Source organism: Adiantum capillus-veneris, chromosome 30 (genome assembly GCF_014529385.1).
Source record: "Adiantum capillus-veneris isolate H3 chromosome 30, ASM1452938v2, whole genome shotgun sequence".
Taxonomy (NCBI): domain Eukaryota; kingdom Viridiplantae; phylum Streptophyta; class Polypodiopsida; order Polypodiales; family Pteridaceae; genus Adiantum; species Adiantum capillus-veneris.
Window position 1 is genome coordinate 97,496,284 of NC_140960.1, and position 69,186 is coordinate 97,565,469.

Consider the following 69,186-nt stretch of genomic DNA (forward strand, 5'->3'; position numbering starts at 1 on the left):
ACATGGGGGGTAAAGTGCTTGAGTCAAAAAGAGACCCTAAAAACTTAATGAGGAAGGTGCTTGAAAAGCTTCCCATACACATGGGGGGTAAGCTGCTTGAATCAAAAAGAGACCCTACAAACTTAATGAAGAAGGTGCTTGAGAAGGCTCCTATGCATGAAAGTCCCAAAGTTAGGGGAACCTTTGACTTAACTTTCCACTCACCCAAAGGGCATCCCATTTTCAAAGGGCACATGGGACACATGTCAGACTCTCCCTATGCTTAACCACATGGTGTGCTTGAATATATTGGTTGGGCTAAAGAGGGGTCCAATGAGCTTCTAGCTCCATCCAGCAAGTATCTAGATATTTTCAAGCTCTCTCGCTCTAAGGGGTAAGGAGGACACTTGTCCAAACACTACCCATGTACTTGAATGCATGCTGCATGTGATTGGCTAGGGGGGAGAGGGGTCCAATGAGCTTGAAACATGTGTAAAAGCTACAACTCACCCCAAGCAAGCAAGGGGGGTGCTAGGGGGTAATACACCACACACACGCTCATTTTGTGGATTCATTCTCACTTGGTGAAAGTTGAGGAACTTCACCTCCTTCTCCAAGCTTGTGAGAAGTGAGAGCCTACACCACTCTTGGCTATGGAATGCAAATCCAACCAAGAGCCATGCTTCAATGCTTAAGCTTGCCATCTTCTCCATCTTCATTACTATGCTATTATGTATGCTAGCAAGAAGAGTGATGATAAGTGAGGAACTATTTCTTTCTCCTATGGAATGTTTCTTCTTCCTCTTCCCTACCCTCATTCCCCGCTAGCTCTCTCCACCTTCGAAGGTGTTTGAGGCCTTGGGATTGAGGCTTGGGATAGTTAATGCTTTCTACAAAGTTTATGTTATGCTTGTGATGCATGAAGTTTTTCATCTTCATTGCATCACCTAGGTCACAAGGAACACAAATCTTGTATTGTACCAAGTCTCTCTTGATGGGAGAAACTATAATACAAATGCCTATTGGAGGGCGGACCGGCTCCGTAAAAATCCGGTCCTCAACTATTGTCATGTTCTCTAAACTCTCACTCTCTCTCTCTCGCAAAAGTATTGTTCATGCCAAGTTAACTAAGTACCATGTTTATGTTGCTACCATCAATTTAGTTCACCCGCTATGCTCACAAAGTAATCTCACAAAAGTGCTTCATCTAATTTCCTAATTCCTCTACTCTCAAAGTTCATATGCCATTTCCATTACATTGGTATCAGAGCATTTGGTTTCTCTTTTCTTGCTTAAGAAGAGAGGTCCTTAAGTAGCCTATTAATGGTTGATTTTATTAATTATATTAGGGTAAGCGGGATTGGGATCTATTATCGGTTTTGTTGAGCCCACTATGTGGGATATGGTGCACACCTCAAGAGCTTTGGTATTAATAATTGAGTCTTTTTAGACTTGCCTACGGCTTTACCATTATTGAGGCATAAGAAATCCAAAAGGAGCTATCCCTCGGCAACTTCGTTATGTTAGACTCACTCCACTACTCTCTATAATTGTGGGATATGGTGCACACCTCAGGAGCTTTGGTATTAGTAATGGAGTCTTTTTAGACTGGCCTACGACTTTACCATTATTGAGCCATAAGAAGTCCAAAAGAAGCTATCCCTTGGCAACTTCATTATTTTAGACTCACTCCACTACTCTCTATAATTAACCAATTCAAACCGTGGGTGTAGATACTTAAGTGCCTATTTTCAAAGGCTAAGAGGAGTAGCAACTAAGGTTTTGAATTGCCAAAGCATACACTAAGTAAACACGTTAGTTTATTTAACATGGATCACACCAATAACCAAGAGAGTAGAATGAACATTGATAACTTTGATTTTGCCATGAAGCTGTTAATGATGATGCCCCCATGTTTGTTAATTATCTTGTCACTAGGTTGCAACAAGCTATGGGCAACCCCGCTTTGCAAGCCTCAGTTACTCAACAACTTCGTGCTTATGGGATTTCCTTTCCCCTCCAAGAGGAGAGGGATCTTAGGAGGCCTCTTGATGAGATCCCAAAAGAAGACTCTCTCCCATACGAGAGGAGGAATCCAAAGATCAAGAAAGTAATGAATCCCTAAATTCCTCCAAAGACGCGGCTCCACTAAGAAGGCGGACTAAACGATTGCCAACTCCTCCCAAGAGGAAACGGTTAACCCATAGTCCTTCTCCTCATCACTCCAAAAGGGAAGAGAGGAAACCAAGGAAGAAAAGGAGAAGAAAGAGGTCACCCTCTTCTCCTTCTTCTTCACCTTCCTCCTCTAATGATGAAAGCTATGGCTATTCTCCTAGAGAATACAAGAGGGGAGGACATCGCAAATCTTACCCTGCATGGTGAAGGTCACAAAAGCTAAAGAAGTTCAAACAGGGAGGAAAGAGTATCTCTTTTCTCACCTATGATGGCACCTTTGGTGCTACCGACAAAGTATTGGCCTTCATCCAACAATTTGATGAGGCCTTTGGAGACAAGGGCTTCAAGGAGTCCTCCAAGCTACACCATATAGCTATGCACTTCCAAAAAAGCATCTTATCAATGGTGGGCTAGCCGTCGTGGCAACGGTGAAGCCCCAAAGACATGGAAATCTCTACGAGTTTCCATCATGAAGCAATTCCGTACAAGTGATGCAAAGGACAAAGTGCTTACCAAATGGTGAAGTTTAAAGCTTTTCTCACATGAGTCTATCCACAAATATGTGGATAAGTTTTGGGATTTATATCTCAAGGCTATTTTCTTTCAAAAGATAGACTTTGCCAAGGAATAGCAACAATTCTGTGCGTGATTACCCAAAGAGATGGCCGAGTATGTCAACTCTCAACGGCTTGGTTCTATCATTGAAGTAATCCACACCATGGTTGCTTCACGCATCAAATTCCAACAAGGGGCTAGACGGAATGTCAAGGCCATGGAAAATAAAAACAAAAGTGATGCCAAGAGAAAAACCAATGCCAAAATTCTTTCCAAGGCTATTCCAACAACAACAACAATCGATCCAAGGAGAAGGGAGTTTACAAAGGTAAATATAAAATCTCTCCTAAAGAGCTAGAAGCTTTTAGTAAAGACCACAAATGTTTTAAGTGTGGGGAGCAAGGCCATTAGTCAATCCCCACTTGCCACCCCACACTCACACATGATTTTTTTGTTTCCTAATTACTACTACAACTTTCAACATCTAAAATAGTGGTTTCCTTTTTAGAGGTGTCTTGAGAAAAGTTTTATTTAAGGATGACCAATCAGTTCTTTCCTAGATCAACCAGCGTTAATCCAAAAAATTCTTTCCTAATTTGCAAACAAGTGTATGCTGGTTTTTTGGAAGATACTTTTTTGGTTTTTGGTCAATTTTATCTTTCCTAATCCTTACCCACTCCTTAACGTATGCAATGTTATTATTGTGACTTTTTAAAAGGAACTTGAATTTCTTAAAACTTAGATTATAATGAAGACCCACCTAGGACTGATCGGGTATCTGTAGGATTTCTGGGTCTCAGAGATCCTTGTTTGTAGGCCTATTGTTGGGTCCTGCCTCATGGTCGTAAGAGATCCTGGTTCTCTTTGGAACACTATCTTCTTCATCAGTTTGCTAGTTTGCTCGTGTCCTTTTGGGAGCCATACTTCTTATCCTTGAAAAGGGATGCTTAACAATTAGATAAGATATGAAATCTTATAGAAATTTTTTAGTGTAATCCTAGAGTGTATCCTAGCTCTTACAATTATTCCATAATTATCTAAATCGTTTTTTTTATTTTTCTACTTTAATTTTATATTCAAAATTAAACTATCTTTTTAAATTTTCTCCCATTGAGGAATCCAATGGTTTCAACTCCATCAAGAGTCTCCACACGAATGGTTCCTTGTGGGGTGATCTCACATACTCTATATGGTCCTTTTCCCGCATATTTCAACTTTTTCTTTTCGTTACGCACTCCATACATAAGGACTTTATCACCAACATTGATATCTTTGTTCTTTAGATGACGGTCAAACCATTTCTTCCTCCTTACTTTCTCCACAAGTGCATTTTGCACAGCTAATTGCCCCTCTTCATCTAGCCTTTCAAGGATATATAATCGCTCAACTAAGGGGTTACCATCCCAACCTTCTTGAGAAGCTACTCGAATACTAGGAACAACAAACTCCCATGGCATAACCGCTTCTTGGCCATACACCGTCTTAAATGGTGTGCAGTTAATGGTAACTTTGTACGCAGTACGATAATCCCATAGAGCTTATGTAAGCTTTAAATCCCAATCTGTGCAATGAGCTTCCACTGTTTTGGTAAAGATAGAGATTAAGGTCTTCTTGGTGCTCTCAACTTGGCCATTTGCTTGTGGATAATAAGGTGTGGACTTATGGTGAGCTATCATAAAGTTGGTAGTGAGTTCTTTTATTACTCCATTTATAAAATGAGTACCATTGTCACTCACAACTTCAAAGGGACAACCAAATATTGTAATAATGTTCTTAAAGAGAAACTTGGCAGTTGACCTCGCATCGGCTTTATGCGTCGCCCTGGCTTCCGCCCACTTTGTCACATAGTCAGTGGCAACGATAATATATCGAGATTGAGTGCTACGAGCTGTCGAACTAATTGGGCCTACAAAGTCCAAACCCCATTTTTCAAATGGTTGAGTCACTTTAGCAAGATGTAAGGGCATCCTATCCTTTCGTTGTGTGATCTTGTAACGTTGGCATTTATCACATCCTTTTGAAAAAAGTGATGCATCCTTGAATAAGGTAGGCCACCAATAGCCTGATTGCAGCAACACCTTTCTAGCTGTTAGTTCCCCTGAGAAATGTCCTCCGGCTATACCCATGTGGGCTTCTTGCAGTATGTATAAATACTCATCCTCACGGGCACAACGTCTAAGAATATCATCCTTCCCTAGCCTGTAGAGAGTTCCTGCAATGAGAGTGTAAGGTTTACATTCTTGTCATAGAACACATACTTGTCCCAGAAGGTAGTAGCCAAATTTATTCACTGCATAAATCATACCTAAACCTTCTCGCTCTGTAGTGGTGTAGTTTCTCTCGGCATCATTCAATTGACGACTTGCAAAGCTAATGGGGTAGTCCAGTTTATGTTCTCGTGGTTGAGCTAGAACACACCCAATAGCAAAGTTCAATGCATCAATATGCACATGGAAAATTACATTCCAATCGGGCACTCGTAGAATAGGAGCGCTAGTCAAGGTCTTTTTTAATGACTCATAAGCATGGTCACACTCCGCAGTCCATTGGAACTCAATAAGAAGCTTGTACAAAGGATGAGCTATCTCAGCAAAGTTTAAAATAAACCGTCGGTAATAACCAACATGGCCCATGAACCTTTGAACTCCTTTATAGTTTGTAGGTGGTGGCAATTCAGAAATGGCTTTAATTTTGCTCTCATCTGTGGAAATCCCATTTTGGACACTATATGCCCTAAAATGACTCCATGTTTAACCCAAAATTGGCATTTGAAAGGGTTTAAGGTGATGCGATACAATCTACACTTCTCAAACACTTTTCGTAAGCATGATAGATTTTCTTTCCAAGAGGAATAAACACAAAGGTCATCTAAGAAAGCTTCACAAAACTCCCTCAAATATTCTCTAAAAGTAGTGTTTATTAATATTTGAAAGGTAGCAGGGGCATTGGTTAAGCCAAAAGCCATAACACGAAATGTGAACACTCCAAATTCGGTTATAAAGGATGTTTTAGCTTGGTCCTCCAGTGCAATTGTGATTTGATTGTAGCCAGAGTACCCATCTAAAAAGCTATAAGCTTCCTTCCCTGCAACTCTTTCAAGCACATGTTCTGAATATGGCAAGGGGTAATGGTCCCTCCTAGTGGCGGCATTGACCTTCTTGAGGTCCACGCACATTTTGAGTTTCCCATTCTGTTTTGGCACAATCACGATTGGAGACACCCATTCTGAGTGCTCAATATGGTATATGAATTCGCATTCCACAAGCTTTTCAATCTCTTCTTGAACGATTTTTGCATATTTAGGATTCATTGGGTAGGGTCGTTGCTGAACTAGTTTAGCCATGCTATTCATGGGGATTGTATGTTGCACCACGGAAGGTGGAACACCTTTCATATCATGATATGTCCAGGCAAATATATCCCTGAATTCCTTGAGAAGTTCTTTAAGTACACACTCCTCAGTCTCTGTCAGATCTTGGGCAATGAAAATAGGTTTAGACTCTTCTCCTGGGTCTGCTAACTCTATTTCCTTAACTATCATTGGACCGTCATAGACTCCATTGCTCCCACCGATAGGTTTCTTTGAGCCTTTGTATACACAACCTTACGTTCCTCTATGGTATAGGATTCGAAATGTTCAGGTGCACGGTGTAAGTTTGTGGGGTCCTGTTGTTCTGTGGACTGTGATTTCCCTTCCGATTCCTTTTGTTATTGAGCTAACTCTCGATTTTGTTGTCTCCTTACGGTACGGCCCAACTTTGGCTTCTCTGTAGCCTCTAGTTGTGTGATGTCGATGGGTTGTGGGCTACACCACATAATGCTTTGAAGGTATTCACCCCAGTTATCTACCAACTTTCGATGAGCATCACATGCCCCTATATAATTAATCCATTCTGCGGTAGATTTCTTTTCATTTATTCTAGCACACACATTTGCTCGATATCGTTGCCTCTTATATCTCTTACTCTTCTTGTCTAATTTTCAATTACAACAGATCTCCAGTGAAGAGTCACTAGATTAATCGCTTCATGTGTCTTCTGCTCCCTTTGATAGATTGTCATCTAGGGTACTACTATGCCCTGAATGGTTTTCCCCCACATTTGTACTAAGATTTAACTTAGATTCTTTGTCCTCAGAGTCAATTTCAATTGATGATTTTGATCCCAAATCGTGTGGGCTATAGTCTTGTGAGGTGCTACTGGTTCCAATGCCAGTCAAACTTTCATCTTGTAGGTCATCAGAAGCTATATGCATTGCTTCTAGCATATTTAAGGGTACGAGTGGTGGCATTTCATCCCCATCAGGTGTTACCCAGGTCGTCCCCTTATTTTCCCAAGTGTCTATGTGTTGCTGCTAGGTGGACCCAATCCACATTGTCTGACTCAGTCATCCCAGGTAGTACATCCATATAAGAAGAATTTTCCCCAACATCAGTGTCCGCTTTACACATGTAACGATACTGCAATGGGGCCGAGTGAACTGTGGTGTCAGATCTATGATCAATTATAAACTTGTTTCCTAGAGGATGTGCTCGACCATTCACAAGATCCACTCGAATGACAGAATCTTGGAACTGCAAGTAGACATGGTTTTTAGACCAGTCATGCACCATTTTTGCTTCCCTCATGAAAGGACGTCCTAAGATCATCTCTGATGCCATAGTGTGTTTGGAGAAATCCATAACAATGAAGGTAATCCTTATTTTATGTCCAAAGACCTTGATCTTGAGATCTTCTAGCATCCCAATAGGTTTTACGATAGACCCATGGGCCATCTTCACTACAATGGTTGTGGTCGCAAGGTGAGGTCTTCCCATAGTTTCCCATCAATTTTTAGTCACAATGCTAACCCCAGCGCCACCATCAAGGATTCCCTTCACAGTTAATCCCTTAGTAGTGATTGGTATGGTCGCATTGGATTCATCACCCTCAAAGTATTGTCCCAACTTGTTAACAGGTATTTCTATAACAAGGTTCTCATCTAGGTTGGGTTGTGGATCTAAGTGTTCCTCCTCTATTGGCATCCCCCCAGCTCCATCCATCTGTGCAAATTGTGGTAGCCCAAACTTTAGTTCTCCATTGACGAAGGCTCGAAGAGCTGAGACTAGCTCAGGGTCTTTATATAGTTTGGACATGATGGTGGTTCTAACTTCTGAAGACATGAAATCCATCAATTTGGCAATGTTTAATGGCACCTTTTGGCCTTCAGTCCCTTGACGTGGGGAAGATGGGATCTCCATTTCTTTGATAGGATCAGGTAGCCCCTCTGTAAACATTCTTTCCATCAAGAAGTAAGTATGCCCACTTTCCCATGACTTAAAGTCACTTTCTTCTTGGATGACACTAGGTATGGCTAAGGGTCTATGGACTTAGTGAGGTTGTTGTTGCGTAGGTAACACGGTGTCTGTAATCTGGATCTGCCTAGGTGTTGGTTTTAGATCCCTTTGGGTATCTTCTACCAAACTCCTTAATTGCTTGACTCGCTCAATCTCCTCTGTAGGGTTTGGATAAGTTCTTATCTTCTTCTTGGATCCTGGCCATTGTGGCTCATGAAGATCTTCCTTGTTGGTTTCTATCTTAGTGGTCGTTTTGGTCTCCATGGTTTCTCCTGAATCAGAATCCTCTTCAGCGTCGTTCATATATACGGGGTCGTCACCAGTCCCTATGTTGGTCCTTGAAGTGGGGTCTGACTTCGCTGCTTTTTGCGATCTCTTCCTTCGTGTTTTCTTCTTTTTTTGAGATTGGGCAATTGATGCCGTGTCTCTTTCCTCAAGAATATTTTTTTTTTTTTGGAGCATTGATCATGTGAGTATGTTTACTGGTACCACATGTGTACTTTGTGATGGCTCCTCGGTAACCTCAATCAAGTTTAATGGCGTGATCTTCGGTGCATTTGGATTGTTTGGACATTGGGCAATCAAATGATCTATGCCACATGGATTACACATAAGTATCGGCATTGTAGACATGCTCGCTTGATTGGTTTGTATTAGTGTGGTGTTCTTTTGTAGCCTAATAGGACACTCGACCATACGATGTGGACCCCCACACTCATAGCATTGAAGAGGTGGTCTCTTAGCAGTGTAATTGATATTTTGGCCTCTTGCCACAAGAGCGGCTACTTTGATATACAGGTTTGACTTGTCCCCAATAGTCCTCCATGTAGTATTGTGGACTTTCTTCAAGCACATCCATCCCATAGGCAATATTAGGATCTATATCTTCCTCACAGCCTTCCAAACAAGCAATAAATGACTCACAACCCACTTGATTCACAGAAGTGATTTTCGGATGTGGTGGTTGCGGTCCTAGCACTGGAGGTGGTAAGGGTGTTGCCTGAACAACATTTTGGGCGCTAGGGACCATGTGTTGTGATGTTTTTTCAAGAGGTGGAGCCGGCATCAATGCAGGCACTCGAGGTGTGTTTGTCCATGCTAAGGTTGGTCTATTGGCCATCGCGCGCTTAAATAGTATGCAATCCTTAGATTGATGACCATACCTTGCACAGGCATTGCAGTTCCCATTGAATTTTACTCTAAAAGTAGGGCATTCATTGGTACTATGCGGTCCATAGCATATTGAGCACCATTGTTGCTCCCTTCTTGGATACATATGATTGTTTTGCGGAGCATGATTGTCTCTAAGACTCTCTTGAATAGCCTTGATGAGATCTGCTAAAGTCATCTAAGATATCTTTGGCTCCTTAGCAATAGGCTTTAGGGTCATTGGCTAATGTCATGATGCTTGCGAGCTAATAGATTTAGGCTCAATAGATACTCTTTCTCCTTGAATCATTAAATTATCCTCCAATTGGATCGCATTGGTGGTAATTGCTTCCCAAGTGGTGATACCTCTAATGACTAGGCCATTGTAGATATCCTCATGTCGTAACCCCCTAATGAATGTATCAAGCAATTGGTTATTGTTGAAGCGTTCATTTGGATTACAACGAGAATTCAAATGCTTCAAGCGACTAATAAAGTCTCTCACCGACTCTCCTTCGTCTCGTTGGGCTTTTTGGAGCTGAGAGGCTACACCCAAAAGTACTCCCTCTCGTATGTATTCTTTCAAGAACAGTCTCCTAAGAGTAGGGTAAATCATTTTTTCTTCCACCCTTAGGGTTCTATACCAATCCCCTGCCTTCCCACTTAAGGTTAGGCTTAAAGCATTACTCATATGCAAGTCATTGTGTTCTCCTAGAGAATCGCATATTTGTTCAAACACTTCGATATGCTTTCTCACATCTCCGTCTCCACCAAATTTTTGTGTGAGCTTGGCTATTTGTACTGCCTTACTTCTAGGCTCTCTATCAGGCGTGTTACGTATATTCTCAGCAATAGATCGACCGATAGCTTGAGCAAACGTTGCCAAGTCACCTAAGTGAGCAGGAACCGTGGGTGGAGGTGCTCCACATACCACATGTGGAGTAGGTATTGGCATTGGGCTTGGTGCATAGGAAGCCCTTGGGTTCCACGTTTGGTACGGTGTTGTGCCATGTGGCAGCCCAAAGTTCATATGTGTGGCCCTAGGCATAGCAGACGTCGGATGTGACATGCTAATGCTAGCCAGTATAGTCCCATGGAAATAAGAACTTGGGTGTTGTGGTTGTGGAGCATAGGTTGTTGAAACAATGGGAGGAGTAGGGACTACATGAGTGCGATGACCCATAGGTGCATATGATTGGTACACACTTGTAGGTACTATTGCAGGCATTGAGCTACCGGGTAGTGGTGCTTTACTAACAAATGAGGTCCATGGCGTGTTTCTTGGCATGCCCATCATTGGGGTAGGCATGGTAGCCGTGGTGTCATCAAGGGAAAGATGAGCTAGACTTGGAAAGGTAACGCTATCACTTGTTGGCTCAGATTGCACTGAGACCCCTGGGGAAACAACATATGGAGGATCCATCCGACTTACCGAGGGAGTCTCCATTTGCGATAAGGTCGGTTGTTTAGCCTTTCCTGTATCCAAGAATCTCATGAGACCCTTTGAAGGCATGTTGATCCCCTTGTTCTGTCTCTCTAACTCAATGACCCTATGGATGACCTCACAAACTCTTTGTTGTTGATTCTCCACACTAGTAGCACCCATTGTGGATTGTAGGACATCTAACCAACCCACGTGATAGGTGTGACCTGTGTATAGGTTGGTTAGAGTTTTCGTTTGTAGTTCGTACTTCCAGTTCTCATTTAAGAACGCTCCATCTAGGATTGAGGTGCTAGGGGTGTCCTTTGAGTTAGATGCAATGTTGCTCTCTATGGGTTGACCCTTAGTGGTTGCTAATTCAAGAGCACTCGATTGCTCTCCTAACAAGGATATTGACATAGGGGCTTTCACTTTTAACTCTCTTCGTTGCTCCGCCTTGCGTAAGCTCTCGACTTCCTTTTCCCTAGCCGCAATGATATATCACTCAACCTCTTGCACTTCGGCAAGGCTTCTACCATCAGGTAATATGACCTCGGAGGGGAATAGCTCTAAAGAGTCAGGAGGTGCAGTGAATGAAGTATTCACGTGCACATTCTCTAAGAGCATAGGGTCTACGTTGGTCATGAATGGAGAATTTACTTCCCCACCCCCCTCATTTATATCATTAGCTCCATATTTAGAGCAAGTCGCTCTACTAAAGGTTTCCTTTAAGCGGCTAAGCATGCTCGGCCCGGACCACGGGCCCATGGCATGCATTTCTTGGCTTGAGCTATCGGGATTAGGCATTGGGAAACCCTCCATGATGTCGTAGTCAGAGGAAGAGTCACTAGCCGCTATGTTCGGGTCTTGGTTTGTACTACATTGGGTCCCCGCCGACGGCTCGGAACCTAAGGTAGGTGGATATTGAGAACTCGCATAAGTCAAAATTCTCTCTAGTTGCTCCGTCTCTAGCACACGACCAGAGTGCAGATGCATGTGCCTTTGGCACCCTACAAGCATCGGCAAATAACCTCGAAGGTTAACCGCTTACTTTTTTAGGCGTCCGTTTTCACTCGTTTTTTTTTAAAATGTTTTTTAATGATCGGTTTTTTGATAAAGTGTGTAATAGCTCAAAACCAGCGTATCACTCAGAGGGTTGCAGTGTGCTTTACAGCACAGCGTTCGGTCATCAGAAGCTCCGTTGGTCCTTTTAAAAAAACGATTTTTAGCTACGTGTGAAGCTAAAATACGTAATTTTAAAGGGCAACTGAGGCCTGAGCCTGAGTGTGAGCTTGGGATTGGGTCTGGAAGATATTCCCGATCCCGGTCTTACCTTTAATTTTTTTTATTTTTTTTTTTTATTTTTTTTTTGGATAAGGTCGCCGCAGCCTGCGTGCGAGCACACACACACTCTACCTACCTACGTACAACTAATACACCTACTGTTACACACTAACCACTTCATTAGCTCTAACAGATCTACTTCCTACTTACTGTACTTTGTATTACACATAACTAACAACCTTAATACTAAGACCTTATCACAGAGAAAACACAGTAACCTTTCAAAACTTCATTAGCAAAGAAATACATAGTAGCAAAAACAAAATCCTTCTTCTCAGCACACACACCTTCCTTCCCTTCCTTTCCTACAATTGAAATTGCACCACAAAAGAAGCACAGAGTGCCATTCAAGCTTAGTGTAAGGCATTCCCCGATAATGGCACCAAAAATGTGTGCGTATGTCTCACGTGTCAATGCAAGGAGCTTGCCGATACACTGTGTGCGAGCCACAAATGGCTCCAAGCATGCAACTAGCTTAAACTAGTAAGCTCAAAGATGGCGATGGTGTGTCACTCACCGATCTACGCTTACTGTTGTGGAGGATCCTTCGCCGCGAAGAAGAAGGAGCCGTCGTTGCGTCGCACTCAACCGCTTCGCCGTCGTCGTGCCGTCGTCGCAATGATCTCTCTCTCTCTCTCTCTCTCTCTCTCTCTCTCTCTCTCTCTCTCTCTCTCTCTCTCTCTCTCTTGCATACACACACACACAAGGAGATGAAGAAGAAGAAGATGGAGATGGAGCAAGAGCACTCTTCAATTGCACAAATGAGAGAATAAGTAAATTTTAGGTTTAGTTGACTTTTATATGAGCTCGCCCCATTCACACTTGGGCGCCCATACTTAGCCAACTAATCCCTTGAATGTTCCAGTTAGAGTGCGCCTCTCATCGGCGATCACTCTTACCCTTTTCCTATTGGACCGACATCTATATCTTTGATAATTATCCTGTAATTATCTAAGCTAATAAACTAATTTCTCTCTTTTATTTATAGCTAAAATAAATTAATTTTACTATCATTAATTATGTAAACTACTTTTTTGATTATGAGATAATTATTCCATGTTTTTAAAAAAAATTTATATCTCTGATTAGATAATTACTATGGAGTTATCTAATCTATTTAAATAATTTCCCTCTTTAAGTTACAGCTAAAATTAGACTATTTTGCTTAATTAATTATCAAAACTATTTTTTTTATCATGAGATAATTATCTCATGTTTTTGACAATATTTTATATCTTTGATGATTACCATGTAATTATTTAAGCTAACTAACTAGTTTTCCCATTAAATTTATGGCTAAAATCAAAGAATTTCAGCTCTAATAACTAGCAAAATCATTTAATTTAAATTCCAAAGAATTATCACAGCTTAAAAGAAATATAGAGAAGCTTTGAAAATTACCCTATGATTAATGAGTGTATTTTTAGTGATTTATTCCTAATTTAGGTAGTAAATCAACTAAATTTAACTCTAATAATGATTAACTTACACTAATATTTGTTTTAAATCAGAGAATTAATATTTATAGAGAGAAAAAATTAAACCAAATTTACTTGCTAATCTCGAGGATTAGTCTTAATTACCTGGATTAATCCACTTAATGGTTTTTGCTCTCTTAGTAGTATGTGGAGCTTCTCTCTAAGCTAGAGAGGAATTTCCCCCAAGTGTGTAAATTATGAGGCTGCCCTTTTTATAGTTTTTTGGCAAGCAGAGGTTGAGTGTGACCCCCCAGCTCCAATTCAGCCCCTTTCCTTGAGGAGGCGCCCCTTAGCTACTAAAGGAGTCCTAGACTTGGTCTGGGTCATCATGAGTCCACTTGCCCAACTTGAGGACCAATCCTGTCATTTTAAGTGTATATTCTTCTTTTTTTGGTAATTATCTAGTGATTATTTTCTAGGCCATGTGACTTATTATCCTCTAGGCCATGTGAATTAATATCTTTTAAAGTGTCCAAATTTTTATTACTTTAATCTGATCGCGTGAAATTTTTGGAAGGGGATAGCAATGTCAAATCTTATCTGAATTCAGTTCTAAAAGTTCCTGTGTATAGTTTTGTTGTGCTTAAGGTTCCTGTAAAAGCTCTATCCAGCGCAAATAAAGTAGTCTTTGAGTCTAAGAACCCTCTCTCTCTCTCTCTCTCTCTCTCTCTCTCTCTCTCTCTCTCTCTCACACACACACACACACACACACACACACACATTATCTCACTATCCATTCATAGAGCACTACATGATGGTGCAGGACAAGGGAGCTCTTGACACGTGGTTGGTGTAAGGTGTGAGTTTTGTCCTAGTGTCCTAGAGAATGAGTCAAGGAGAGAAAAGTAGAATTATCCCACATGCAGTGGTGAAAGGTTGTAGAGCTACTTAAAGCTTCTTCCATGAATGAATAAACATAAGTCTATCTTGCATTACATCTCCCTTGTCTATGGTGAGCTTGTGATGGCTTAGCAAGTACTCAAGATCGTGTTTATGAGTCCAAGTTAATTGACCTTGGAACCTAATTCGCTTGAATGATAATCTAGCCAACACACATTCACTTGTGTGCACGATGTTTTTCTTTCAATCACCCAAGCTAGCACGCTCACATTCCCATCAAGTGGTATCAGAGCGTTGTTTTTTGCTCCTAGATTGGAGTGCGGCTCCTAGATTGGAGTGTTATGTTGATTGTCTTCTTGATTGGGGATATATGGTTTTTGAGCTCCTGGATTATAGTGTTGTCTTTCTTCATCGAGTTGTAGCCCAAATTTCAAGGGGGGGATTTCTCTTTTATTGACATCCTTAGTAAATACCATGTGTCATCCTTAGTGGATAAAGAACCTTCATTGTATTATCCCTAGTCCAAAGCTCAAGGGGAGGATTGTAAGGTGTGAGTTTTGTCCTAGTGTCCTATAGAATGAGTCAAGGAGAGAAAAAAAGGAAATATCCCACATGCAGTGGTGAAAGGCTTAATGCTACTTAAAGCTCCTTTCAGGAATGAATAAACATATTTCTATTTTGCATTACATCTCCCTTGTCTATGGTGAGCTTGTGATGGCTTTAGCAAATACTCAAGGTCGTGTTTATGAGTCCAAGTTAATTGATTTGGAACCTAATTTGCTTGAGTGATAATCTAGTTAACACACACTCACTTGTGTGCATGATGTTTCTCTTTCATCCACCCTAGCTAGCACGATCACATTCCCATCAGTTGGTTGGGTGTTGAATTCCCTTCCCCCTTTATTATATATAGTATAGATAGTATAGTATAGTATAGTATAGAAAAGAGAGAGTGAGAGACCCTGTCGTGTGCAAGTGAGAAAACTCTAGAGGAGCTCTGTGTGTGTGTGTGTGTGTGTGTGTGTATATGTGTGTGCGCGCGCGAGCTAAAGACACAAACCCTCATAGTAAAGGTGTGTGAATGTAGATAATAACACAGCCTCCGAGTCTAAGAACTCTCTCTCTCTCTCTCTCTCTCTCTCTCTCTCTCTCTCTCTCTCTCTCTCTCTCTCTCTCTCTCTCTCTCTCTTCACTTAAAGAGCACAGCCTGAAGGCGCTGAACAAAGGAGATGTTGACACGTGGTGGAGGACCGAATCTCTTTCCCCTTTATATATAGTATATATTATTATCTAGGAGTGTTTTGGTGAATATGAAAATGAGAGGTCACACAAAGCTTTTTTAATCACACGGGGCTTTCTCACGAGCGTGAGCAAGCCTTGATAGAGGCCCACATTATGAACCTAGCATTTTCATCATCCTTAGATGCCAAGAGAATACCTCATGCAAGGGGCGTCATTGACCATGGTAAGAATCTTATTGCTGCTTTTTGACATTAATAATAGAAGCGTGAGGTTTTAAGAGCAGCACTATCGGACCTACCTTTGCTAGCCTCTCCCATTCACCTTTGCGTGTTGCAAGCTGTTGATTCCCATCCTCCTCTAAGGACTACATCCTCACCTACTACATTACATGACTCATTTTGCATTAACCTTCCATGATTATCTCTACGGCTACATCGATTGATCATGTGCTGCTCTTGTTAGCTTCACAACAAAACCCAAAAACAGCCAATTGTTGACTTATCATACTTGTGTGTCATTACCAAGCAGATTGAGGATATATTTTCAGCACTCCATTGAGTTGGCAATCAATATTGGCTCCACAATGGTGGTCTTCTACTCCACGTTGGCTAAAGTAGTTCGTGCAAGACTCTCAAGACCCAAAAGGCTGCATTGTCGCACGTTTGCTTTCATTCTTAGTAAAGGTGTGTGAGTGTGGATCATAAAGCAGCCTCCGAGTTTGAGATCCCTCTGTGTGTGTTTGTGTTTGTGTGTGTGTGTGTGTGTGTGTGTGTGTGTGTGTGTGTGTGTGTGTGTGTGTGTGTGTTTTTAAGAATGATTATCTAACAATAGTTTGATTTCACAAACTATTGAACCATACAATGGGACTAGAGACCAATCAACTTGTAAATAACCAAATCTTATGTATACATTAGATAACAAGTAGATAAAGTTAAGACTGCAATTGACATTTAGACTTAACACTTGTAAATAACCAAACCTTATGTATACATTAGATAACAAGTAGATAAAGTTAAGACTGCAATTGACATTTAGATTTAACACTGACATATAGTGTATTACATGTTATTATCAAAAAATCGTGTACAAGGGTTATCTATCACTTAATAAAAACAACCAAACGGTGGATGATCCTTTGTTATTGCTGCAGTTGCCGTTGTGATCCCAAGGAAAGAATCTTTTACTTGTCACCATCCAAGAAACACAAGCCTGTCAGAACTAGCACTACTTGGGAAGACAGGGAGTCGAGAATGAGCCATTTTTCTACGATAATGTTACATCGTTTAATTCCAAAAAAAAATCGAACAGCGTCCCCTTTGTAAATTGGATCAATTCTCAAAATTCCAATCTAATGCCATCTCATCCGAGACCTCCACTTGAGGATTAAGGCTCTTTTAACAATCATTGGATAATTTCAAAGTAAATTACAAACATTCGTTTCAAAAATTATGCATTTATCCACCAAGAAAGGATAGCATCAAAAAAAACTTTACAATTGTGAATTCACCATTATATACTTACCTTCATCAAAAGTGAGTTCCTACATATAACGATAGAAGAATAGTTTAAGAGAGTTTTTTTTTACTAGTATCGGCAGTCAGTCGTATTGTATCCTTCTTCTACTATGTTACGGCTATGCATACGGTCTTGATAGCTTTGAACACAAGATAAATTAGTGCCAAGCTAATAAAGTTGGGAATGGTAGCCCTGAAACGAAGCTACAATATGCTCAAGTCAAGCATAATGGGCACGGTTTCCCTGAATACAAGATACCAGCTTTCATCTATTTATGAGATGGTTAACAGCCATATATATATTAGTTTATATATGAAATTCAATGTATAGAAATTTTGGTAGCCATTCCTTGGTATCTGCTCATTATGATTAAAAAACAGTCACTGCCATCACCCCTGAGACTCTCACATGAGGTTGTGTGCAACCCAGGTAGTGACCATCATTTCCACATACAAAGTTAATTTTTATGTGCAGTATATCCATCTTCAAACCATTAAGAGATATGAATTGGATTGGAATATCAACTTATCCCTATGTAATTGATGCCAATTTTTTGATATATAGCTACGCCAAAAAATGTCAATGTGAAAAAATTTCAACAGTATTTCGTTTGTATCTGGTCAAAATGCTGGAACAATTTTAAGCAGCAATCTGTTTGTTTTCTGATAGTTACATAAAATCCATACGTTGTCATCTCTTGTGAGACCCTCACAGGAGGTTGCGGGCATCAAAACACGAGTAAAATCCAACACGAAGACATGGCCAAATCATCAATCTGTATTATTAAATTAAGCATGCAAATATTTAAGAAATCCAAGCCAAGTAGTAGCTATCCTTCTCACAAGCGTTCATTCACCAAAGTATTATCACAATTCGTAGCATAGGTAATTATCAGTGCTAAAGGATCCCACTTATGGTCTACCAAAGCGATGTTGCTAGGCAGATGTTTTTACTGGTCCTTAATGTCTATAATGTATATACTTTCATATATGCTATAGACTCAGCTTTGTTTTTTGTTATAGATCCAACATATCATGTACATAAAATGCATTAAAATTTTAAAAAACTCAAATACACTGAGTAGGTGTAGATGCACCTACCTGTATGTCATTTTTTATTTCCGACGGTATCTTTCATGTGTAGGTGATAGAAGCTGGATGTAGATCTTCACAGTAGTAGATGTGCATTTTGTTGTTCTTCTATATGTGTGTGTGTGTGTGTGTGTGGCGAAGGAGGAGAGAGTGGAGAAGGGATCTATCAAATGGCGAGGATTTGATCTTCAGCTCTTTGGTGGTTAACAAAAGAGCAAAGCTTCCATACATTGAATCATGTGCTTGTGTGTGTGTGTGTGTGTGTGTGTGTGTGTGTGTGTGGTTGTGTGTGTGTGTGTGTGTGTGTGTGTGATATACCTTGCATGAGCAATCAAGTAAGCATGATAATTATGTTTAACAGACAAAGAAAGTTAGCAGCATGAAGTATCACTCTAGTTTCTTTAGAGATGGATTTTTCACCTTTATCACAATTTGAGATAGCTAGAAATGCTATGGCTTCTCTTTCTTCAGGGTCAAGGAGATCAAGATCGATTAATGGGTTACCCACTTTCTCGCTATATTTGATTTCCAGGGGAGCTGCCAGGAGATTGTTGATGAGGTATAGTTTATTAACAATAGTGGGGAGAGAATTAAAGTAGAAATCCAAGTCTATGAGATCTTGGAAATCAAATTAAGCATAGAGAAAGAAGAAAATTATCTAGAGAGGAAAGAAGATTAGGAAGCTCTTTTCTTGCTACTGCTAGAAGGGAATCCAATCATTGACTGAGGCTATACTAAGAGCAGATAGGGAGTGATTGGAAATCGCCTCTTTCTCAAAATCCAGAAGCTTCTTATAAAAAGTTGGGCCTTTAAATCATGATAGTATGCAGCACTGAGTCCCCAACGGTGGAATTGGAAGGCCTTTAATCTCGACGTAGCCGAGTTTCCTCAGGGATGAAATACATTCAACCTGATATAATGAACATCAAGATAAGTATATGCTATTAGTATGGTGCAATTCACTATATAGTGACAGTCCGCGACCAAAGACTGCTTGGAATATATTGTGTGTGTTTACTTTTATTTTTCCAACTATACAGAACTATATAGTGAATTGCACCATTGAACATAAACAATAGACTTCAAAGCATGACACAATCATACTTATACAATAAGAGAACATGATCATAAATTACTGAATTAATTTATCAAGTATGAATTACAATTGGCCACTCAGGAGGAGTAGGTACGTCCCCTGGTAGGTGAAGGAGAGATTAGTACTACCACCATCCAAACATCAACGCTTATTAGAATAGGCTACAATGAATGGGTAGACAGGTACCAAGTGACCTGTGCCACTTGTTATTGATGTCACACCCCTAGAACAACCCCCTACTACTATCCTGAATTATGATTTTTTACAATGGTAGGTTCAAAAACCGCTTTTGCTTTCCTAGGCAAGAATTCCCTGGTCCTATAGGGTTCTATTATAGGTGATTTAAGCTCCAATCTAACCATTTGTATCTTATTATTAATTGCCTTCATGTTCTCTGGGTTATTATTCACCCTAATTCGTGTAGTCAGCCTTACTTTGCTTGGTTCCTGTGCTAGACAAGCATTCATTTCATGAGCATTGGCAATCATTGTACTAAAAATTTGAAAATTTTTGATAGAGTTTTGTTTGTTTTTTCAAGCAAGTTTCAAAAAAAACCATAACTGTACCAAGGTTCCAACTATTCCAATTACCTTCCCGAATATGTTTTTCCTGTACTTAATAATATGTGATTCAAAACTGCTCAAAAAAACCAGTCATTATACTATTCTTTCTTGACAAGAAACCAGCTGTCTTCCAAAACTTTAACATTCATATCTTTCCAGAACTACCTTATCAAGACCTGCATATGATTGGTTAAGCATAACCCAATTTTATCAACAAAAAGAATTTATTAATGAGATTATGTCTTCAAGACTGCAACCACCAAGTTCTTCCTACAACTAAGTGATATTTGAGCAAGCATGTGTTTTCAACCATCCTGGTCCCAAAACCCATTTTAATTATAGGATTTGTATTGTTTTTTTGGACCAGCTAAGCCAGCCCTACTGTATGTCTCTTTTCCCAACTCTTTTCCTATGATATACTTTCGGATCAAAGATTAGATTGTGAAAGGATCCCCTAAGTTCTACATAATATGCGATTCAAAACTCCTCAAAAAAGCCAGTCATTATACTATTCCTTCTTGACAAGCAACCAGCTATCTTCCAAAAACTTTGATATTCATATCTTTCCAGAACTATTTTATCCAGATCTGCGTATGATCGGGTACACATAACCCAGTTTTATCAACAAAAAGATTTTATTTATATCCTCATGCACTTGTGTGCTTAGGTAGGTAATGCAAATCTAAAAAGCGGCCAATCATCCTAAGTACCAATACATTTAATTATGGCAATTGATCAAGCATGTGTAATCCCATCAATAATCCTACTGAAGGTTCTCGAAATTCCCCCTTTTTTTTTATTTTATGTTGTTCTTTTGGACATTTCATCTTATTTGATTATACCCAATAAGCAAGTACTCTAGCTAATCTTATCTGATTATGCCCATTAAGCAAGCCTTATTGCAAAAAATACTCAGAGTTCTTTTGTTATTTTTAATCAAATGCGCAAGTAAAAACCAGTACGGTTTATGCAAGTAAATACCACTACGCTTTTTTTCTTACATATTTTGAAAACAGTTTCATGCCTTCTTCATGCTATGCACATAAGTAAATTGTTAAGTATGGAGCCTGATTTACCCTTGTAATTTTTTGTGTTAAAAAACGCACATTTGTAAGGCCCCCATTATGAGGAGAAGCCATCGTCCGTGAAGAAAATAACTCGCCGAAAAATAAAATCACTCGCCGAAAAATCAAATTTTTCACAGCCACAGTCTCAGAGCCCAAGCTCGAGACTGGCTTCGTTGGAATATCCCTTTTTGCCGGAATATCATGGCCGAACGACGGACGAAAAGTGGTCGAAAAACGACCGGTCGGTTGGCCGGTTGGCTGTAGTCAATGGCTGGTGGCCGGTGGCCGGTGGCCGGTGGCCGGTAGTCGGAAGTCAATGGCCGATGGCCGGTGGCTGAATTCAAAAGCCGACTTGTCTTCTCAAGGGCGGCCACACATAGGCGGATTGGAGGGATTGATTTGGACTTATCTATACGAGGGCAGCTACACGTGGCTGCCTCTCATGAGAGAGGGCAACCCTTTTGGCCTATAAAAGGAGGCCATTTCTACACACATATATAGTGTGAGGTTGATGCAACAAGGTGGGTGTGAGGTGGTGAGAGTGGAGTCTTACCATACACCGAGCGAAATTTACCGAGAAAATAGAAAAACCGAGCGAAACTTTGTGTGTGTGTGTGTGTGTGTGTGTGTGTGTGTGTGTGTGTGTGTGTGTGTGTGTGTGTGTGTGTGTGTGTGTGTGTGTGTGTGTTTGCTGCAACGTGTTAACAGAGAAATCTCTGACACCTTTGTAGCATCAATTTTTGTTAGTGGTGTACGTTTCTTTGATGACTGCTTGCCAAGCCATAGTTCTACGATTCCCCTCCCAAATGAACATCTTTTGAGAAAGGAACTCCAACTAAGGGTGTGCAACAAGCTCTTCTTGATACTCATGGTAAATCCCACTCCTCCATAATGGCATTTTAATATAAAAAAAGAAATAATCTACTATTGTATTGAGCAAAGAGAGCAGTGATATCAAAAGACTATTTAGGGTACCTGTCATTTGTGCTTTCTCCTTTGACATGTGTTCAAAGAAACAATGAATGCTCCCTACCCTTTGATATATCCTTCACTAGAAAATGTAGACTTTAAAGCACTGACTACATCATATCTCAAGCCCCAAACTCTCGCATGTGGAATGAGCCTTCTTAGTGGCACATGATGATACTCGAGGCAACTAAAAACTCTAGTTTTGGACAATATATCCTCCCCTTTCTCCATATGTAATGCGCTATCATCCCCATCAACAACACTTGGTCACATTTCTAGTCTTGTTTCAAAGGGATCTATCTGAAATGAGGCTTTAATTGGTGTTTCCTCCTATTTTAACTCATATAGAGACCCTAAACCTATATCTTGACTATCATTTCCATCTTGAATCTCTATCTCTACGACCAAACTAACCCGTTGTGTGATCAAACTAACATGCTCACTCCACATAGGCAAAGAATTTGATGCATTCTCACCACATCTTCTTGAATAACCTTTAGATAAATAAAGCTTGGTACGTAAAATGTAATATATAATTAAGTCGTGCAATTATTTTGCATGAGATAAACACACGTCAATGTTATCAAATGAGTGATTGTAATGATGCAATTACAAAAAGACAATTAAATATGATCTCTAGATGCTATCTTGTTTTATGCTTGAAACACACTGCATAAGCACACACCGTGTTTACGCGGTATGCATAATAGCGTACGGGATGAGAGCGCAAAGGATTCCTAATGAGGATCAAGATAGGAGGAGCATCCCCCTCATCCCCCATTTGGTGCCCAAAACCTTACTACACCAATGTGACATGCTTTCGAACATTGTATGAGCAAAGAACACATGATGAGAGGAGGTGTGGAATGAAGCCCTCTTGTTTGGCGCTCGATTTACCGTATCCCACCAATGCGGGATGCATAAAGGCACTTTGGTTGACACAATCAGATACTGAAAGCTAGCACCATAGCAAATTTTCATGCTTAATGACGTTGGTGCTTGAAACCTTATCGCACCAGTGCGACAAGCATAACGGCACATTGGTTTGCACAATCAAATATTGATGTAGCTGCCATTATTGGGTTTCTCGTCGCACTTAGGGCTGGCCAGTAGCGAGATTTTGCATTGAGCTACACACATGTTGACTAGCAAGGTGGAGAAGACAAGTGCCGTTATCATCATCACAAATTATGCAAGTGCCATTGCAACAAATTATGTAAATTTCGGCCCTCGGTGGGTCTCTTGGGATTGATCCCACGACGTTAAAAAACCTCCTCCCTCTCTCTCTCTCTCTCTCTCTCTCTCTCTCTCTCTCTCTCTCTCTCTCTCTCTCTCTCTCTCTCTCTCTCTCTCTCTCTCTCTCTCTCTCTCTCTCAAATAGAGACACACGATGACACGCACGCACATATGAGAGCTTTATTTACGCGGACAATATGGGGATCGATTCGAGGCATAATCAAAATTATGCAAAGCACCCTGGTGAACAGAGGATCACGAGGCATCGAGGTTGCTCAGAGGCTGAGCTTTCTACAGCTCCTCGCTATAGTTTCTCCCATTTGCTCTGAGAGTAAGTCTCTAGGCCTCCTTCCGAGCGTTCGAAAACTACAGACGAACCAGGAAACGAGAAGAGAAGAGTAGCGAAAGAGGTATAACAGTTTTTGAAGCCCCTCCGCTCGCTCGCTCGCTCTCTAGGCCTGGTATTTGTCGACCATTCAAGGGCTAAGGCAAAGCGAGAAACTTGCAGGGGCCAAAATTAGAGAGTATGAGTGTTATAGTCGAGGGAGGAGCCATCACCAATACTGGTACACAAGAAGTTTTGGAAAAATTCTCACAATAATTCCCACATTGTGACTTACTTGAACATCATGTGCTTTTGTAAGGGAGGCACTGCATACCTAGCTAGGTACAATTGGGGGCAGGGGACCAGCGGCCCGGTTGGGGGGACCGGGTTCCCTTGCCCCCAATCGTACCTAGCTAGGTATGCGGTGCCTCTCGAGCAGAAGCTCATGATGTTATGCATTGTATGAAAAACACTGGAAAAGACTTCGTTTTCCAACATGAGTAATTTCTAAATCTTCTTGTGAGCTACTGGGTGCACTTTCAAAAACCCCATTAATTAAGCATGGAGATTCTCTTGCCAATTCAAAGGAAAAAGGGAAACCGCCCCCTCTGTTGTCACCTTTGTCATGTCGGTCATCGTGCTTGTCCCCTCTGTCAGTGCCTCCTCAGCTTGTCCATCATGTCGCTCTCCCAGCTCATCGTCATGTGCCTCCCCTTCTTGACCATAGTCTGCGCAGAAAGTCGGGCAGTACCTCCTCGTCATGAGAGAGAGAGAGAGAGACAGAGAGAGACCATCGTTGGGATGGTATCTCCCCCCATCAGAGCTGCCCTCCTCTAAATGCAGACGATCGCTCCCTCGCCAAGGCTGGCTGAGTGCAATATTGGCCACTTCTTCTTGCATGGTCCTGCCTACGGGGTAGCCCCAAATGCAAGAGAGCTCGACTGCCAGCTACGTTCGACTGCGTCCATACTCCAAAAAGCGGATTAATTTTCTCTCAAGATTGTTTGCGAATCATCCAATTTGAAGGAGAAGACCATCTCTATGCCCCCGCCTACCATCACTGAGTCTGCATCCCCGTCCGTTGCCCTACAGTGCACCCTCACCATCACGAAAGCACCCGCACCCCCGCAGCTGCCTCCTGGCTTGTTAAGGAGAAGAAGTCACTGAATGCCGGCGCCGAGCTGAGATGAAGTCTCTCTCTCTCTCTCTCTCTCTCTCTCTCTCTCTCTCTCTCTCTCTCTCTCTCTCTCTCTCTCTCTCTCTCTCTCTCTCTCTCTCTCTCTCTCTCTCTCTCTCTCTCTCTCTCTCTCTCTCTCTCTCTCTCTCTCTCTCACTCAAAGTCTCAAAAAGAGCGCGCGCCGGCGCGCGCTCCTTCAGAGAGGTTATTTTTGGAGACTCCCTCCCCCCCTCTGCCTCTCTCTCTACCGACATGGCAAGGACTTGATATACACTAAAACAAAAAGGGTACCCATACACATTTACTGTTCTACTTGTTTTAAGCCAAGTACGCTACGTCAGCTTATTTTGTGCATGACTTATGTGACTTGCGTGGTACATTTTTGCATCCATCGACGCGTCTCGAATAGATGATCGGCCCCGTTGGTTCTATCGGCTTCGTCAAGCGCCCAATTACTCCAATAATCACTATAATGTTTCACACCGGGTCCCCGTCCATGCACGCCCACACCAAAGATAAATACCACTTGCCTCTTTTCATATGTAGTGGGGGACGTTTCTTCTTGCCTCAATACTCCTCTAAAAATAACCTCTGAAGGAGTACGTCGGCGCGCACTTTTTCAGAGACTTTGAGAGAGAGAGAGAGAGAGAGAGAGAGAGAGAGAGAGAGAGAGAGAGAGAGAGAGAGAGAGAGAGAGAGAGAGAGAGAGAGAGCTAGAGCTTTGAGGGCTATGAAAACTCAAAATCAAATTGAGGACTTAAAATTCTCTGAAAGAGGCCTTGAGAGAGAGAGAGAGAGAGAGAGAGAGAGAGAGAGAGAGAGAGAGAGAGAGAGAGCGCTCATGACAGACAATGCCAGGCCAAGAGAGATAATAGAGAGACTACATTGACGAAGAGGCATTGTCAGGCGTTTTTTGGAAAGTTTTTTCCGTGATTTTCTTTCATGATTAGATGTCGACAATCAGGTGTATCACTGCTCGATGGCTTCTCATTTTAACTTGGAGTAGATGATGTTAGGGAATTGCTTTCGTTGTCAAGTATTGATGGGTTTTTGATAGCATGCATTCATTGGTGTGTGTGATACTAATGCCATATGCCCTGTCATACCTTTGTGGGTACATTAGCGGTTGGCTAATGCCTATAAGCTCAAAAATTATTAAAACTTCAGCTTTGACAAACAAAAGAGGATGGAAGGCAGTAGTAACGGTGGCTTGATAGGACGTTTTTGACAAGTCAGGTGGTGGCAAGTAGAGAGGAAGCAAACAGCTTTGGGGCAAGTGGGCGAGCAGACTGAAGGGGGATAGTTTTGTGAGCTGAGGGGCCGTGGTAAGGCTCGTTAAAGAGGGCTCATGACTCTAGTCAGTGAGAACGTCAGAGATGATGGCGACCCCTGGGTGCGGGACAACGCCCATGTTGAAGGGCTCTGATCACAGAGGAGATCCCAAGCCCAATTTTGGAGGATGCTGATCTTAAGCGGTTGAAAGAGCAGCATCTCAATGCATGCTGACAGCTGAGTTACATGTGAGAAGCTTTGCAAATGTGATTTAGCAGGACAAGGTAAGATCAAAGAGGAAGGATCTTAGTATGCACTTGGTTTGTTTTCCTCTCAACCTGGTTGGCGATTGTTGTAGTTTCATGCTGTGAGATTGTTTTTTTTCCCCTAGTTGGTGTGTGCTTGTAAGCCCCCATGGCCAAGAGCTTGAGCCGACAATTTTGAGGCGGTCTTACAAGTTGAGATTGCAAGTGTTTTGTTTGCATCTATTGAAAGTTCAAACTGGTAGAGAGGCCTAGCTATAGAGGTGCCCCGTCTCGGCTTTGTTCTGTCATGTTTTTGGTGCCTTCCCACTGAGGACATTGGACTCAAGTACCTTTAGTTTTGGTAAGTCAGATAGCGAAGTGCAAACATGGTTAAGCTCAGTGATGCTTTGTTTTGGATGAATGATGCCATGCAGGGGTTGCAGTTAAATTGCCTATCAGAGTTGGACATGCATTGCATGAGTTTTTGTGCTCTCAAGTGGCAACTTGAGCTTCTTGAGGATGTGGTTTTAGATGCAAAGCAAGATAGATTCTTATTCATTGGCGCTCTTCCAGGACTCTTGGGCATTGAGGTTGCTTGCACGGATTTATTGGGTGTGAAGAGCATTGTTGACTTCTTGAAGCAAAACAAATGCTTTAAGCACGTAGATCAGTCTTGTGCTTCTTTGTGGGCTACACATGAGAGCTCTTCTGTTCCTTATGATGATTTTAGTAGTGCTGATGAGGTTGAGTCAGATGCATCTACTGAGTTTTTGTCTCTTGATGATTTTGAGCTTCATGCGGAGTCATCTGCAAGCATTAGCATGAAAGAGGAAAGCCTTGCGTGCATGTATGGCAATGATGTGGTTAGTTTGGATCCATGTTTGGATGATTGTAAAGATGAGGGCTTGTCAAGCTCTTTGTACTGGAGTTATTTACCTTTGGATGATTTTGGTTGTACTGTCGATGACATGCATGTTGACATTCTGGATGATGTCTTCTTTCCTCCATCTGATGCGTTGTCTTGGTATCCAGATGACTTGTGGGTATGTGGGCCCATTTGGGATGCTGATTTAGGTAGTGATTATGTTTGTGGCAGTAAGTTGCCTATAGGTGATTCTCTTGATTGTGATCAAAGGGTAGCATGCAGCCAAAGAGATGATTATGGGACTTGTGTAGCTGATGATGATGATCTGAATGACTGGGGATTTGATGAGCCAGATGTTTTCATGGATGAATCACTCCTTGTTAATGTGGAGAAAGCTCAAAAGAGGATTTCCGTTATGCGGGAATGTCGGTCTCTCTTTAATGAGAATGCTAATATGGAGAAGCATGTCGATGCCATGCATGGTAGTTGGACAGCTTCAGTTACTTTCGATGTATTTGATGGAAGTTTGAATGATGTTGTCCCTCTACTTGGTTTTGATGTAAAGTGTTCAGTCTATATAATGGGAAATTGTGTCTTGCTGATCTGTAAGTTTTGTTACACTGTGTGGGATCCTGGTGGCAATCTGCATTTGTTTCGAGAGGCTTTGAGCTTCCCTTTTGATCCAGGAGGTCCATGATACTGAATAATTTGTTTGTACAGTGTACAAAGTTTGTATTGAGGTGTTTGAGTTGAGTTTTTTCATTGACCAGTGATTGCCTCGCATGAAAAGGTACAGCTATTTCTATGCAGCTTAATGGAGATGGGTCAGACCACTGGACGTTATATTTTTAACAGCTTTTGTTGCCTTCTATAGTAAGTGTGGGGCTCTTGTTAAGGCAGAGAGGACTTTTCATGTGCTTCCTCTTTGGAATTACATATCCTAGCCAGTTCTTATTAGAAGCTACATTGGGCAAGGGCTTGCTAAGAAGGTCTTCATGATGTGAAGAACATGTTTAGCATAGTTGAAGAAAGGGATGCATTTTCGTGGTCTGTTTTGATGTCTACATATGTACAGCATGACGACCTGAGCAAGATGGCAATCCCACTTCATCATCAAAGTTACAAGAAGGCGTCCTCCATAGTTTTGGGGATCACACAGGAGGGTTTCACTATGATGTGGGTGTTGAACACTCTGAGCACGGGTTTCATTTTGGATATAAAGAGGTACCCTTCGTGGCTAGTTTACAGGGAACAACGAGTCTCTGCTCTCACATTGGCAGGGGTAGGCCAAAGAGAAGAAGGTAGTGCTACAGAGTCTTGGCAGTGTTGGCTGATGCCTCAATTGAAGCTCTATCAGAGAACAAGGAAGTTGCTATTTTGTGGTTTAAGAAGGACCTGCGGCCTGATGATGATGTAGGCCTCTCCTTAGTTGTAGCCTACCAGGCCCTCCTTCCAGTTTACATCTTTGATCCATACCTGCTTCGTGGTTGGTCACTTGAGATACTCGAGGAGTTAGTGGAAGCTGTAGCTGAATTGAAGCCTGTTTTGCAAGGGGTAGGTTCAGATTTAATAATCAGGCGTGGAAGTGTGAAAGCTGAAATTATTGCCTTGGCAGGAAGGTAAGTGCCACATCCATCATTGTTAAAGAAGAAATGGAACATGAGTGGCAGGAAGCTGTATTTTCTATTGCGGATGACAGTCTGAAAGACAATGGAAAGGGCTGCTTGCGAATGCTGGCTGTAGCTAGTAAGGAGGATAGTAGCATGAGAGGCTGGCCTGTTCGAACATGGTCTTGGTGAAGCTTCCTCATTGAGTACATAACAGTGGGCGAGCATGGTTTGTCAGTAAGCACTGAGGAGCTTTAAACGCATGAAAGGTGAGCAGATTTACCTGATGCAGTGACTTTGGTTTGAATCTGGAAATCATGTGGCACTGTAGGAGAAAATGAAAGGGGTGTAGAAATTATACTGAAATTAATCAGATAGGGGTGTTGATACCATGCTAAGTAGTGTTTTGGTAGACATGTCTACCAAATGCAGTTTACTTGTGAAGGCACAAGAGGTGTTTGACAAGATTTCTGTTAAGAATGTAGTGTATTCAAGTGTTCTCATCATAGGGTATTCTGAGCATGGCCATGCCAAGGAAGCACTCAACTACTTTGAACGCATTAAGCAGCAGGTGTTACTCTTAATGCAGTCACTTTTGCTTGCATCTTTAAAGCCTCTTATAGCATAAGAGATGCAGACAAAGGCAGATAAATGCATGAGCATATTATCAAGAATGGCATGTTGAAGAAAGAGAATTTCATTTGTAGTGCATCGGGAGTTCTTGCTGATGAGCATGAATGCTCTAGTAGACTGGGGGTTTGGCAAGCTATGTCAGGCGTTTTTTGGAAAGTTTTTTCCGTGATTTTCTTTCATGATTAGATGTCGACAATCAGGTGTATCACTGTTTGATGGCTTCTCATTTTAACTTGGAGTAGATGCTGTTAGGGAATTGCTTTCGTTGTCAAGTATTGATGGGTTTTTGATAGCATGCATTCACTAGTGTGTGTGATACTAATTCCATATGCCATGTCATACCTTTGTGGGTACATTAGCGGTTGGCTAATGCCTATAAGCTCAAAAATTATTAAAACTTCAGCTTTGACAAACAAAAGAGGATGGAAGGCAGTAGTAATGGTGGCTTGATAGGACGTTTTTGACAAGTCAGGTGGTGGCAAGTAGAGAGGAAGCAAACAGCTTTGGGGCAAGTGGGCGAGCAGACTGAAGGGGGATAGTTTTGTGAGCTGAGGGGCCGTGGTAAGGCTCGCTGAAGAGGGCTCATGACTCTAGTCAGTGAGAACGTCAGAGATGATGGCGACCCCTGGGTGCGGGACAACGCCCATGTTGAAGGGCTCTGATCACAGAGGAGATCCCAAGCCCAATTTTGGAGGATGTTGATCTTAAGCGGTTGAAAGAGCAGCATCTCAATGCATGCTGACAGCTGAGTTACATGTGAGAAGCTTTGCAAATGTGATTTAGCAGGACAAGGTAAGATCAAAGAGGAAGGATCTTAGTATGCACTTGGTTTGTTTTCCTCTCAACCTGGTTGGCGATTGTTGTAGTTTCATGCTGTGAGATTGTTTTTTTTCCCCTAGTTGGTGTGTGCTTGTAAGCCCCCATGGCCAAGAGCTTGAGCCGACAATTTTGAGGCGGTCTTACAAGTTGAGATTGCAAGTGTTTTGTTTGCATCTATTGAAAGTTCAAACTGGCAGAGAGGCCTAGCTATAGAGGTGCCCCGTCTCGGCTTTGTTCTGTCAGCGTGTGGGTAAGTGGTAGGCAATAGGTAGTACTCGTCCATCGAAAAAACTCGTCCTATGATCCTCGACCCAGTGTCAGGGTTTGAACTTTGAGCGCCTCCCCATTCATTCAAAAGAAGTCTCAGAGCCATTCCTCTCTCTCTCTCTCTCTCTCTCTCTCTCTATATATATATATATATATATATATATATAAATATAAATAACCTCTCTGAAAGAGCATACGTCGGCGCAGACTCTTTTGACAGTTTTGAGAGAGAGAGGGAGAGAGAGAGACTTCATCTCTGTTCTAGCCGAGTCCCTTCTTCCATGCAGCGCTTTTGCAATTAGCTTGGCACCATCTTTACCTTTCATGTCAGCTGCAGTACCCCCATGATCTTCATCACCTCCCCCTCCCTTGCCCACGAAGCCTTTGTTGAGAAGGGTCTCCTCTTTGCAGCTCGCCCTGAAAACTAACACCAAAAGCTCTCAGAAAGAGTATGCGCTAACGTAGCCTCATTTGGAGAGCTTTGCGATGAACACTAGATGCGCTTTTCTTTATATGTGGTAGCTCGTCCAAGGTTATTTTTCTTGCTATGTAGGCGGCTCATACACCCCGCAGCCTCTTGCACTATGTGCTTTCCCCAACATGCTACTTGTCTCTCTTTCCTCCATGCACGCGATGCTTTGTCTCCCACAATCTGCAGACATGCTCTAAAGGTTTCTCTTTATATTGGTGAAAATGATTAAGAGGGTTGACCTTCTTGCCTTAGCTAGTGTGCCTCCAACATCCAGCAGGCTTCTATGAATAGGGAGTCCTAATGTTTAGAATCAATTTTACGAATGTACAAAATTCCCTTTAGGATGAATTGAAAGAGGATTTTTTTCTAAATAATTGGCATTTTTAACAATTTAACTCTATTTTTTAAAATTTCTAAGGTAGATTTTCTCCTTCTTCACTTCCCTTCAATCCTCTGTTGTTTTGAGTTTTCAACCGTTCTAAGACAAAGCTTAGGCACACTTTTCCCTAGCACTAATAGGGACCCTTATATTTGCCTTTCCTAGCCAACACCGTCGTGTCAAAGTTGTTGGTTGTAGTCGCCAACAATCCAGCCACCCTTTGGAGAGAGGTACCCTATGGGGTGCTCAAGTAGGTGCACAATGGGATTTCAATTTGTTCAGAATTTGCAAAACAGAGCACCGCCTAATAGGGGTGGGACAAGTCCACAAGGTAGTGCCGGAGACGCTCCAGCATGAGGACAACATACAAGTTAAAGGAAGCCAGAGGAGCGGATTGAAGTTGTTGCTTATATTGGGGTCACGATCTTGTAAGAGTCTCATCTAGCGATGGCAGATTATCCTATGGTCAAGAATGTAAAGATTTTAACGATGGTGAATTAGTCGATCGAATTACCGCGGATGTTGTGGCATCCAACTCATTGAACCTATTGATTGCACACATTGGGTTTGTGTCGTTGTTGGTGGAGGGCCTCTTAGTTCGCTTTTGCAGTTGATCAAAACCTTCCTGTGGAATTCACATTAAATGTGGTGCTCTTCCATTTCTTCAGGTTGGGCCGTTGACAACCAGGTGCATTGGTAGATGGAATGATGTAGTCGACACCTTACATAAGGGTAATTTATTCTTAAATTAATCAAAGCATCATTGTGTGTGTGTGTGTGCGTGCGCCAGAGAGAGAGAGAGAGAGAGAGAGAGAGAGAGAGAGAGAGAGAGAGAGAGAAGGGTAGAAGATGCAAAACTTAAAATAAGAACAAGCCAAAAAGAGCTCAAAAATGTAACCAATATTGTAAAACTTTGCATCATCTCATTCGAACATTCCATATTGGGTATATATGAAACAATTGCTTTTCGTATGGCCACTTAGACTCCGCCAAAAACTACTTCTTGTATAACTTCCTTAGACTAGGCATTTCATTTTTTCTAAAAAAACAAGGCTCTCTTCCTACAAGCACTTTCCATAATATTATGTATTGAGACAATCCCCAACCCCCCAACAATAGAGTGCACACACATACACACACACACACACTCATGCACACACTTCCCAAGCATTGATAGCCGTTTTTTTGGCTCTTTGTAATTGCCACAGTGAGTTACCTCACCCTACCAAAATCACCCAAACACTGTGGCTATCCCTACCATTTCACTGTACATAGGCGTGCGTGAGTCACGGGACTTTTCCCATATCTTCTTAAAAACCCTCAGCTAGCTAGTCACTGGGCTAGGTGAGCCAAAAAAAATAAAAGTATATTATGGCCTCTTTGTGGGTAAATATTTCATTGTATATATGGCCTAAATATAGGGATTTTTTATAATTATTTTGGTATTTTATTTAAATATTTCTACTTAGGTGTGTGTTTTATTAAACCTATGTACACCTTCTTTCATCCTCTTACACCATAATTTTATTTTTTTGCCAATATGTACATACTCTAACCTCATATTTTTCCTTTATACAAATCACTCCCACATTTTCACCCTCACCCTCGTGAAAACAAAAAATTGATTTCTACTCATTGGTTACTTTTATTATATTATTTACTTGCATACATTTTCCTCTTTCACCCAAAATAATTCAAGGAGGGACCATATCATATGATTCCAATATCTTTCCATATCCATAACTCCTCCATATTTTTATTATTATTTTTACTCATTATTCTAACACCATGTGCTCATTGAGCTAAAGTCCATGAATAGTCCATACACTAGTCCCACCATGTATATATTTCTTATTTCACCAATAATCCTCCTCCATGCATGGGTCAAGGGCAACTTGAATGCTTTGTATTATGATATGACAAAGGAGGGGCTCACTCTTGGATGCATTGTACAAATTCAACAAAGGAGGGGACCACTAAAAGACTTTTGCAGGCCTAAAAAACAGGCTTTTTGGTGAGAATTTTGGCACCTATCTCCACTCCGAATTTGGAGCGGTGGTCAAAAGAGAAACTGTAGCCCACGCTCTGAATAATCACCCCAAATTTTTTCATGATTTTTGGAGCTACCAGATGTGAGCTATGATTTTTTTAGTGGACCCCAGTTTTCCCATGCTATGCAGCCACACTCTCTCTTCCACTTTATCATTTTCCTCTTTCACACACACTTCTCCACTCATCATCCCCATCTCTCTCACCACTCCTCTCTGCACACTACTCACCTTCTCCTCAACCTTGAAGAATAAGAGAAACCATGGTGAACTCATACCTCCCACACACAATTCCATTCCAAAATTGACCACCTAGTCTCATTTTTCCTCCTCCAAATTACCCATATCTATCAAAAAACCACAAAATTCAGCCTCTTCTCTTAAAAGACAGCATCATGGTGGTTGATTACTCAGCTTCAATTACCTTGTCTCTCAAGGAAGGTCAAGAGTGGAGAAAAAATGTACCGTCAAAGCTAGTGGACCGTCAACAAGCGTCAAAATTGGCCCTACTCAAGACACTTGGAGCATCAACCTTGTAAGAAATCCACCTTTTCTTACCTCTTAAGAGTTTTTCTTCTTTATTTGTATCCTACATGGATACTCCCATTGTAAATATTCAATTCCATTTGTAAATTAATACTAACCCTACTAACACTAACCCACTATGAAAAGTCCTATCACCTCCATTTCTCTCCTCTCTCTTTCCCCACCAACTTCTTGATAATTCCAAGCAAAAGAAATTAGATAAATTGCTGAAAATCTAACCCAACCATGGTTAGAGGAGTAACCCTAGCCTTCAAAATTGCTATAAAAGGGGGTGTAGCTAGCATAAAAGGGGGAAGCCATAAGCAAGAGCACTATGCTATAGCTTGAGAAGCCAAGCTCAACCTCTCTAGAAGGAGCTCTTGAGTGGAAGCTCATTGTCTTATGCATGTGCATGTGTTGTAATAGGGGATTAGCAAGGGAAATCTATGCCATTGTAAGAGAGAGAGTGATCATTCAATTGAGAGTAGGAAATCTATCATTTCTCCTACTAGTGTAAGCCCAACATTCGCTGAATCAAGGAGGGTGGATTTGGACTAATCTTGGATATTTTGTCTCCCTTCCAATGTGAAGTAATGGACAACAATGATGCGTAAGTGTCTTGGTTTTTTTTTTTAAGTTCTTGATAGCTTGTCTCTGGTGTTGTCATCAATCTAGCCATAAATCCCACATACTGTAAGAGGGCGACAGGGTGGAGAGGACTCCCCTGGCCTTAAAACAGTGATTGGGGTGGCTTTTCTAGTGATGTGTTGTGATGAAATTTACGCAAGCTATGTTGAACAAGTACTAATCTCACTTTGATTTGTCATGACAGATTTGTAAGAAGGTATTAATGCAACAAGCACCCCCTCCCCCTTTCTCTCTCTTTCTTAAATATATAGTTGTGTTTGCTTGATCATCGCCGATACGTTTCAAAGCAGCCCGAGCACTATCTCTCTCTCTCTCTCTCTCTCTCTCTCTCTCTCTCTCTCTCTCTATCTCTCTCTCTCTATCTCTCTCTCTCGTGTTTTAGTGTGTGAGAGTATTCCATTGGTGTTAGAGTTAGTGTAATTCCTTACTTGTTTGTGGGTTGCTCTAACGATTCTCCTCTTTTGCGTCCTAGTTCGCTCTTAAACTAGGTGGTGCCCCTTGTGTAGTTGGGATTTGGCGGTGGGTTTGTTGTTTTGGTTTGTGTTGTGTTGTGCCCCAGCCCCATTGAGCAGCACGGGAGCCTTGAAGGGTGTCTAGAGGCCACTCTTCTTGTTGCCCGCCCCGGACCGCCTCAAATTGGTGCCCCCACGGAGCACGGCTTGTGTATTTTTTTGTAGAATCAACCTTTAGCATAGTCAAGTAGTTTGCATGAATCACGAAGCTTTGTATGATCCCTTCATTCCCATTGCAAGGCAAAAGGTACACATAATTGTTAGTACTAAGTTGCAATTTCAACGTGTCATTCGTAGAATTTTAGGTCCTCTTAGGCTGGCCGAGATAAACGCTTCAGTAAATCCTTTTATTTTGCCTCTCATTAGGTACGACCTTAGTTTGGACGTCTGTATTTTTGTTTTGTTTTAAGCATTAGGACATGCATAGGCCATGGATAATGGCCCAGGAATAGAGGTTTTTCCCTTTCATTTTACTCCACACATTAGAATAAACGTTGCAATTAGTAGAAAGATCCATTTTCAACAACGAATGGTGTTCATGTTTGGTGCCCAAAGAGCAGGAGAAATTCTTGCATCACCAAACCCTGTCATTCTACCTCTGATCAACTACCACACTTCCTTTGATGTACATGTGTTCATTTTATTTTAAAATGAAATGCATCCCGGCAAAGTAGTGTGTATGTTTGTTTTTTCTTTGTCCAAGTTGTTACAAGAAACAAAAACACGATCATTTATTCTATTTGGGAATGTGTGTGCAGTGAAAGTTCAATCCTTAGAGATCTAGCTCTATTACCAATTGAGTTGCAGGAGCAAGTAGTAAGGCGTCTCCCTCATAACAAGAGGGTGGTGAAGTTAAGACGGAAGGTCCTACGCGTGGATTCCATTTTTCCTCTTGTTGTTGGGCACTAAGGAAGACCGCGCATTCATCCAACTAGTGTGTGCCCTAAGATTGGTAAATAGAGTGAAATTTGGCGTTTGGCGAGTGCATTTCACCATTGAGGAAGACTCTTCAGGAAACTTGCGGCCAGAGTTCATGCTTCATAGACTCACATTTGGTGAATTTTTCCCTCATTTGCGTCTTATTAATAGTCTTCCTTTCGCTTTCAACAAAGGAGATAGGGAGCTATTCAGAGCTTGTCTTAATAAAGAGAGCATAGAGAAGATTGCAAATTTGTATAAATTCTCATCCTTCTCTACTTTCTATGACACTTTGTTCATAGAGACATTGTAAATCTCTTTATGCTTTTGAATGATTTAACCATAATCCTAAGGAGTTTTTGTCCAGGAATTTTGTAGCACAAGTGGAGTCTTTAAATCTTGCAAACTTGATTGGACTTGATGAGGATGTTCTTTATGAAATTGTGAGAAGGTTGCCTCACTCCGACTGTGTGGAACTCGAAGGAAAGGAGCTCCTAGTCAATTGCTACTTTCTCACGGCCTTCGACGAGCATGAAGATCTAGTTTTTATACAAACCGCTTGTGCATTGGGAATTGTAGAGCAAGTGCAATTTATCACTTGGGACGTGGTTGCTCTTTTGGATCCAGAAAATGAAGTTCTAGAGATTTCTGTTTATCGCCTTAGCTTTGAAGAATTTCAACCCTTCTTAGAGCTCATCAATAGTCTACCCTTTTGTTTTGATCAAACAAATCGAGACCTTATTGAAGCTTGGATAGCTGAAGAAGAAAACCTAGAGTGGTATTTTCTCACTTCTTCATTTGCAGGCGAGTGGTTCTAGATCTCTATTGTATCCCTTATTGTAACTCGTGTTGTAATCTTTCATAATAATGGAGAGCCAACGCCAAATGTCTGGATATCCTCTTTTCTTTGGAGAGCCTGGAGAGGATGCAGAATTATTTTTAGCAAATTTCAAGATGTCTTGCCGTATCAAGAGGATAGTAACCGATCAAGAACGTGTAGAAATGTTTGAGGTGGTCCTTAGGAAAGATGCTAGTACTTGGTTTGACTCTTTGCCTGAGGAAGTTAAGGGGAATTACACAGAAGTTTTAAATCGTTTTAAGAGATACTTCTTTGATCCCCAAAACACTCAAAAACTATGCCAAGACATTGTTTCTCATAAGCAAAAAGACTTAGATGACTACTACTTGTACAAGCAAGAGTTTCTACGTCCTTGGGCTCTATGGATACGAAATGTTGCTAACCCTGGTGATGGTGCAGAATTTTTAAAGAAGGAGAGGTTCATAGCCGGACTCTTTCCTGACCTTAAGGTAAAAGTTGAGGCGGGTGCACCTGCTACTTTTGATGCAGCTGAAACTAGGGCTGCTGAGAAGTATAGGAAACTCAAGTGCTTAAGGGGAGAGGTTCCAATAGAAGGTCTTAGACCCAAAGGTAAGTCACAAGGATCAACATCTAGGGAGCTTCCTGAGGTAACGGCGGAAGTAATTGAGAAGTTAAACGAATCTTTAAGCAGCCTATCAATTCACCTTGCACAAGCTGTAGGTCCAAAGGGACAAGCAAAGAAGTCTGAAGAGCGAGATCCACGACCTAGGAGAGTCTTGCAATGTTGGAATTGCGGAGAGTCTGGACATGGGATGTATAATTGTCCTTGGCCCCGTGGGGAGCCAGGGAGGCCTAACTTGAATTACCCAGTGATGAATGCAGGTGAAGGAACTGGTCAACAACCAAGGCTTCTACAAAGGCCAAATGGACCAAGACCACCTCCACAAGGGGTAGAAGGAGTTCCACCTTTGCCAGATCCAAATGTGCATGTGGTAGAGGTGACAAATTCAAATGAGGTTGACATGGAAGCCAATGGAATTAAGCGTGGCCGAGGAAAAGGTAAAGAGAAAGAAGGAGTCACATCACAGAGTGACCATGGACAAGGCAAGAAGGCAAAGGGAACCAAGGAAACCAAGAGGACTCGACGTCGTATCAACCTCCAAGACTTCCCTCTTGGACATGGTATGGCTCCGTACAACTTGTTGGAAGACATGAGAGGTAAGGGTCCTGATATTTCATGGCCTCAATTTCTTGCATTATGTCCACAAGTTAGGAGGGATTTAACAAGGGCAGTTAGCACTAGGAGAAAGGTAAAAGAGAGTGTGCCTGTTGTAAAAATTGCACAAGCTGAAATGAATGAGGACATTACACCGGTGCTAGACTGTTACATCAAAGGGAGATTGGTTAGGAAAGGTCTAGTGGATGGGGGTGCACAAATTTGCATCATGACAGAGGGACTCATGCAAAGACTAGGCATGCACATCCATGAGACACCTGAAATCAAAGTGAAAATGGCAAACAATAGCAAGGCTAGGTGCGTAGGCATTTGTAAAAATGTTTTTGTGGAGGCCTTTGGCATTAAGAAGGCAGTGGATTTTTATGTTATGTCGACCAAGGGAAGTGGTTATCCATTTATCCTAGGAAGACCATGGCTAATGAAAATGCGAGCTTTGCAGGATTGGGAGAGTGGGAAATTAATTTGCAGGAATGACAATCATAAGAAGGTTGTCTTTGACATGAAGGAGCAACGCCAAGAGGAGCTCCATGAAGAATCATCTCAAAGTGAGACGGAAGAAGGTTGGACCGATAGCACTTCAGAAGAGAAAGTAGCGGCAGCATTACTGAAGAGGAGTCTTCCATCGAAGTCATGGGGGTAAGTTTAAGCCAAGCAACCAAGAGACCTCTTGTCAAGGCTTGGAGGAGGTAGGTCCTCAAGAGAACGAAGGTGAATATCAAGATGAAGGGATGCTGGAAGGTATGCTATCAACAACACTTACAAAGGATGAAAGAGAGGAGTTCAAATGTGTGCTAAGGAAGTTTCCTAGGCTTTTTGCTAAAGACTACACCGATGTGCGTGGAGTAGATGTTGTTCAACACAAAATTGAGTTGAAGCCAGAGGCCACACCTAAGGCTCAGAAGCTACGAAGGCTAGGAGTCATCAAGGAGCAGGCTTTACTCAAGGAGGTAAGAAAGCTTCTAGCAGCAGGGTTCATTTATCCAGTGGAGAATTCAGAGTGGGTCTCTCCTGTTGTTGTCACTCCTAAGAAGAACGGCAAGTGGAGGGTGTGTGTGGATTACCGTCCCCTCAATGAGGCAACAAAGAGAGATCACTTTCCCCTCCCATTCCAGGATGAGATACTAAATGAGGTAGCTGGTCATGAGAAGTACACTGTGTGCGATGGTTACTCAGGTTACTTTCAAATAGGGATTGCACTGGAGGATCAATTGAAAACAACCTTTATCACTCCTTGGGGTTGTTATGCTTTTAGAGTCATGCCATTTGGTCTGACAAATGCTCCTGCAACATTCCAACGTTTCATGAATATGGTGTTTCAAGCATTCTTTGGAAAGTCAATTAGGGTGTTCATTGATGATTTCTGTATTTATAGCTCAAAATCATTGCATCTACAAAGGGTAGAAGAAGGTTTAAAGAAGCTCTACGACATGGGAGGTCAACTCAACCCCGACAAGTGCCATATAGGTGAGGATGAAGTAATCTTGCTTGGTCATAAAGTTTCTTACAAAGGCATTGAAGTGGATCCTTCGAAGGCAAAGGCTCTTATTGAGCTACCATCACCCAAGAGTCTTAAGGAGGTCATCTCATTCATTCAAAAGGTGAAGTATATGTCACGCTTCATTCACTTAGCCTCGGAGTTACTTCACCCTTTGCAAAAGTTGACACAACAAGTAGAATTTGCATGGTCTGATGAGCTTGAAGAGTACTTTTGTAAAATTAAAGTCATTTTGTCAGAGCTACCAACACTCATGCCTCCTTGTTGGGAGTACACATTCTTTGTTAGCTCTAGTGCTGGGAAAGAAACAATTGGTGCTGTGTTGCTACAACAAGATCCCCACAGTACAAGGATGCGACCCATCTACTTTGCTAGTAGGGTCATGAATGCTTTGGAGAGAGACTACACAGAAGCAGAACTCATGATGCTTTCTCTCATGTTTGCGGTGAGAAAGTTTAGATCCTACCTGCTACCAAAACCTTTTGTAATTCTCACTGCAGAAAATTTGTTCCCTTGGGTGTCATCTCAAATGAATCTTAGTACTAGGATCTCAAAGTGGATTATGGAGTTGCAAGAGTTTCAATACTCTTTCAAGGTAGAAGATAGTGTGCGTGCACAATTGGCAGGGATTCTCACTTATAGGGTGCACGAAAAGGAGATTAAGGTGCCTGAAGTAAAGACCCTACCATTGCCACCACCAAAAAGTATTCCTAATGCTTTTACTTTGTTCTTTGATGGAGCTTTTCGTCGAGCCACAGGAAAAGCAGGGGGAGGGCTAGTGTTGCTCAACCCAAGTGGAGAGGTGGTCATGAAAGAGAAGTTCAATCTACCAAGTTCAGCTAGCAACAATGAAGCAGAATATGACACTCTACTTCATGGTTTGAAGATGTGCATTGGCCAAGGGATACAACGCCTCATGGTAAAGGGAGATGTACTTCTCATTGTTAAACAGATTTTAGGCATTTGGGCATGCAAGAATGAGAGCTTACGGACAAAAGTTCATGCCATTCGTAGATTGTTTAATCAATTTGAAGAAGTGCAACTATATCATATTCCTAGGAAACAGAATGAAGATGCTGATTTACTTGCACAACAAGCCGTTGCATGTGTAAAGAAAGAAGTGCAGGTCATCATGGTGGCGGCTGCTATGAAGCAACTGAGGTACCAGGGATTGGAGTCATTGGCTCCCATCATTGGCTACATTTTGGAGGGTGAGTTTCCACCAGACTTCACGAAGGCTCAAAAGAGGAGACTCATGAAGAAGGCAAGTTTCTATCTCTTCCTAGAAGGCTCCCTCTATCAAAAAGGGAAGGATCAAGTGTGCAGAAGAGTACCAACTATCGAGGAAATTCTAGCCATTCTAAAAGGTTTGCATGAAGAGGCATGTGGTGGTCATTTTTCCCAAGAATCAACTGTGAAGAAGATTTTGCTTGCGGGGTATGTTTGGCCAAGCTTGCATGTGGATGTTCAACATTGGTGTAAAAGCTGTCACAATTGTCAGATAAATGGAAATAGAAGGTTGGTGCATGGCCCGAGGCAAATAGTGCTTGCAAATGGACCCTTTGAAAAGTGGGGCATTGATGCTATGGGTCCTCTGCCTAGGACAAAAAATGATAAACTCTACATTCTAGTGGCTGTAGACTATATGACTAGGTGGGTGGAAGCTCAAAGTGTGGCAAGAGTGAATGAGAGGACAGTTAGCAAGTTTGTGTACACTCACATTTGTTGCAGATTTGGCACACCTTTGGAGATTGTTTCTGATAATGGTCCGGGGTTTAGGAAGGGCTTGCTCACAGAAGTTTGTGAAGAGCTTCACCTTCTACATCGTCATAGCACACCATACTACCCACAGTCAAATGGTTTGGTGGAGAAGGCTAATGGTGTCATTGCAGGAATCATTAGAAAGATGGTGCAAAACAAGACAAAATTATGGGATGACTTCTTGGATGGTGCCTTGTGGGCATATCGAACCACATATAGGGAAGCCACGGAGTTCACACCATTTCACTTGGTCTATGGTCAAGAGGCTTTGCAGCCTATCGAGCTCAACATTCCAACAATGCGACTTCATGGCAAAGGAGCACAAGATGATCAAGAGGTATGGATGGATCGACTTCTTACGTTAGTGGAGCTTGAGTGGAAAAGAGAAGCAGCATATGAGTGCTACAAGAGGAAAGCCACACAAGCGAAAGAAACGCACGACAAGAAACTGAAGGACAAAGGCATCAAGGAAGGAGAGCTTGTGCTAAGGTATGACAATCGACTTGACAATCGTTTTGATGCCAAGTTTGAAACAAGATGGCAAGGGCCATACATAGTCAAGAAGGCTTTCAATTCAAGTTACTATCAGCTTATGGACTTGAATGGTAAAGAGCACTCCAGGAAAGTAAACGGGTATCGCTTGAAGCCCTATTTGAGTCGCCTTCTACCAAAGGATCTACCAAAGATCTGTCCAAAGGCCGCTGTCTTATGTAAGTATTGTTACATGAACCATGAGTGTAACTCCAGCCAAAATTCTGAGGGGCCAAACAATGAAGATCTCGTCAAGGACTCTGAAGCACTCTCTTTGGAAAAGATGCTCTATGATGGTACATGAATATACCATCATCCAGGGGGAGGGCTAATGATAGCCGTTTTTTCGGCTCTTTGTAATTGCCACAGTGAGTTACCTCACCCTACCAAAATCACCCAAACACTGTGGCTATCCCTACCATTTCACTGTACATAAGCGTGCGTGAGTCACGGGACTTTTCCCATATCTTCTTAAAAACCCTCAGCTAGCTAGTCATTGGGCTAGGTGAGCCAAAAAAAATAAAAATAATAAAAAAATAAAAAAATAAAAGTATATTATGGTCTCTTTGTGGGTAAATATTTCATTGTATATATGGCCTAAATATAGGGATTTTTTATAATTATTTTGGTATTTTATTTAAATATTTCTACTTAGGTGTGTGTTTTATTAAACCTATGTACACCTTCTTTCATCCTCTTACACCATAATTTTATTTTTTTGCCAATATGTACATACTCTAACCTCATATTTTTCCTTTATACAAATCACTCCCACATTTTCACCCTCACCCTCGTGAAAACAAAAAATTGATTTCTACTCATTGGTTACTTTTATTATATTATTTACTTGCATACATTTTCCTCTTTCACCCAAAATAATTCAAGGAGGGACCATATCATATGATTCCAATATCTTTCCATATCCATAACTCCTCCATATTTTTATTATTATTTTTACTCATTATTCTAACACCATGTGCTCATTGAGCTAAAGTCCATGAATAGTCCATACACTAGTCCCACCATGTATATATTTCTTATTTCACCAATAATCCTCCTCCATGCATGGGTCAAGGGCAACTTGAATGCTTTGTATTATAATATGACAAAGGAGGGGCTCACTCTTGGATGCATTGTACAAATTCAACAAAGGAGGGGACCACTAAAAGACTTTTGCAGGCCTAAAAAACAGGCTTTTTGGTGAGAATTTTGGCACCTATCTCCACTCCGAATTTGGAGCGGTGGTCAAAAGAGAAAATGTAGCCCACGCTCTGAATAATCACCCCAAATCTTTTCATGATTTTTGGAGCTACCAGCTGTGAGTTATGATTTTTTTAGTGAACCCCAGTTTTCCCATGCTATGCAGCCACACTCTCTCTTCCACTTTATCATTTTCCTCTTTCACACACACTTCTCCACTCATCATCCCCATCTCTCTCACCATTCCTCTCTGCACACTACTCACCTTCTCCTCAACCTTGAAGAATAAGAGAAACCATGGTGAACTCATGCCTCCCACACACAATTCCATTCCAAAATTGACCACCTAGTCTCATTTTTCCTCCTCCAAATTACCCATATCTATCAAAAAACCACAAAATTCAGCCTCTTCTCTTAAAAGACAGCATCATGGTGGTTGATTACTCAGCTTCAATTACCTTGTCTCTCAAGGAAGGTCAAGAGTGGAGAAAAAATGTACCGTCAAAGCTAGTGGACCGTCAACAAGCGTCAAAATTGGCCCTACTCAAGACACTTGGAGCATCAACCTTGTAAGAAATCCACCTTTTCTTACCTCTTAAGAGTTTTTCTTCCTTATTTGTATCCTACATGGATACTCCCATTGTAAATATTCAATTCCATTTGTAAATTAATACTAACCCTACTAACACTAACCCACTATGAAAAGTCCTATCACCTCCATTTCTCTCCTCTCTCTTTTCCCACCAACTTCTTGATAATTCCAAGCAAAAGAAATTAGATAAATTGCTGAAAATCTAACCCAACCATGGTTAGAGGAGTAACCCTAGCCTTCAAAATTGCTATAAAAGGGGGGTGTAGCTAGCATAAAAGGGGGAAGCCATAAGCAAGAGCACTATGCTATAGCTTGAGAAGCCAAGCTCAACCTCTCTAGAAGGAGCTCTTGAGTGGAAGCTCATTGTCTTATGCATGTGCATGTGTTGTAATAGGGGATTAGCAAGGGAAATCTATGCCATTGTAAGAGAGAGAGTGATCATTCAATTGAGAGTAGGAAATCTATCATTTCTCCTACTAGTGTAAGCCCAACATTCGCTGAATCAAGGAGGGTGGATTTGGACTAATCTTGGATATTTTGTCTCCCTTCCAACGTGAAGTAATGGACAACAATGATGCGTAAGTGTCTTGGTTTTTTTTTTTAAGTTCTTGATAGCTTGTCTCTGGTGTTGTCATCAATCTAGCCATAAATCCCACATACTGTAAGAGGGCGACAGGGTGGAGAGGACTCCCCTGGCCTTAAGACAGTGATTGGGGTGGCTTTTCTAGTGATGTGTTGTGATGAAATTTACGCAAGCTATGTTGAACAAGTACTAATCTCACTTTGATTTGTCATGACAGATTTGTAAGAAGGTATTAATGCAACAAGCACCCCCTCCCCCTTTCTCTCTCTTTCTTAAATATATAGTTGTGTTTGCTTGATCATCGCCGATACGTTTCAAAGCAGCCCGAGCACTATCTCTCTCTCTATCTCTCTCTCTCTCTCTCTCTCTCTCTCTCTCTCTCTCTCTCTCTCTCTCTCTCTCTCTCTCTCTATCTCTCTCTCTCTCGTGTTTTAGTGTGTGAGAGTATTCCATTGGTGTTAGGGTTAGTGTAATTCCTTACTTGTTTGTGGGTTGCTCTAACGATTCTCCTCTTTTGCGTCCTAGTTCGCTCTTAAACTAGGTGGTGCCCCTTGTGTAGTTGGGATTTGGCGGTGGGTTTGTTGTTTTGGTTTGTGTTGTGTTGTGCCCCAGCCCCATTGAGCAGCACGGGAGCCTTGAAGGGTGTCTAGAGGCCACTCTTCTTGTTGCCCGCCCCGGACCGCCTCAGCATCTACCATCACTTGACTATCTATGACCACGAGCTGTGCTTTGGACAAGGATTTAATATAAGGGTGGATGAGTGAAGTTTCCATAAGGTGTTTTGGGACAATATAATATGTAATTTGATGCTAAATGTTTCCTAATATGATTTAAGTTCTATATGTATTTTGTTGGGTTCGCTCGTTTTTATGATTGCTCGGAGTTTGAAATTCCCCTTGCTCTTTTTTATGATTGCTTGAAAAGATTTTCTTGGAGTTTGAAATTCCTCATCCTGCAATCAACCATGGCTAGGCACATAACCATTTATGGATGACAATGTGGTCACAAGATTGTTCTTATGTTTGACGATAGCATCTATGCACTTTCTATCTCTTTTGTGATACAACATTATGAAATATCTAATGCATTCAATTTTCATCCATTAACTCTAATGGGAGAGCAGATGAAGATAAAGGCTACTGAACTTGCTAGTGGTGAAAAAATCTTCCTTCTCAATCATGGCCAATGTCAATTCTAGAAGGTTCACACTGCTATTGAAAGCACACAAGGCATTGGAATGAAGGACACACTAGTAATAGTCCGATGGTCCCTCCAGAGTAGGTGGTATACTACATTCATTGACTTCACAAAGCAGCCTACACATGGCACTCAAGCAAGCAAAGGACATCATTCAAGTTCAAGAGCTACATATGCATTATGATGGACATGTGGCATTTGAGTTACCATCTTTTGATCTATTTGTGCATGAACTTATGACAATTGCAACATGTATGATTTACCATGGAGAATAAGTTTGCACAAATAGCATCTCTTGATCTTAGATTCTGGAAAGACAGAATCATACGAAGAAACTATGCATCACGAATCCAAAGAAGAATGGATGAGGAGCATGCAAGTGGAGATGGACTCACTACATCGCAACCAAATATGGAATCTCGTTGAGTTGCCTAAAGGTAAGCAAGCACTTCAAAACAAATGGGTATACAAGCTGAAGGAAGAAGAAGGTGGGAAGAAAAGGTACAAGTCTAGGCTTGTGGTAAAGGGTTTTCTCAAAAGAAGGGTATTGACTTCAATGAAATATTTTGTCATGTTGTAAAAATGAACTCAATTAGGCTTGTCTTAATCCTTGTGGCTGCTCATGATCTAAATCTTGAGCAAATGGATGTAAATACGGCATTCCCTCACAGTGACTTAGAGGAGGAAATTTACATGCTTCAACCAAAGGGGTATGAAGTAAAAGGTAAGGAGAAAATGGTTTGCAGATTAAATAAGAGCTTGTATGTTTTAAAGCAAGGATCAAGACAATGGTACTTGAAGTTTGATTGATGGATGTTGGATCATGGATTCACAAGATGCAACTTGGATCACTGTGTCTACACAAAGAATTTGGGAGATGGGAAGTTCATCATCCTAATGTTGTATGTTCATGACATGCTGATTGCAAGTGCTAACATGCAGGACATCAAAGATCTAAAAGAGAAGTTGTCTAAATCTTTTTCAATGAAAGATTTAGGTGTTGCAAAGAGGATACTTGGTATGAAGATATCAAGGACGAAGAAGACAATAAAGCTATCTCAAGAGGATTACATCAAGAAGGTACTAAAAAGGTTTGCAATGCAAAATGCAAAAACAGTTTTTACACCTTTGGCTAGTCACTTTAAACTAACCAAGGATATGTGTCCAAAGACACAAGAAGAGATAGCCTATATGTCTACAGTTTCATATGCTACAGCGGTAGGTTCTCTTATGTATGCTATGGTCTGGACAAGGCCAGACATTGCACATGCAGTGGGAGTTGTAAGTAGGTTCATGGACAACCTAGGTAAAGAGCACTGGCAAGCTGTGAAGTGGATACTTAGGTATCTAAAAGGGACAACAACAAATGCTTTGTATTTTGGAGGAACTGATATTTTTCTAGAAGGGTATGCTGATGTAGATATGGCAGGTGACAAAGATACTCAGAGAAGCACTACTGGCTATGTCTTCCACGGTTGGAGGCACAGCAGTAAGCTGTGCTTCAAAGCTGCAAAAAGTGATCTCACTTTCTACCACAGAAGCAGAGTATGTAGCAATGACGGAGGCAGAAATTCTGTGGCTTCACAGATTCTTAGAAGAGCTTGGATTCAAACAAGACAATTGTTGTCTTGTACAGTGATAGCCAAAGCGCTATCCATCTTGCGAAGAACTCAGCCTTTCATTCAAGGACAAAGCACATTGAGGTGAGATATCACTCCATACGCACTCTTTTGGAAGAGGGACAACTAAAGCTAGGAAAGGTGCATACAAGTGAAAATCCTTCATACATGTTTACAAAGGTGGTCAACAAGGAAAAGTTGACCTTTTGCTTATCTTCAATCGGCATTCAAGGATAAGAAGCCAGGATGGAAAGCAGGTTTGGTTTGGAGATCAGCCTCCAAGTGGGAGATTGTTAAGTATGGAACCTGATTTACCCTTGTAATTTTTTGTGTTAAAAAACACACATTTGTAAGGCCCCCACTATGAGGAGAAGCCATCGTGTGTGAAGAAAATAACTCGCCGGAAAATAAAATCACTCGTCCGAATATTCCTTTTCACCAGAATATTATGGTTGGACGATGGCCGAAAAGTGGTCGGTCAGTTGGCCGATTGGCCGGTAGTCAATGGCCAGTGGTCGGTGGTCGGAAGTCAATGGCTGGTGGGCGGTGGCCGAATTCAATGGCTGGTGGCTGAATTCAAAAGCGGACTTATCTTCTCAAGGGCGGCCACACATGGGTAGATTGGAGGGTTCGATTTGGATTTATCTACACAAGGGCGGCTACACATGGCTGCCTCTCATGAGAGAGGACACCTTTTTGGCCTATAAAAGGAGGCCATTTCTACACACATATATAGTGTGAAGTTGATGCAACAAGGTGGGTGTGAGGTGGTGAGAGTGAAGCAAGGCAGGAGCTCCAAAAGGGTATAATCCCTTTGTAACCCTCTTCTTGTTTTGAAGTACTAAAGCCATTGAGTGGCTGCTTTCCCGTGGAAGTATCCCACATTGAGTGAACCACGTATATCGTGTGTACTCTCTATCTCTCTCTACTCTACAATCTCTTGTGTGTGTAAATTATCTCTCTCCATTAAGTAATCTACTCAATTATCTACTTAGCTACGTCATATTTCCTAGCATAAATAGTTTCATGTGTCTTTATGCTATGAAGGTCAGTATGATACATATGCTACGTGTGCTTAAATATGCAGACCCTTTTATGAGTAGTCATCCCCTATTGCCCCAATATCTGAACCCGAATTTGTACCTCAGCAAATCATTTCAAGACATTGCATCATACACATGTGTGTGTTTAAAGTGCTAGGCTCAGTAGATCAAGGCGTGGATCTACCTGCAAGGTCGTCATTGTCTTGTTTTGCTATGGGAGATGCAACTTCAGGGAGTACTTTACGGTCAGTATCTTCCTCTCTCCTTGGTTTGGGCCAGACCCCAAATGTACTTGTGCTCTGATGACTATGTGTGCGCGATGGACAAGGGTGCAGGTTTGATGCATACTACTGCTTGCGCTGTGTGTTTTTATATGTACTATCAGAAGCGCTTCATATTGCTCACGCTCCCTGTGATTAAAGTGAGCCCATGTGCCTACCTCAGCTTGGAGAAATCCCCCTATGCTTAGTATTATTACTATCCAATTTTAAAATCTTTCCAATTTAAGGTTTTATTCTTCACAGCTCCAACCCATGAGATCATTAACTCTTACCATGTGCCCAGAATCCATCAGAACTTATTCCCATGAAAACCATCGAGTACACTTGTGTTATAGCACCAGGGTGAAATGCTTTATTTCTTGACAAAAAAAATTTGGATACAACCATATGCAAAACCATCTCTACAAGTATGGCACGAAATATTCACAAAATCTTCCCGAGAATTGTTTTATATTGTTCCTCCACTGCTACCTTTGACTGACGGGGTATGTCCGACTGATTTCTGCATGAGTAAAAAGTTACAAGCATATTAACATGGTTCAGTACATTCATGTAATCCATGTGTGTGTGCATGTGTGCGTGTGTGCATGCGTGTGTGTGTGTGTGTGTGTTTAAGTATGTAAATCCCCTCATAATCGAACCGTGTGTGTGTGTGTGTGTGTGTGTGTGTGTGTGTGTGTGTGTGTGTGTGTGTGTGTGTTTAAGTATGTAAATCCCCTCATAATCGAACCATACTTAGACAATTGTACTAAACAATATATTAAATAACACTAGTTAAAACAAGATGTCATCAACCTCAATTATCATTTTATATACACCAATATAACACTCTGTATCTAATGGATAATACAGTCATTTATATCAAAAATTTGATCTTTGATCACTACAATATAATATCTTAGTGTTGCATCTCTATGTGCCAATCCTTTGGGATGAGCTTCCACTACATCTACATGGAGAAGGATCCAGCTGGTACATTGGACGATCTTCTGTTACTGCTACAGTTTTTGTTGTAATCCCAAGGAAAGAATCACTTACCTATCACCATCCATGAAACACAAGCCTGTCAGAACTGGCATTACTTGGGAAGACAGGTGTCAACGACTCCCTCCCCTTGTTATTGGTGTCAAAAATTACAACAGAAACTAACACCATAACATAGATCAAATATTAAGTTTAAAGAATGAGTCCTTAATTTATGATAATGTTTTCATCTTTAATTCCAGAAAAAATCGGACAGCGTCTCCTTTGTATTTTGAACTAATTTTCAAAAGTCTAGTCCATTGCCATCTCATCCGAGACCCTCACGTGAGGATTAAGGCTTTATTTAAAAACATTGTAGTATGTTTAAAGTAAAGTACTAACACTAAATTCAAAAGTTATGCATCTATTAAACAAGGAAAAAAATGTTGAAAAGCAGTTCCTATTACTATATTTACAAGGTGAATATACTCAAAGCTCTAGCATTACATAAAAGGATAGGTGTCAATAATCCCTTTCTCTTGTTATTTGTATCAAAACTTATTAATAAATTCACCACTAAACAAAGGTTAAGTATGTTGATTAGTAGTCATAAACCCTTCCTTTCAAAAAAATTTGTACCGAATTTTGTTTTTATTTTGGATAATATTTCAATAGATCCAATAGCAGCCATCTCAGAAGAGACCCTCACTTGAGGATTAAGGCATCATTATTCAGAAAAGGCTAGAATCAATTTGGTCAAGACAGAAGAGAAACTCATGCCTTGTATGTCCCAAGCCATATCTCCTTGTAAAAGATTATTTCTTGCCATATAATTCAATACATTCTTAAGCTAAAAAAAGGAGGAAGCTCGACTAGGGTAGCAACCAAAATACACAAGCCTTTTCATTTACCGAATTACAACCATAATTTGAGATATCTTTGGAAATGGATCCCAAATTAAGTCTACCAAACCATGCTAAGAGGCGAATGTTGAAGTCACTCTATAAGGCCATCATAAAAAGCAAGTCAGAAAAGGTTAGTCAGCAAATGTTAGCCACATGTTACTCAAGATCCAACATCCACCTACATGTTGCTCAATATGTCTAATAAATCCAAAGAGCCAACATATTATAATATGATTATCCAATAGCATGTGGTTTCAACTCCCAAGAGGCTTTGAAATTTCAACCCACAAAAACCGTGTAAAAGCCCAACTCGAAGTCCATGTGAAGCATAAAAACTGTGCGAAAATTAAAAAGAGTAGCAGTTACACTATTCATGATCTTTCATCCCTGATATTACTATTATGATTAGTATCGCTAGCTATAGCAATAGGATTGATCAGATCGTTCAAAGGCCAAGAACATTATGTACCAAGATATAGCAATAATAATCTGCAACACGAAATGTTAGTAAGTTGAAAGGCTAAACACGAGCAACTAGAAGTCCAGCAAGTTGATAGTATACCAAGAGAGACCGAATACCATTATTTCTTGCACATTGACCTGCATCATGAAAACTTACCACCCTATTCTGATATGTTGCTATGTCATGATAAACTTTCATACACAAGTTACTGAGATGGTGGCAATCTGAGGTGAGCCTAACAAGCCAAGTTTCCCGACATAATATTCCTTAAATTTAGCACAAAGGATCCAATTGTTGTGTGGGAGTTTGTGTGTGGTGTTGTATGAATGAGAAAGCCTACCGGCCACAGGTAATTAAGCAAGTCGATCCAGTGATCATAAAGGGGTAGGACAAAAAATCCAAGAAACCTCGTCATGAAATCTATCCCACATGCAAAAACTGAATTAGCCAATCATTGTCGAGCCTAACTTCATTTTGGAGTACCCATTTTCCTAAGGTTAATAACCATTCATAAGCTAAACTATGTATATATAAAAATTTTGCAGTATTTCCTTTGTATCTGCTCAGTCATTTCAAAAAATCAACCAGTCAATGTTATCCCCCACGAGACCCTCACATGAGGTTGTATGCAAATCCGGTAGTGACAATCAAATCCACAAACAAAGGGTGTTTTTTTATTTCAGCTCTATCCAGCTTTGACTCATTCATAATTCAATCTCAATAGCATTTGTCATAACATGAGAAATAAAACCCTCAATTAACATTAAGTTTCCGTTGATTTTAATTAAATGTCAAAACAAAAACCGTGTATACTTTCTCCAATTCATGAGCATAAAAGGCATCTACCCAAATTTCAAAAACAAAAACCATAAATGTAGTACTGAGTAGGTGCATGTGCACCTACCTGGCATGTTGTTGATGTTGGTATGGCCTGCAGATGTAGATTTTGAAAAAAACTCAATCAGTATACATGATAGCCAACTATAATGTATGTTGCTCAATCCCATGTGTGATTCGGATGAGGTCGATAATGTGGCCGATGAATGTAAAACCCAAGTGGTCTGCTGCATCTTGCTAGCATGGGAAAAGAGAGTGAAAACAAAATTCCTGAAGAGGTTTGTTGAACCAAATAACTCTGTAGATAGCTTCAATCAGGAGGAAAGATAAACATAAATTTTCATCCTTCAAGCATCTTTGTGTATGTGTGTGTGTGTATGAGAGGGAGGGAGGGAGAGAGGAGAGAGAGAGAGAGAGAGAGACTTTCCAAAGTTCAACTTGTGTCTACAGTTTCAATCACCTTGGATATGCCAAGTCACAAGAAAGTTACCCTACATTTTTTACAGAGAACGTATCCTTTGCAGATAGCATCAGTGAGGAAGAAAACCGAACATAGCTTGCCAACTTTCAAGCACCTATGTGTGCATGTGTGTGTGTGTGTGTGTGTGTGTGTGTGTGTGTGTGTGTGTGTGTGTGTGTGTGTGTGTGTGAGAGAGAGAGAGAGAGAGAGAGAGAGAGAGAGAGAGAGTGTGTGAGAGAGAGAGAGAGGGAGAGAACATATACCCGAACTGCTGCAAGGAGCGGATTGAGGGATATGGTCTGTTGAGGTGTAGGGAATCAGTATAGAGTATCAATTCTCAAGGATAGGGATTGAGAATGCATACCATGCTCCGCTTTTTAGAGCGTAAGAACTCTCATCAATTTGGTGCCACATGTATTAACTTCCTTCATGTGGGTAAACGACTATATACATCTATTTTTGGAACAGGATCACTCCCAAGAACAAGTGTTCACACTGCTATTCTTGGATTTTTAGATAGGGATCTTTTATTTGAGGTGATATATGGGTTGGTGTTCGTAAGAAAATTTCTTAAATTAGTACGCCGAGTAACTTGCCGAAAAAAGGCCATCACCTGCTGATGTGGGTGAGTACATGGGGCCCAACTAATGAAAGATCATACCCATAGAGTGATTGCAAAGGCTCGAACCAAAACGATGCCATAGGCCATTATGACACTTCATGTGTGTAGCGGATATTGCAGGTCAAAGCACCCAAGTTAAATGTTCAAAGGATTTTGTGATTGCAATTGAAGCTCCCAAGTTAAATGTTCAAAGGATTTCGTGATTGCAAGTGAAGTTGCACGCTTCTCTTTTGTAAGCGCGATATTCTTTATGGGAGAGATAGGGAGAAAGATGACCGGCAATGTGCACGCATGTATAGACTGCATAGATCTCTCATATACTAAGGGTATAAACAAATTGTCACGTTTAAATGTGTGTGTGTGTGTGTGTGTGTGTGTGTGTGTGTGTGTGTGTGTGTGTGTGTGTGTGGCCCTCCCCCATCCCTAAGGAGAGGATCCACTTGGTGGAGGATGGTCCACCAAGTGGACCAATCCCCCACCAATTGTAGTAAATGCTTCCTAAAAATTTCAATGTTTATAGCTCCATCACTTGTACTGTGTTAAAAAGGTTTAGATGCGAGATTACTCATATGTAGTGTGTTGAACCGAATTTAGATGTAAGAATACCCAATTGTTTTATGATAAAGAGGTCCTCTAGGGAGGAGAGTAAGGTACTATGAAAACTACGTACGTGATATCTCATGATTTTGGTTGATGTCACTCCAAATTTGTGGATTATGTCGTCATGTTGGTTACTATACAATACTCCGATCCTACAAGATAAATATCACTTGAAATTCCACACATGTTCGAGTGTGGTCATTGAATATATGGATTATAAGTAAACATGTAGATGCTTGATCAATTTAGGAGCTGAGAGCCCCGACCCATCCCTTTGGATTGGGTGGATCAAGCTAGTAATAATGTAACTTGTATTAGAGAGTAGGCAATCCAATTCTTAGGGTATAAATACCCATATCCTGACGAAGATCGTTTGATTGTAGTAAGGATAAATTGGAGTAGCTATATTATTATCTAATATATTATCTAATTTTAATTGTTAAGTATGGCACTAGTCCGATCAAAGACTAGTAGGGAAAAGGAATGTGTGTTTAAGTATGAAAATCCCCACATACTTGACAATTGTATTAAATAATATATTAAATAACAATATTTTAAAACAAGATGTCATCAACCTCAATTATCATTTTATATACACCAATAAAACATTATGTATCTAATGGATAATACAGTCATTTAGATCAAAAATTTGATCTTTAATCACTACAATATAATATCTTAGTGTTGCATCTCTATGTGCCCACCCTTTGGGATGAGCTTGCACTACATCTACATGAAGAAGGATCCAGCTGGTACATTGGATGATCTTTTGTTTACTGCTGCATTTTTCCTTGTAATCCCAAGGAAAGAATCTCTTACCTATCACCATCCAAGAAACACAAGCCTGTCAGAGCTGGCATTACTTGGGAAGACAGGTCTCAACGACTCCCTCCCCTTGTTATTGGTGTCAAAAAATGAGTCCCTAATTTATGCTAATGTTTGCATCTTTTAATTCCAAAAAAAAACGGACAGCATCTCCTTTGTATTTTGAACTAATTTTTAAAAGTCTAGTCCACTGCCATCTCATCCGAGACCCTCACGTGAGGATTAAGGATTTATTTAAAAACATTGTAGTATGTTTAAAGTAAAGTACTAATACTAAATTCAAAAGTTATGCATCTATTAAACAAGGAAAAAAATGTTGAAAAGCAGTTCCTATTACTATATTTACAAGGTGAATAAACTCAAAGCTCTAGCATTACATAAAAGGATAGGTGTCAATAATCCCTTTCTCTTGTTGTTTGTATCAAAACTTATTAATAAATTCACCACTAAACAAAGGTTAAGTATGTTGATTAGTAGTCATAAACCCTTTCTTTCAAAAAAATTGGACCGCATTTTGTTTGTATTTCAGACAATATTTCAATAGATCCAATAGTGGACATCTCAGAAGAGACCCTCACTTGAGGATTAAGGCATCATTATTCAGAAAAGGCTAGAATCAATTTGGTCAAGACAGAAGAGAAACTCATGCCTTGTATGTCCCAAGCCATATCTCCTTGTAAAAGATTATTTCTTGCCATATAATTCAATACATTCTTAAGCTAAAAAAAGGAGGAAGCTCGACTAGGGTAGCAACCAAAATACACAAGCCTTTTCATTTACCGAATTACAACCATAATTTGAGATATCTTTGGAAATGGATCCCAAATTAAGTCTACCAAACCATGCTAAGAGGCGAATGTTGAAGTCACTCTATAAGGCCATCATAAAAAGCAAGTCAGAAAAGGTTAGTCAGCAAAGGTTACCCACATGTTACTCAAGATCCAACATCCACCTACATGTCAATATGTCTAATAAATCCAAAGAGACAACATATTATAATATGATTATCCAATAGCCTGTGGTTTCAACTCCCAAGAGGCTTTGAAATTTCAACCCACAAAAAACCGTGTAAAAGCCCAACTCGAAGTCCATGTGAAGCATAAAAATTGTGCAAAAATTAGAAAGAGTAGCAGCTACACTATTCAGGATCTTTCTTCCCCGATATTACTATTATGATTAGTATCGCTAGCTATAGCAATAGGATTGATTAGATCCTTCAAAGGCCAAGAACATTATGTTCCAAAATATAGCAATAATAATCTGCAACACGAAATGTTAGTAAGTTGAAAGGCTAAACGCGAGCAACTAGAAGTCCAGCAAGTTGATAGTATACCAAGAGAGACCGAATACCATTATTTCTTGCACATTGACCTGCATCATGAAAACTAACCACCCTATTCTGATATGTTGCTATGTCATGATAGACTTTCATACACAAGTTACTGAGATGGTGGCAATCTGAGGTGAGCCTAACAAGCCAAGTTTCCCGACATAATATTCCTTAAATTCAGCACAAAGGATCCAATTGTTGTGTGGGAGTTTGTGTGTGGTGTTGTATGAATGAGAAAGCCTACCGGCCATAGGTAATTAAACCAGTCAAGCCATTGATCATAAAGGGGTGGGACAAAAAATCCACGAAACCTCGTCATGAAATCTATCCCACATGCAAAAAGTGAATTAGCCAATCATTGTCGGGCCTAACTTCATTTTGGAGTACCCATTTTCCTAAGGTTAATAACAATTCATAAGCTAAACTATGTATATAAAAGTTTTTTGCAGCATTCCCTTTGTATCTGCTCAGTCGTTTTAAAAAAAAACTAGTCAATGTTATCCCCCACGAGACCCTCACATGAGGTTGTATGCAAATCCGGTAGTGACAATCAAATCCACAAACAAAGGGTGTTTTTTTCTTTCAGGTCTATCCAGCTTTGACTCATTCATGATTCAATCTCTATAGCATTTGTCATAACATGAGAAATAAAACCCTCAATACATTAAGTTTCAGTTGATTTTAATTAAATGTCAAAACACAAACCGTGTACACTTTCTGCAATTCATGAGCAGAAAAGGAATCTACCCAAAATTTAAAAAAAAACCATAAATGTAGTACTGAGTAGGTGCACGTGCACCTACCTGGCATGTTGTCCATGTTGGTATGGCCTACAAATGTAGATTTTGAAAAAGCCTCAATAAGTATACATGATAGCCAACTATAATGTATGTTGCCCAATCCCATGTGTGATGCCAATGAGGTCGATACTATGGCCGATGAATGTAAAACCCAAGTGGTCTGTTGCATCTCGCCAGCATGGGAAAAGAGAGTGAAAACAAAATTCATGAAGAGGTTTGTTGAACCAAATAACTCTGTAGATAGCTTCAATCAGGAGTAAAGCTAAACATAAATTATCATCCTTCAAGCATCTTTGTGTGTATGTGTGTGTGTGAGAGAGAGGGAGGGAGAGAGAGAGAGAGAGAGAGAGAGAGAGAGAGACTTTCCAAAGTTCAGCTTGTGTCTGCAGTTTCAATCACCTTGAATATGCCAAGTCACAAGAAAGTTACCCTACATTTTTTACAGAGAACGTATCCTCTGCAGATAGCATCAGCCAGGAAGAAAGCCGAACATAGCTTGCCAACTTTCAAGCACCTATGTGTGCATGTGTGTGTGTGTGTGTGTGTGTGTGTGTGTGTGTGTGTGTGTGTGAGAGAGAGAGAGAGAGAGAGAGAGAACATATACCCGAACTGTCTCGCAAGGAGCGGATTGAGGAGTATGGTCTGCTGAGGTGTAGGGAATCAGTATAGAGTATCAATTCTCAAGGATAGGGATTGAGAATGCATACCATACTCCTCTTTGTAGAGCGTAAGAACGCTCATCAGTTTGGTGCCATGTATTAACTTCCTCCATGTGGGTAAACGGCTATATACATCTATTTTTGGAAGAGGATCACTCCCAAGAACAAGTGTTCACACTGCTATTCTTGGATTTTTAGATAGGGATCTTGTATTTGAGGTGATATATGGGTTGGTATTCATAAGAAAATTTCTTAAATTAGTACGCCGAGTAACTTGCCAAAAAAAGGCCATCACCTGTTGATGTGGGTGAGTACATGGGGCCCAACTAAAGAAAGATCATACCCATAGAGTGATTTGATAGGTTCAAACCAAAACGATGCCATAGGCCATTATGACAATTCATGTGTGTAGCGGATACTGCAAGTCAGAGCACCCAAGTTAAATGTTCAAAGGATTTTGTGATTGCAAGTGAAGCTCCCAAGTTAAATGTTCAAAGGATTTTGTGATTGCAAGTGAAGCTGCACGCTTCTCTTTTGGAAGGGCGATATTCTTTATGGGAGAGATAGGGAGAAAGATGACCGTCAATGTGCATGCATGTATAGACTGCATAGATCTCTCATATACTAAGGGTATAAACAAACTATCACATTTAAGTGTGTGTGTGTGTGTGTGTGTGTGTGTGTGTGTGTGTGTGTGTGTGTGTGTGTGTGTGTGTGTGTGTGTGTGTGTGTGTGTGTTAGTTATTTACATATATTACCCACAAATGAATATATACGTTTTCAAAGACCAAGGTACCTAAATAAGTACAAGGTTTCTTATACAAAACAAACTTAGACAGCGTGATTTTGTACAAATGAATATCAACAGGTTGGTATAAGACACCATCCAAAAGAGGAAAACTCCTTCACAAAGTTTGAACTAATTGTGCCAATCTTCCAAACAGTAAAGCACCAAAAAGCTGAACCAAAGAGAGTAGCCCTCACGTGCACCCATAGAAAACAACACAACATTCTGTTAGCATTGGCTCTGTATGCAGGTGATGCATGGGCGTCCTAGTTGTTATCCATGTCACAAAGGTACAACTTTTTTGTGCAAGTAAAGAGAAATTTGAAGAGATGTTGGTAGCCAATTACACCATCATAAACAAACCTTTACCAGTCTGGTATACTTGTACTGGTACTGGTACTGGTGTCAGATCTTCAGTGCTAGTACTGGTAGTACTGGTATTGCTATACCGCTATCCTGGTATATTAGTACATTAGTACTGGTATTAGTCGTAGTCTTCCAATGCTGGTACCGGTACTCGTAGTGCTGGAACTGATACCGTTATACTACTATATTGTTATACTAGTATATCGGTTCCCAAACATTTGTCTATGTCGAGAATACCAAAAAAATGAAGAAAACTAGTAGTTCTATACTTGAAAATAGGAAATAGGTAATTCTATATGAGTCTTGCAAAGAGCCGGTGTACTGGTATTGATGTAGGTCTGGTATATTGGTTCTAGTATTGGTACAAGTTTTCATATTTTTAGTGCTAGTACCAATACGGTTAGTCTTGGTACTGAAATTGCTATATTGCTAAACAGGTATACAGGTATACTAGTATTGGTACTAGTCCCAGATTGTCAGCACTAGTACTGGTTCTGGTAGTACTGGAACTGGTGTTGCTTTACTACTATACTAGTCTATTGATTTACTGGTACACTGGTTCCCAGACATATTTCCATGCATCAATTACTATAATGAATGTAAAACTAGGAGTTATATACTCGGAGAAGGGAAATAGGTAATTCTACACGAGTCCTGCTGAGAGCCAATGTATTGATATAGATACAGATTTGATATATTGGTACCGGTACAAGTACTAGTCTTCATATTTTCAATGCTAGTACTGGTACCAGTAGTATTGGTTTTGAAAATTCTATACTGGCATATTAGCAATGGTACTAGTTTCAAACTATCCATTCTAGTACTGGTGTTGGTAGTACTGTTATACTGGTCAACCAGCTGGTAACGGTATTCAACTCTCAGAGGGTTAACTCCATCAAGCATATTCCCTACCTATGTGTTAACGACATTACTTCATTATATCTAACCTAAACAGAGGCCCAAGTTAACCACTTCCAGTGTTTACAAGAGGAAACCTTATTAATAAATCAATCCTCTGGTTGGTGCCAAACTATGCAAGGACAAAGTTACATACCAAACCAATAGGTCCACAATACCAAATGGTTTTCATCACCAAGTGTTATGAAGAACGTCATCCTCAGGCGTCAGCTTTATAAGGCACCAAGCAACCAGCTTAACAGGCTACAATACCCTCATTAATGTTGAAACTACCCAAGCCAAGGATAGGACTGAATATCCATAACAACTGGAAATCCTTCATTTAAGAAAGGGACATACAAGCAATGCCGCTGATACAACTTTGAACCTCAATGTTTTCACAAGTAATTGAAAGCTCTCTTACAAGAGCATACATCGTCCAAGACACAACAAAAGTGACGTTACAAACTGAGTATGAGGAATAGCACCATAATCTTAATCTAATCAAACTTTACCATTCATACAGCAGTAAATACTAAAAAATTAACAAAAACATGAGTTGCCATACATGTCCTTAATGTGCATGAGAAACCAATCCGAGAAAAAACACCATCATTCTGTCTGACAGGAATCCATTTTAATGCCAATATTCACCTCAGATTTAGTCGGAGCAGCCAGCTCCACAATGGCCTGCTTCCCCTTGCCTTTAGCCATAGATCTATTACTTGATAGTACCAACCAGTAGTCCACGTCATAGAAAGTGCTACTATGCAGATAAATACATCAAGGAACACATGCACACATTACCAATGCTAAGTGAGCTAAAAAAGCTCACCTTTTATAGGGTTTAGAAGCAGGTAACACCTTCTTCATGGTAGTAAAGCGGGCCCATCCACAGTAAGTTACTAGAGTAGTGGTGCGCCATCAGGTACAGAGGCAAACATAGGGAGGAAGAAAAAGGAGGTGTTATGGAGCAAGTGGTAGCCAACTGTTAGTACAGAACAACAGTCCCCTACACTAGTTGTGGAGTTAAACTATGTTGCAAGTTTACAGAATGGAGAGAGCGCAAGAAGAGGGAGCCACCATGGTTTTGCAGAAAATGCCAGGGAATGCAGAGCCATGAAACCCACATACCCTCATGACATTAATTCCTACAAGGTTAGGTATCTATACGACCCCACATTAGTCAATACAAGCTCCTATCCCTGCAAGGGAAAATTTCCCCTTTATTTTACATGGTAAAGATACCATAAGGTCCTCAAAACATTCTTTATCGGAGCCAGTTGTACACTCTGGGCATCCCCGGCTAGTAGTCCAAGCAAAATAAAAATTAAAGAAATTACATTCAAGCTAGAACTAACCATAAGAGTGTGTGTGTGTGTGTGTGTGTGTGCGTGCGCACGCATGTGCGCCGCACGTGTGTGTGTGTGTGTGTGTGTGTGTATGTGTATGTGTGTGTGTGTGTGTGTGTGTGCACGTGCGTGCACCCACCCATACCCATGCACATACCTAATAAGGTAGTACACCCATTAGGTACGGGCCTACTTCCTGATTGCAAAGATAAATAGGATCTATTTTGGCTCCTGGCCAGTTATTTAAGCAAATTGCTTTTGTTATACTAGTAACAAGTTCACTCCGTAGAAAACTATTATTACAAAATTTACATATCAACTTGTTGACTTCTTTATAGGCGGAAAAGTTTTTCGTATATGAGTATATTATTAGTAGCAAAATACCCAAGCAAGTGTTACGCACATTTTTTATAGGTCTGTTACTTTTCCTTTTTTAGACGAATCCAACAGGGTTAAGTGACAAATTATCCTACTTCCAAAAGAAGCATGTAGTGTATTGTGCAATGTAAGGAGAGTGAAGTCGAATTTCCATGTTCAAAAAGCAGGTTCTTTTAATTATAGTTCTACCTTCTACCTCCACTTCTTCTAGATAGGTAGGCTCTATCAAGAGGCAAGGTGGTTAAATCTCACTCAGGTAGTCTTTGAAGTTCTGATTGTTTATACTTAATAAATCATTCATGAATCTAAATGTGCTATTGAAGATTGAAAGTAGTTTGGCCTCCTCATAATGTTTCATTTTTTAATACAACCATTTGTATTCAAATAATAATAAGTATAGATTGTACATTATAGGTGAGCACGAGAATCCCATAGGAATTCCCTTCTTTTGTCTATAGCAGTTTGGCCCTAATTGGATGAAGCAGTTCTACAATATCCATTTAATTACCATAATTAGAGCAGTTTTGTCAAAGCATTGCAATGGCTTTTTTACATAACTTTTAAGCCAACAAGGTGTTCTAACTAGTGAGATCTTTTCAAACCCTTGTGTTTTTTTGTTGGAAAAGGCCATGTTGATAATATCTTCAAGCACTCCAAGAAGGACGTCATTCCCTGAGAGAGGAATATTTTCATAACATTGTGTAATATCAACGATGAAGATATAATAGATATCCGTAGGTAGGTTGATAAACACCTCTGATGAATTCCTAGCAAGCCAAAAAGTACAACAATCTATACCACTGAATCTTTTAAGATCCATCTTCCTTTTTGCACAAAGATTGCCACCTCTGCCATGACTAGGTTTAGGCAAGAAGTAATATCTTTTGTAACATAAGAAAAAATATAGTTTGAAGCATCGAAAATCCATCTGAACTTTTGTTTGTGTTTTTTAAAAGTTGGAAATAACACGGGAAGCTTATTTGAAGCTCCATTGTACCCCATATTGCCCAAATCCCTTAGCAAGGCTAAGGCCACATCCTTTAATGTTTCATTCACCTTTCCAAATTCATTTCCACCCAACCTTACCAGGGCAACTTCATAAACCAACTTTTTACAAATACTTAATACAGTGTTAGCCACTTTATCAAGGCCAACAATAAACCAATTACAAGCCATCTCATGACAATCTTGCATAATTTTTGGGTTGACCCAAGTCCTATCCAAGATGAGCCATTTATATGGCAAAAGACTAACTTTTTGAAAAAAGACTGCTTTGAGTTTTTCAATCAAATCGTGTAGGATCTGCTGCTCCAGTTGGAGCTTTACGGCTAAGTCAGCCAGACAATCCAGTAGTGCGGACAGTGCCATTCCAAGATTAAGAGGTTTTATAGGTATGTGATTCAAACCCATACCAAGTAAATCTCAAAGAGAAGAAGTCTTAATAATAGTTAGGTTTGTCGTACAGACATGCATACCAAGTAAACCAAAATCCTTGCAATAAGCGGTAAATTTTTTGAAGTTACACTAAAAAATAAGTTCATGTCTAAGAAATTCATTTGAGTATACAAAACACTTAATAGGATCATAATATCTCCAACCAAACACCATATTTTCAATCATAGAATGATTACCATATATTAGATCAAATCATTCAACAAAAATTGATTTTGGTGAAAAGAAATCAAAAATCCTATTGTGAAATGACAATGAATGAAATTTACACTACAATCCCCAGTTTTGCTTGGTAGACAGCGCCTCCTGATCTCATTGACCACTACCTTCACAGTCACATTTCCAATAGGTGTTTAATAGGCAACCCCCACCCCTTCCTCTTGTAAAGATTCTAGACTTTCCTCTTCCAAAACTAGAGCCAGAAGACAAAGAGGGGGTAAGAAATGAAGTAAACGTGGAGTTTGGAGTTAGCAGTGTGTTGGGTCTTTTTTGAGAAGGGGACTCATCTTCTTCAAAGTTAGGCTTCACAAGTTCCAGAATAGTTTTTATCCCTTTGTAAGACCCATAAATAGTAAGGAGCATCCCTAGTTCATTTGCCTTGAGCTCCTTAAGCATGTCAACCATTAATGTACGAAAATGTACGAACACATTTTGGCAGCATCCCTGGTTCATTTGCCTTGAGCTCCTTAAGCATGTCAACCATTAATGTACGAAAATGTACGAACACATTTTGGCAGCATCCCTGGTTCATTTGCCTTGAGCTCCTTAAGCATGTCAACCATTAATGTACAAAAATGTATGAGCACAATTTGTGCCAAAACCAACTCCTTGGCTTGTCCACCTAACAAGGAGTAGATGAGAGAAAGATGAAAGGATGTAGACTTTTTTGGGAAAATAGATTTTAGATTGTTCAGTGCATACCAAACTGCATGGTCAGACCATATAATGCTAGACTCACATGGCGCTTTAGGGTCAAGAAATTTGCAAGCACACTTGAGATATGGTCTGTAAATATTTCATAATGATTTCACATAATAATCTGCATTTTTTTACTGAACTCCATGAGACCTTTCGTTCTCACGTACAGACCTGCATTAGAGCTACACTTCTTGGAATCTAAAAAATACATGTTGAGTGGAGCTTTAATCAGCTCTCCTTTGTCCAAACATTGCATTCCTTTGAGTGTCTTTGGCCGAGAATCCTCCATTTTAGCAGCTGGCAGATTTGCCAAAAAAACCAGGTCTATATTGAGATAGGAGCCATAAAATCTTTATTAGGGAGTAACCAAAGTTTGTGCTTCACCCCTAAAGATTCAACCTCCACTTGTCTAGTTGGTAGATGGGAAGATTCTAGATACCTTAGGTACCAATTCCAAAAGCGAAGTCTCAATAAAAGAACATAAACCTCTGAAATTCTTTAACAGCTTCCGTAGCTGCAGCATCCCTACAGAAAAGACTATTGGTAGGTGGGAGACTTGGAATAGTCGAGGTCGTGATAAAACTCGAGCTGAGCCCACACTGCTTTATGAGAAGGTTAGCAAGTTCAGCACCATCAGATGAGAACTTGGCCAAATCCTCTTTATCAGCTTTAGAGATAGTTGGAATATTAGCAGTAATGTCGGTAATCACAGAGACACCCTCCTTACTGTTTTTAACCAAAACAGCTAAAATTTTGACCCATTTGTCAAAGGAGACTGTGTGAATCAGGGAGGTAGTAGGATTACTAGACGAGGCCACAATAAGAGCAGATGCTTCCGCATCTTGAATACATCTAAGAACCAAAAGTGAAGCCCATGACAACGGCTCCATTGGTAAATCCAGTCCCTGATACAACAAAATTTCCTGAAGGAGGCATAGTTACAGATGACCAAAAATTTGAGTTGTCCCAAAAATTTGAAAGGAAGTATAGTAAAAGGCAAAATAAAAAACAAACTATACATTTAACGGCGTAGTGTAATATTCTAGTAGCCACCTCAACCTTCAACCGATCAAAAAACATTCATATTGATTGTGCGAGGCTAGCTTCTCCTAGCTCAGACTGACTATCTTACCAAATCATCCTGACCTAGCACAATACTGGGAGCTTGGTCCTGATCTAGTTGTAAGACTTGATCTAAGTGCAATTTGTGTGTGTTTTAGTTATTAACATATATTACCCACAAATGAACATATACGTGTTTAAAGACCAAGGTATCCAGATAAATACAAGGTTAATTATACAAAACAAACTTAGATAGCCTGATTTTGTACAAACGAATATCAACAAGTTGGTATAAGACACCATCCAAAAGGCCAGAACTCCTTCACAAACTTCGAACTAGCTGTGTCAATCTTCCAAACAGTAAAGCACCAAAAAGTTGAACCAAAGAAAGTAGCCCTCACCTGCACCCATAGAAAACAACACAACATTTTGCTAGCATTGGCTCTGTTTTCATATCTTTAGTGCTAATACCCATACGGTTAGCTTGGTACTATAATTTCTATATTGCTAAATAGGTATACATGTATAGTAGTACTGGTATTATTCCCAGATTATCAACACTAGTATTGGTTCTGGTAGTACTGGAACTAGTGTTGCTTTACTACTATACTAGTCTATCGGTTTACTGGTACACTGGTTCCCAGACATATTGCCATGCAGCGAATACTAGAATGAATGTAAAACTAGGAGTTATATACTCGGAGAAGGGAAATAGGTAATTCTACATGAGTCCTGCTGAGCCAGTGTACTGATATAGATATGGATTTGATATACTTTCAATGCTAGTACTGGTACAGGTAGTACTGGTATTGAAACTGCTATATTGCCATACTAGCATATTAGTAATGGTACTAGTTTCAAACCATCCATTCTAGTATTGGTGCTGGTAGTACTGGTATACTGGTCAACCAAACGGTAACGGTATTCAACTCTCAGAGGGTTAACTCCATCAAGCATATTCCTTCCCTATGTGTTAACGACATTACTTCATTATATCTAACTTAAACAGAGGCCCAAGTTAACCACTTCCAGTGTTTGCAAGAGGAAACCTTATAAAAAAATAAATCCTCCGGTTGGTACGTGTTTAAAGACCAAGGTACCCAGATAAATACAAGGTTAATTATACAAAACAAACTTAGATAGCCTGATTTTGTACAAACAAATATCAACAAGTTGGTATAAGACACCATCCAAAAGCTCAGAACTCCTTCACAAACTTAGAACTAGCTATGTCAATCTTCCAAACAGTAAAGCACCAAAAAGTTGAACCAAAGAAAGTAGCCCTCACCTGCACCCATAGAAAACAACACAACATTCTGCTAGCATTGGCTCTGTTTTCATATCTTCAGTTCTAATACCCATACGGTTAGCTTGGTACTATAATTTCTATATTGCTAAACGGGTATACAGGTATAGTAGTACTGGTATTATTCCCAGATTATCAGCACTAGTATTGGTTCTGGTAGTACTGGAACTGGTGTTGCTTTACTACTATACTAGTCTATCGGTTTACTGGTACACTGGTTCCCAGACATATTGCCAGGCAGCGAATACTAGAATGAATGTAAAACTAGGAGTTATATACTCGGAGAAGGGAAATAGGTAATTCTACACGAGTCCTGTTGAGCCAGTGTACTGATATAGATACGGATTTGATATACTTTCAATGCTAGTACTGGTACCGGTAGTACTGGTATTGAAACTGCTATATTGCCATACTAGCATATTAGTAATGGTACTAGTTTCAAACCATCCATTCTAGTATTGGTGTTGTTAGTACTGGTATACTGGTCAACCAAACGGTAACGGTATTCAACTCTCAGAGGGTTAACTCCATCAAGCATATTCCTTCCCTATGTGTTAACGACATTACTTCATTATATCTAACTTAAACAGAGGCCCAAGTTAACCACTTCCAGTGTTTGCAAGAGGAAACCTTATAAAAAAATCAATCCTCTGGTTGGTGCGAAACTATGCAAGGACGAAGTTACATACCAAACCAATAGGTCCACAATGCCAAATGGTTTTCATCACAAAGCTTTATGAAGAACATCATCCTTAGGCCTCAGCTTTATAAGGTGCCAAACAACCAGCTTAACAGGCTACAATACCCTCATTAATGTTGAAACTACCCAAGCCAAGGATAGGACTGAATATGCATAACGACTGGAAATCCTTCATTCCAAAAAGGGACATCAATTTAACCACTTCTCATGGTTCTTCTGCGAGTGAAAAATCTTCTATTCCTAATGCTTCTACTGGCAGCACTTCATCTGGGAATTCTGGTGATAAGGGCAAAAAGAAGATGTGTTGCCATTATTGTACAGCTAATGATCACTTAATCAAGCACTGTCCAAAATTGAAGGCAAAAGAGGCTAAGAAGAAAGAGGTTGGTTCCACTACAGGGTCCAATATAAGTGCAGCTATTGTAGAGTCTTCTGTGGAAAGGAGATTGTAATGTTGATGTAGATGTAGAGTGGGATTTTAGTGCAGAGTGTACTTATGATCCTACTGTCCATGACGCATGCATGTCAATTTTTGCATATTCACATGTGTGGTATTTTGATAGTGGTGCTACCAAGCATATTACCTCACATCGTGATTTTTTTACCTCTCTTGAGGATGACCCTCATGGGAATTCAATCACTTGTGCTAACAATGCCTGTTATACGATCAAGGGAGTTCAAAAGATTGTGCTGACTGCTACGCATGGAAATTCTTTCATACTTGTTGATACATTGTATGTGTTTGTGAAGGATGTATTTTGGGTAAGATGCAGGTTTCAAAGTTTCCAAAGGATAGTTCAGTTAGGGCTACATGCAAGTTGCAGCTTGTGCATAGTGATGTTTCTGGGCCCATGCAAACTAAGTCCTTTGGCAATTACCTTTACTTTATGACTTTCATTGATGATTACCAGGAATGCAGGGGTGTATCTGCTTAAGTCAAAGTCCGAAGTGTTTTTGTGCTTCAAGAAATTTTTGGCTATGGCTAAAAATGTCTCAAAATGTAATATGGACACCCTCCGTTCTGATCAAGGGGAGGGAGTATATGTCTCATGAATTTAATGCATTTTTGGCTAGTCGTGGGATAAAACACCAATGTACAGTGTCGTATACACCTCAACAAAATGGTGTTGTTGAGAGAAAAACAAGTCTCTCACAAAAATGGCACGACGTATGGTCAAAAGTCAAGCTTTGCTGCATTTGTTTTGGCTTGAGGCTATCATGTGTGCCACTTATGTACTGAACCGGTGTCCTATGAAATCTTTGCAATCTATGACTCCCTATGAAGCATGGCATGATAGAAAGCCTTTTATTCAGCACATGCGTGTTTTTGGTTGTTTGGATTATGCTTTGGTGCCACAAACGCAGCATAGAAAATTGGATGATAAGGCTATCAACTGCATTTTTGTTGGTTATAGTGACAAAAGCAAAGGGTATAGGTCGTATCATATGAAAACAAAGTGTATCTTGGTTTCACGAAATGTTGTGTTTGTGGAGGATTCTGTTCATCCCTTGATGTCATGTACTAGAGACAGTAATAAAAGCTCATAGGACATTTATGACACTTTGTTGCCTCTTTTCAGTGGTGGAAGTTTGAATGTAAATTCCAATGAGGCAAATGTACAACCTATGGGGGTTTCTAAAAATGTTACAGATCAACCAATTTTTGATGCAGATGTACATGATGTACTTGATGAGGAAAGGGCTGCAAAAGACCGGGATAGAGGTATGCCAAAATGGCTATTGCATACTTTGTATGATAGTAAATTGGATGCACCTTTGTCTATTTGTACTTGTTCATGTTCTTGCCATGCATCTTATGCATCAGATTGTTATGCTTTAGCTGTGTCTAGCTTATGTGATGTTGAGGAACCTCTGTCTTTTGATGAAGCAAAGAATTCAAAAAATTGGATGGCTGCAATGCAATTTGAATATGATGCACTTATAGAAAATGACACATGGACTTTACGTGATTTGCCTCCTGGCAAAAATGCCATTGGTACAAAGTGGGTTTATAAGTCGAGATTGATCGCTATAAGGCTTACTTGTTGCAAAGGGTTATGCATAGCAAAAAGGCATGGATTAGGAAGATACTTTTTGTATGACTACTGTGCGTTTTCTATGTGCATTAGCAGCTCATTTTGGTTGGGATGTACATCAATCAGACATTATTACTGCTTTCTTGAATGGTGACATATTTGAGGAAGTTTATGTAACGCAACCTTATGGTTTTGTCAAGAAAGGACAAGAGGATAAAGTGTGCAAATGTAAGAAAGCTTTGTATGGGTTGAAGCAATCTCCTCGTGCTTGGTATGAGAAAGCTAACACTCATTTGGTCAAATGAGGCTTTTGTAATAGTCCCAAAAAAAAAAGCAATTTGTATGTAAAGCTTGAGGGTGATGTACTTCTCATTGTTGTTCTCTATTTGGATGATTTGGTGATAAACTAGACCAAATGAGAGCATAGTGATGAATTTAAGGCTGATTTAAATGCTACTTTCAAGATGAAAGATTTGGGGTTGTTAAATCATTACTTGGGTATACAGTTTAAGCAGTGTAATGGTCGTATTGCCTTGTGTCAGACAAGTTACATAGAGACATTGCTATGTAAGTTTGGACTTAAGGATTGCAAACCTATTGCCACTCCCATGGAAACATGTTTAAAATTGAGTCTTCATGATGCTGGTGATCCTATTGATGTCACTGTTTATCAAATTGTTGTTGGTTGCCTTATTTATGTATGAAACACGAGGCCAGATATTTAGTTTGCAGTCTTCACAGGTCAGCAGGTTTATGTATAGCCCACGATCTAAGCATTGGTAGGTTGTCAAGAGGATTTTCCGCTACTTAAGTGGCACTTTACATCTTGGCTTATTTTATCCCAAGGGGGGTCATTGCTGCCACATTTACATGCTTTTTCAGACTCAAATTGGGCTAGTTGTTTTGACATGTGAGCGTCCACAAGTGGTTTTTGTTTATTGCTTGGTAGTTCATGTATCTCATGGTTGAGCAAGAAGAAACCTATTGTGGCCACTTCTAGTTGTGAGGTTGAGTATAGGGTAGTTTTCATAGCTACGATTGAGTGTGTATGGCTCAAACACCTTATGGTTGATTTGGATGTTAGACATGACACTGCCAAACAATCTACATTGATAGTCAGAGCATATTGGTAGTTGTGAGGAACCCAGTTTCATGCTTGCACAAAGCGCATTGAGGTGCATTACCACTATGTCAGGGAGAGGCTCTCAGTAAGAGAGATCAGCTTAGCTTATGTGCCAACACAGGACAACCTTGCAAATCTTTTCACAAAGGCATTGTCCTGTGAGAAGTTCAAAGCTTTCCACAAAGCTTTGGGATTACCTCCTTTTGTGGACTGATCATGT

General features: G+C 40.4%; 1 protein-coding gene and 1 pseudogene across 1 annotated transcript; both read left to right on the forward strand.

Annotated features, from left to right (window-relative positions):
* The first annotated feature begins 26,894 nt into the window (after positions 1-26,894).
* Positions 26,895-27,812, forward strand: LOC147418475 (uncharacterized). Its single transcript, XM_086507114.1, has 2 exons — positions 26,895-27,627; positions 27,709-27,812. Exons 1-2 carry the CDS (start codon positions 26,895-26,897, stop codon positions 27,810-27,812), a joined length of 837 nt encoding a protein of 278 aa, XP_086363240.1.
* A 135-nt stretch (positions 27,813-27,947) lies between these two features.
* Positions 27,948-28,737, forward strand: LOC147418476 (uncharacterized; annotated as a pseudogene).
* The last annotated feature ends 40,449 nt before the right edge of the window (positions 28,738-69,186 follow it).

Excerpts from the sequence above, each read along its gene's own strand:
- LOC147418475 (XM_086507114.1), top strand. The coding sequence starts at position 26,895 with ATGAAAGAGGAAAGCCTTGCGTGCATGTATGGCAATGATGTGGTTAGT. Across the intron at positions 27,628-27,708 it reads CTTCCCTTTTGATCCAGGAG|TGATTGCCTCGCATGAAAAG; the intron begins GTCCATGATACT and ends TTCATTGACCAG.